The 54,126-nt window shown below is 44.4% G+C and overlaps 1 protein-coding gene across 8 annotated transcripts; it reads right to left on the bottom strand.

Annotated features, from left to right (window-relative positions):
- Positions 1 to 5,992: 5,992 nt before the first annotated feature.
- OPTN (optineurin) lies at positions 5,993 to 26,951 on the bottom strand. 8 transcript variants are annotated; one of them, XM_080622440.1, is made up of 14 exons: positions 26,419 to 26,500; positions 25,904 to 26,092; positions 23,939 to 24,141; positions 21,129 to 21,287; positions 19,673 to 19,749; positions 16,593 to 16,724; positions 15,404 to 15,485; positions 11,639 to 11,754; positions 10,839 to 10,988; positions 9,707 to 9,800; positions 9,225 to 9,383; positions 8,411 to 8,541; positions 7,406 to 7,485; positions 5,995 to 7,169 (listed from the first exon to the last, which is right to left on the bottom strand). In XM_080622440.1, the coding sequence occupies exons 1-14, from the start codon at positions 26,486 to 26,488 to the stop codon at positions 7,048 to 7,050; spliced, it is 1,764 nt and encodes a 587-aa protein (XP_080478566.1). In that variant the 5' UTR covers positions 26,489 to 26,500; the 3' UTR covers positions 5,995 to 7,047. The 8 variants fall into 8 exon arrangements, with proteins under 8 accessions (XP_080478567.1, XP_080478570.1, XP_080478568.1 ...); XM_080622439.1 differs by having other exon boundaries at positions 5,996 to 7,169; positions 16,593 to 16,727; positions 26,419 to 26,439; XM_080622441.1 differs by lacking the exon at positions 26,419 to 26,500 and adding an exon at positions 26,896 to 26,951 and having other exon boundaries at positions 5,993 to 7,485; positions 16,593 to 16,727.
- Positions 26,952 to 54,126: the final 27,175 nt, after the last annotated feature.

Below are 54,126 nucleotides of genomic sequence, written 5' to 3'. Positions count from 1 at the left end.
AATTTCCTGCAGTGTAAGGGCATCACTTTTAGGAAAAAAAGCCCCTATCAGACAAAGATTTTAAGAAATGCCAGCCACATCCTTATAGTAATAACCACTCCCACTTCACCATCCTGCACCATAATCATACTTAGCATTTAACTAATTGTTAACATTTAGGAGTTCATAGAATCTCAGCCTGGTTTGGGTTGGAAAGGACCTTAAGATCATCCAGTTCCAACCCCCTGCCACAGGCAGGGACACCTCACGCTAAACCATGTCACCCAAAGCTCTGTCCAGCCTGGCCTTGAACACCGCCAGGATGGGGCAGCCACTGCTTCTCTGGGCAACCTGTGCCAGTGCCTCAGCACCCTCACAGGGAAGCAATTATTCTTAAAAGCGTACTTTCTGCATCTTTCACAGGTCCTCCACTTCATGGACACACGGCCATAAAAATTAAAGATCACAGGCTGATATAAATGGCCAAGAGAAGGCTGGATTAGAGGAAGGGAAATCCACTGAGGAAGAAAGGAGGTTGTAGTACAGTGGGAGTCAGTCTCTTCTCCCAAGTAACAAGTGACAGGACCAGAGGAAATGGCCTCAAGCTGCACCAGGGCAGGTTTAGATGGAGCTGAGGAACAATTCCTTCCCCAAAGGGTGCTCAGGCATTGGAACAGGCTGCCCAGGGCAGTGCTGGAGTCACCGTCCCTGCAAGCGTTCGCACACCGTGGAGCCGAGGCCTCAGTGCCATGGGTTAGTGGTGGCCTTGGCAGTGCTGGGCTAAAGGTTGGACTGGATGAGCTTAAAGGTCTTTTCCAACCTAGTTGATTCTATGATCTTTATTATTATTAAACCCAAACTCTTTAACTTTGTGCTTACAGATCTCCCTGCTGCAGAGGCTTTTGTTTCGCCCATAAACTCCACTTTTAACAGTTCTCTCTTTTCTCTTGCTCCAGGGCATAAATTTTCAGCAAGGCACAAAACACAACCCAAGCGCATACACGAGCAGGACTGGCTTAGGGGCCACCAGAGCTCCTGCTGTCCCGCCGGTGGCATAGGCCCGGGGACCACCCCGCTCAGCGGGACGGGCCAGCCCGGCATCTCCCTCCGACCGACGGTCAGCCCCGGAGTACCAAGGCCCGGCTGTGCCGTGCCCGCACTGCGGGATCGCCATCGCTGCCCCCAGTGCATCCTCGGTTATCCCATAGGGCCGCCCCCCCTCATTAGCACCCTCCTTCCCCTCCTTGCTCGGCCGCCTCCCCACCAGGGGAACCAAGACCGAGAGTCTCGGACTCCTCACCCCAGCTCTACTCGACTCCCCCCCAGCGCCGCTCTCTGGGCCCCGCTCCCCCAGCTCCCCCCTCACGACCCCACTCACCGCCATCCCCGCGCTGTGCGGTACCCGCCAAAACTCCAACTTGGCTCCACCCCGTCCCGCGCATGCGCAGCCTCTGCTGCGGAGTGCGCGCCAGCGCGAGTCCTGGCACCGGGCGTGGTGTTCGCCGCCGTGTTGGCTGTTGGGGGGGCCGCTGGTGTGGGGGCAATGGGGTAATGTGCTGTGCCGAGCGGGGACACGGGAGTGAGGGTGAACGGTGTCGGTGTCATGGCACTGTTAGACACCTCGGTGGGTGGTGTGAAATGTCATGGCCTGTCCCTTGGGGTAGCAACATGGCGCCAGGGCTGTGTCTATACAGTGCTGTGGGCTCTGGTTAGACCCCTCTGGCTGTTGAGAACTGGCCACGTGCGGTCGGGGTGGCCTGTAGTCATAGTCGTCTGAATAAATTCATAGAATCTCGGAATGGTTTGGGTTGGAAAGGACCTTAAAGCTCCTCCAGCTCCAACCCCTGCCATGGGCAGGGACACCTTCCACTAGAGCAGGTTGCTCCAAGCCCCTGTGTCCAACTTGGCCTTGAACACTGCCAGGGATGGGGCAGCCACAGCTTCTCTGGGCACCTTGTGCCAGCGCCTCAGCACCCTCACAGGGAAGAGCTTCATTTAGCAAAGAATAAGCTAAATAATCTCTGCGCTTGTGTTAAGCTGGCAACTGCAAACCCAGGTGTTGCCATAGGATTATTAACTGGGTTGGAAAAGAGCTTTGTGATCAAGTCCAACCCAGGACTGCAAAGTCCATGAGCAACTGACAGGATTGTGTAGTTCGGGTCAGTATTTCTTTGGTACAAGCAACTGTGATTCTGTGAAAAATAGTATTTCTGAATACATAACAAGCTCATTGCTCTAGATCCTTTCTCTGTGCATCAATTATATGCAGAAATTGCTCCCAACAGAAGGGTTTGAGCTCAGATCCCAAGGCTCTTGCACTAACCCCACTCTGCAAGACAGTACACAGAGAAAGATGGGATCTCTGGTGTCCAAAGGGCAGCAGTACCAGTTTGGGTTACCAGAGAGAAATTAAGGACAGCAATTCTGTGGTAGCTGAAGGAATCAAGAAGTTCCAGCAGATGGCAGGAAACAGCTAAGAGATGAATGCTCTGCTGAGCAGTTCTCAACCCAGCTGTCCAGAGCATGTCATGTTGGACTATCTTGGTTTTGGGTTTTCACCCCAAAACCACATGCCTAGCGAAGGCATGCTGAACTAGCTCATTCTGGGTGCTCCTCTGTGTTGCTGCTCACCCATGATGGAAGTGGGGAAACACCTTGTGTCCACCTTGGCATGGGTGCAAAACTGTGGGCAGGCATCAGGGTGCAGTGTTTTTCCCTCCCTCTGGCTGATTATTGCCAGTGAGACCCAGGCTAATCACAGAGCATCACCAAGTCCTCCTGCTCTCCATCTAACTGGAGTAATGATGGCTTGCGTGCTCCTGTGACTCAAAGTTTGCAAAGCCAGTGATACTTTGCTGCTCACCAGTCTCAAGCTCACCCCACAGGGCTGTTCTGGCCCCTTCCCAGTCTGGATTTTAAATCTGAAGTGGAACAAAATGCTTCCGGCTCCTGTTCCACATTGAGTCAGGATCGCTCCTGTGTGGGGACCTTGTCCAATGTGTGTGTCTAGCGTGTGGGGACACACTCCTAGACCAAGAACTGTAGAATCACAGAATGGTTAGGGTTGGAAAGGATGTCCTTTGTTAAAACACAGATATGCAGACAGGTACTATCTCATGGACATGTAGTATGTAATCACTTTAAAACACAAATACATTTTATCTTACCTTTTATATAAGGGAAAACAAAGGGGACGTATTCTTGAGCAAGTGCTAAAGAGCATCTGATGGCTGTGGCCTCCTGTCATCATAGATCATCTGACCTCTGGACTGCAGTTCATGATGACAACAGCAGGAAAATAATCCTGTTGCATGAAGAGGTTTCTGTTTTTCTTCTTTGCCGCTCCTTGTCCCTCCTGATTTGCACTATCAGATGTACTGTCTTACCTTTCTGTGAAGACCTATTTCAGCTAATGCCCATTAGTATTCCTTTGCTGAGATTGCCCCTCTTTCTTAAGTCTCTTAAAATGATTAATTTTGACTTGACAGATGCAGAAGGAATTCCTCCTTTGGCCTTTCACATTGATTTTCTGTGTTTTCATTAAGGTTAATGCTCCTCAGATTAAATCTGCTTTATTATCATTCTATTAGTTTGGTTTTGGCCTAGCAGTGTTTCCATCAGATTTTGATCATTGCAGTATCCATAACTATCACAAAGCTCCTATAATAAAATTGGATTCAGAGGAAAAAAGCCCATAAATCCTACTGTTGCAGGGAACCAATTAAAAGCCAATAAGAGATTGCATCTGCTGGGAGTACTTGTGATTGATGAAGGTTGCAACCAAGCTGATGAATACCTCTTCACAACAGATTTCAGTCAGCTCTCTTTCAGTTACCTGAAATTATGGATGAGGCTGTGTGAGAACACAAGCTACAGCGTACAGAAAACAAGAATCCAGAGTCTACAAGAGATAACTGGAACAACAGTGATACCCAGCAAAATAAAACAACTCATTGCTTTAATTATAAAGGAAAGAAAAGGGGGATTGTTTCTCCTGGTATTGGTAGCTGAGAATTCACTGACAGCATGACATGAAAAAGACACTGAAGGAAGATTTTCTTTGACCTAAGAAACATCTACAGATATTTTTCTTGTGTATATTTTAAGAATATTCATCTGCTGAGAGTGAAACATAAATCTGACACTATTGATTTGTCTTAATTTTGAATTAATCAGCTCTTGAATAGTTTCTATGTCAGGTTTGAAGGAAAATCATGACTACAATACTGAGTCACACCGGTTATTTCTAATTCCGCTATTGACCTGCTCAGTGTCTTTTTTTCCTGTGTGATTTGGATCTTCATCCACACCACAAATTGGAGAAGCACTTACTTATGGAAGTAGGTTGACAGGAGAATTTGTCATGTACAAGTACAAAAGACCTGCTGTAACTCTGCCTATTCAGTTGTGGTATCCACCATCCCTGAGGCTTTCTCCTCCAAAGGTGTTCCATTGTCCTTAGATCAACATCACAGACTTAAGATATATATATACATATACATAAATTTCACTGCACGAGCATCTGTCCCACAGATTGTATCATCCTTTAATGTTCAGAAGTTCAGAATACAAAAGGATGATCATCAGCCTGATCTTCACCTTCTTTTGGAAGAAAAGCATTCCTCCTGCTGTACCTGGAATGCCATGCTGCTCTGCGTTAGCCATCACTACCAGCAGGAATGCTTGGGCCTTGTGCCACAGCTTGACTTCTTTTCCTTGAGAATGCTCTGTGTGACCTTGTCTGAAGCTGGGGCCCAGTGGAGTTTTCCATGTACCCTGTTATGCTAGAATAGCCACCCTCAAAGACAACCCAGCTGCATGAATATGCCTTCTCCTCACCGGGCAAAGTACTAACCAAGGATCTACACAAATAGTGGAGAGAGGACAAGCAATGACAAAAATTCATACTTCTTTTAGCTAATCTCTCTTAAAATTGGAATCCAGTGTTTGTGGAAGTGAAAGGCCTCTGTGAAATACATCAGCCGTAAACGCCAGGGACCAGCTGCTGTTGGTTATACACTTTCACTCACGCTAGTTCTGTGGGAAGCTCATGGTCCACACAGTCCTTCAGTGGGATTTTAGGTGACCATCTCCACAAGAGACATTTCCCTCACCTTTTCTCTTCTGCTCAGTTCTTTCTGCATTGGGAATATGCAGTTGCCTAAAATCTAGACACACAAATTCCTGTTTGCTTGCTTTTATTCTGAACAACTTCTTAACCACTGAGTCCCTCAGATAAGCACACCCAATGGTTAGAGTAAGGTTTTTGGGATCAGAGCACCCCATCTTTTGTTAAAGCCATTACAACTGTAAAAGCAAAAACTAATTAAAATTGCATTTTGTTATAGTTTTGCCCCTTACATAAACCTCCTCCAGTACAGGAGCTGTGTTATAAACACAGTTTCTCTTGCATTTTATCTTCCCAGTGTTCCATTTCTACAGACCACATTCCCTGTATATGACGGAGGATTCAGGCAACCCAACACCTCTAAGACTTGTGTGCAAAATGTCAACTCAGGAAACATTTAGGCTTATTATAATGTGAGCTTTGAAGCAGAAGGGTGAGCCAAGAAGTAATAAATTGAACTTCCATATTGAGGTGGTGTGATCATCCCACCCTGATGATGGATGATGCCATAAGGAGACAACATCTTGGCTGAAGGTTTTCCTGCATCTTTTACTTCCCCTCCCTGCCAGTTTCCAGCAGTGCAAACACTGGCTGTTCACAAGAGATGAAACTTCTCATTTGCATTGATCCCAGCAGTTTGCTCCAGTTGTGTCCTACTGTTCATGCTGGTTCACATTTGTTAAGAGTTGTGTATTTTCCTCCCTTATGCAATGGCAAGTTAATAACTGTTTTTTGATATAATAGAAACACCAGGGATGGTAAAACCAGAACCAACATACTACAGTATAGACAAGCTTTCAGCTGTAGGTATCTGCAGTCGTGTTTCAGCCTCCAAAGTATTCACAGGCATAGATAATTGTATACTTGCAATAGATTTATTTTGAGATGTGAAAATCCATTATACTTCTCTTATTAAATAAGGCTACATCCATTTCAGCGCTTTCTAGCACAATACTGTACAGGTGCAAATCAACTGTTATTATAAGAAAGAAGAATCAAGACACCACCTTAAAAATGAACAGTTCTGTAAAACCAAGTGACTTGAGTACACCAGGAGCTACATAAATCAGACGCAAATGATCTGTTTTAAACCTTACCCACATCTGGCTAAAGCAAGAAGTTACATAAACCATCAGAAATTTAACATCAGATTAACATCAGCTGAAAGAGGGGAGATTTGGGTAAGATATTAGGAAAAAACTTTTCACTATGTGATTGGTGAGACACTGGCACAGGTTGCCCAGAGAAGCTGTGGCTGCCCCAACCCTGGCAGTGGTCAAGGCCAGGTTGGACGGGGCTTAGAGCAACCTGCTCTAGTGGAAGGTGTCCCTGTCTGCGGCAGGGGTTGGAACTGGATGATCTTTAAGATCCTTTCCAACTCAAACCAGTCTGGGATTCTATGATTAGTATAGTCACAAGGGCAGCAGTAAAGCTGTTATCTGGAGAAAGAGCAGGGTTCATTTCAAAGGCTCAATGAATGCAGCACTACTCCATTTTGCTAAAAGCTTCTCAAACAGCTTTTTAAATGTATTAGTCTCCTGATACATAGTATATGAGAGGTGAAGTATTTACAGCCTCACAGTTCTTTTAATTGCTCAACAACTATCTCATCCCTCTTCTGACTTCAGTGATTTAGCTCCATTCTGCAGGACAGCCATGGGAGCAGAGCACATCAGGGGAATGTTCCTTGAAGATTTCATAGTAGCAGACACACTGGGACTGCTTTAACACATCCATGTTAACCTATAAAAAATATTTTCCTAAAGCAGATTAAAACAAGATTAGTGAGTAAAGAACAGGATAGGAATTTTACCCTTTCCCATTGGATTCATGAGAAAACCACTGAAAACCCCCTTCATGGGATGCAGAGTTGAGCTTTATTCAAGCAGGATGTATTTGGCAGGTGAAATTCCAGAAGATTAAGAACTGGAGGGCATCACTCAGTTAATGCAGTCCATAACATGAATCTGCAGTGTGTCCAGATCAGGTAGAATTTCTTCACATTTGGGACATGAATATATTGAGATATTCCGCTCCTCTGGCCAGTTTTGACTAGCAGTTCCTGCAAGCAGAGAAGATAAATGATTCCCTGTTATATTACTTGAGTTTTCCACTCTTTGTGGAGTGGTTGAAAGAGGACTGGCTTGCTCCTAGCAGCCAGGCAATCATGTTCTTCCCAGCTACCCAGTTGCCAAAATAGCCACAGGGGACCTGGGAAGCTGCTTGCAGCCAAGCAAAGCTGTTTTAAACTGCATACAGCAGGGCCTGGCCCCGTGAGCTGGAGAATGCTTCTGGTACCTCTTCGGACAAGGCAAGGTGAGTGCTCCCGATCCAGTGCCCTGGCTCCGTGGCGACTCTGCATCTCCGCCAAAGGGTTTCTGTGGAGAATCAAGAAGTCAAGGGCTCTGAAAAAAAGACTCAGCAAAAGGTATCTTCCCTTTGTCCCTAAAAAAGGTGAGAGGATTCAAAATAAATCAAAAGATTTCCAAGTAAATCATGTCAACTGGTCGTGCATTTAGTTCACAACTGCTGCTCGGAAACAGGACCTAGAAACGCTGCTGCTTTGGGAGATCGTGCCTGGGGGTCCTGCTGAGATCAGGGTAATACACCTGATACCAGCAGGATTTGGGCAGCTACACACCCAGGGATCTGGGGCAGGATCCTCTGGAAAACTGCAAGGACTCAGCTGTTCAGGGCAAAATCCACATCTGATTAAAGTAGAAAAGCAAGTTATACCAGAAAAAGGGTTGAGCGTAGAGTTTACGTGAAATGTAACTTGATTCTTCAAATTCTGGGCACTCTTGTACCCATGGCTTCCACAACATGAGTTGAGGACACATGGTTAATATTCCTTTTGCCTCTTTTGCAACTTAGAGTGCTAAAATGGTGCAATTGCAGGATATCACAGTAGTGTAAACTATGGATACTCACCACTGCCACCTGGAGAAGCAGCAGATATCCCTGGCACACATGCAGCAAGCTTAGCTGCAGATTCACCACTAAAACTGAGGCCAGAACCCAAAGAAACTCACATGAAACCAGTAGGGAGAATTTACCAAGCATGAATCTTCCCAAGGGAAAACTTGCTACAGCAACCAAGTAAGAACCAATACACCTTATAGAGATTCTGTCACAAAACTAAAATGAGAAATCAGGCAATTTTAAAATTCAGATTAACCAAGAAATAAATGTATGCAAAGTTGTTCGCCATTCTACTGAGATGCTGGCAAGAACAGTGAAAACTCTTCTTGTTTGGACTCAACACCACAGTCCAGAGGCAGCTCAGCCAAAGTCTGTTCTCACCGGCTAAGATCTTCCAGGTTTTGCTGCTCTTTCAGCAGGTGTGCAAGCTGGACAGCCAACTGCTCCTTCTCCTCATGGATCTTCTCTCTGGCTGCCCTCTCAGCATGGAAATCAGAACAATAAACCTCCATCTGATCAGAAAAATGAAATCCTGCTGAGCATTTGTAACTTAGATGAACCACAGTCATACATGGTAAAGTTGTATCATAGCCTGCATCTACTCAAAACAATCCTACAGCATTTACACTCTGCAAAGTGAAGATCTGCACTACTTACAAAGTGAGGAAGACTCTGGATTCTGGATAAGATACTTCCAAGTGTCTTATCTGGGATAGTGCTATTGCCCTCTGCTGTACAGAGGCAGAAATGCGGCACAGAGAAGCAGTGAGGAGGTGACTTGACCAATGACAGGACAAACCTGTGACACACGCAGTGGAACTGGGCCAAGATGCCAGTTTTGTGCTTTAAAGGTTAGGCAGACCCTTTTTAGTCACTGTTTACACACACTGGTTTGAGTAAAACCGTCCCTAAAACATATGCAGTGATTCTTAAGACTGTGGTTTTAAATACACATCAATTTGCAACTTTTGTTTGGTGTGCCAGACTCCAGCATACACAGTTCCTCCTACAGAACTGTAGGGTATGGTGGAACAGGCTCTGCAGGGATCTGCAAGGCAGGCTGAGTAAGGGAATCATGCTTCAGAATTGATGAAAAGTATTCAGTATTCCAGAGTGGGCCATTAAATACCTCCTTCTGGTCTCTGAATATTGGGTGGGGGAACAAGCCAATTCCTAAAGAAGGGCTGATGGATACCTGAGCACGGAGCACAGCCATGGTTTCAAGGTCCTCCTCTTGCCTAGCAATTAGCTGCTTCATTTCATCTATCTGGAACTGCTTTGCAGCAAGGGCTTGTTCTGCCAATTCCACCTTTGCAGTTAGTTGCTCCACCACCACTTTATCCACTCTGTCCAGCTGCAAGGAAGAACTCTGATAATGAGATGAACTCAGAATACAGCCCTGCTTGAAGTGAAAGTTTGCTTCTTAATCCTCCTGACCTTGGAAAAGCTTCCAACTTTGGACATCAAAGGAACTTGGACTAAGATAACAGTGGTGAACAATATTTCATTTTAAAGATTAGGTTTGAGTTTTCAAACTATATTGTATCAAGTTAAATGAACTCCCTAAAGAACACTGCAAAGGATATTTCCCACTGCCCAAATCTGTTCCTAGATACATCCTCCCATCCTTACCCACTCCCCCCTAATTAATTCTGATTTCTTTTTGCAATGAATTACCTCTTTGAGTTTCATCTGATCAATTGTTTTCATTGCCTCAGTGAGTTGCGGAAGGACTTTGCTATAAGCATCCTGCAAGCTACTGTATCTTGCCCTGTTGAGGACAAGAAGAGAGGTGAAAGTTTTAAATACTTCAAAATTCTCTGAAAGCTAAATAATCTGTTAGAATTTAGGAAAAAAGCCACCACCAGCTCCTTGCAAATCAGTCTGCATTTCAGATGAGAGAAAAAATCATGCTCTATATCTCAACATCCCTCTTCCAGTGAGTTGTGTGCTGCTCTATCCATGGAGTAAGTCCAAAGAAATGTCCTTACTGATCATTTGCATTTCATATTGAAGAATGCATCACACCAGTATTTTTATCAAGCTCACAAATGCTGTTCAAAATGTAACACCTTTCTTAGGAAGACATCCAAGTCTTGACTCAGAGACTTCAAGTGAAGGAGAATTCATCATGAGAAGAACCAGACACAGACTGCAAAGATAATGAGCAGCTGAAGACAGGTTCTTCAGGAAGTTCAGCCTCTCTGTGCAGCTTAGACTGACATTTTCACACTCCTTAAACAGACTGCACATGAAAGAGAGCAGGAAGCCAGAGCAAACAGCAAGTCTCTTCACATCGGTTCACTGCACACTTACTTCTCCTAGTTGCAAACATATTGTAGGGGCTGCAGACCTCTTCATTAATGTCACCTTCCCATCACTGTCACCACCTGACTTGTCGCTGCCCTCAAACATGTGGATGCATTTACCCCTGCGAGTCAGCAGGACAGCATATGTCACTTTTCTGTTTCCTCTACTTGTATGTCATACCTGACCCTATTCTACCTTTGACTTTATGACAAGAAGACAACAGAAGTCAGAGCTTACAACTCAAATCTTCCTAAGTGAGGGTTCAGTAGATGAAAGAATACAGTTGGGGCCTAATGTGGAGACTCGAGATTCAAAGTGACATAGATACTGAGGTGAATGCAGGTTTCTAGTTCAGATTCTACAAATATAACATGGCTTTAAAGGGTGCAAAACACAAACCTAGGATTTCAGATTCAATTTCCCTTTGACCAGTTTGCCTTGGACTTCCCCTTCCTCACTGATACCACCTCCCTGGAATATAAAACCAAGTCATACTCACTTCTCCTCATGTGTCTTGGCTTGTTCCAGCTTGATCTCTGCCTGCATGCTCTCTACCTGAAGTTCTAGCTTCTTGACAGTGTATATTAGCTGCTGCTTCTCTTCCAGTTCTGCTGCAGCAGCCAAGCTCTTTCTTTCCAGTACTTGGCACCTGAAAAGGAAAAACGGTTGATCTCTCCTGCTCACCTTTTCCTGAGGGATTTGCCATGCCAGACATAATATAAGAATCTTTGTGTGGTTCACTTTAAAGGCTTCGTTTGATGAAGAAGGAGGAAAGACAAAAATGAACCTATTTACTACCATCAGAAAACAGAGCTACTGAAACTAACACTTTCTTACTATTATGAATCTCAAAAAACTGGAATTTAACAGAAAACTAAGCAACGAAAGTGAGGGTCTTGTAACCACTTGTTACAACCTACACAGCTGGTCTTCAAAAGCACAGACAGTTATGCGAAAAGGGTCATGAGGTCCCTCAGCTTCTTCCTCTAAGACTAGAAGAGGGATTGATTATGTGAAGCAGAAAACAGGAAAGATTTGCCTTTATATCAGGAAGGCTTAAAACCCAAATCTTAACATTCAAGGCACTGGGGTTCTATTTGTAGAACTAGGTTGGCAGCTCAGACTTTCTGACAAATACTCTATTCCTTTCAACTCCATTTACAAAGAAGGAGCAATCTTTTGCACTATTTCTATGAAACATATATTCAGTTGGTATTTGTATGGCTGGCGAGTTTCCCAAGCTGGGAGTTGTCATACAAATATATACCAGGTGTCACAGCAGCACCTTCTGAACCTTACTTTTCTTGAAGCTTCTTCTGAATCAATTCTGCTTCTTTTATCTTCTCATGGGCTTCCTGAAGCTCTTTAAACAGAGCACAGACTTGCGAATTCAGGGCTTCTACTTCACTGCCAACCTTTTAGAGGAAAAAATAAGGAAAATTACATACGGACAATTCAAGATAGCAAAGCTGCAGGCTAAGAAATCTAAGCAGGAATATCATTCTTTGTCTAGAGAAAACAGCAGAAGTCAGTATGCACCATTACACTTGATAGTAACAAGTCCACAAAGCTTCACAATTACCAATTACCTAAATATGTCAGAACCCCATTTTTACTTAACAGTTTAATAAAATCCAGGTGATTCAAAGACAACACTAGTAACTGACTTTTCAACATTGTCTAGAATACACCTCATGCAGGTGGGAAACACACAGAATCATAGAATGGTTTGGGTTGGAAAGGACCTTAAGATCATCCAGTTCCAACCCCCCTGCCATGGGCAGAGATGCCTCACACTAGACCATGTTGTCCAAGGCTCTGTCCAACCTGGCCTTGAACACCGCCAGGGATGGAGCATTCACCACTTCTTTGGGCAACCTGTTCCAGTACCTCACCACCCTCACAGTAAAGAATTTCTTCCTTGTAACTCACCTGAACTTCCCCTGGTCAAGTTTTCCCCTTGTCCTATTGCTGCAGTCCCTGAAGAAGAGTCCCTCTATCATCATCTACATTTTCCTTCTCAAGAGTTGACAGTTTAGAACATGAGAAAAGCAGACAGGCTTTGTGATTACTGCCACTGCCCTGAGCAACAGTTGCAGTCTTTCAAAGAAACATAAAAGATCTGTCCCTAGGTAGGCTACTAGCATCACTGTGCTCTTTAGAAAGAGCTGTGACAGCAGTTGTAGAGCAGAAGCAGCAATTTGGAAGCAGAGAAGTAGATGAGGCAGACTCAAAGCTTAGACTTTCTCCTCCCAGTTATATCCTGCATTGGTATTATCCCTTCCATTCCAGTTTCCTCCATTCTTGTTTCGGGCAGAAAGCAGAGAACACAAAAGGTTTTATGCACTGTAATTTACTTAGATTACACATGAAACCCCTCCAGCCAACTGGCACTCTTCCTACACATAGAGCCTCTCCCACACCACACACATGGGAATCCTAGGTCTGGAAGACTTCAGTTCCTAATGTTTTGAAGGAGAAAATCCAACCCTAAATGGCAATTCCATTACCATGCATTCAAATTCAAGTTTGCAAACAAAAGGAGATGATTTCTAATAAAATTGTAATCAGTTTTGTTGTGAGTTTCTGGCCTTTTCATTTGGCCTTCAGACCACAGGAATGTTACTGAAGGATCCTGAAGACAGGCAGAAAACAGGAAGAGGAAATAAACAAAAGCTGGGCTCTCCTCCAACCCAAGGCTCAAAGGACACCTTACAGTTTCAATTCTTAAAATATAGCCCCACACTGCAGAAGGTGTAAAACCTTTGACTCCTGCTGGTTTGGAGCCTCTGGAGATATATCCCAGAGCTTTCCTAAAGGAACTTCTGACTCTCAGCATCACGTTAGCATCACTTTAATTGTTCTTAGTACTGTAATTTTCATTGATACTGCCTTATCAAATGCATGGAAAGTCTCCAGTTCAGCTTGGGAATAAGCTGGTTGGCTGTGGCTAAAAAGATCCCAGGTGTATCAAAAGCATGCTGCTGTCCTATTTCCTTGAAGAAAAGCTCCAGTTTTCTAACATGGAAAGTCCACCACATCCCCAGAAACTAAAGCAATATTAGTTGTTTATCCATGATGACCTCCAGCTTTCATCTCAGAGCTGAAGTCTGGATCACAGCCAGTGGGACTGAGTTGCAGACAGAACACAACTGTCTACTGGCAGATGTTGTTGAGGATGCCTTCCATAAGCTGCCCAAGCTAATATCATTCACCAGTCACACCAAGCAAAAGGAACTGAACATAACGGTGTGAACACTCACAGAGCACACTGCACTAAGCTTTTTCTATGTCAGAAGCAAAAAGATTGTTCCACCATCTTAGCTGCATGCAGCAATCCAACTAACCTAATCACACTCCCACATGAAAGCCCTGATTTTTGTAAGATGATGACATTTCAAGTTGCAGAAAACTAGACATCAGTAGAAATTGCCTTAACAGAAAACATCTCAACAAATGAAACCATGTATCACTGGCAAGAATCTGACTTCTAATAAAGCTGAACTGTGAATTCTTGGTCCCTGGTGAAAGCCATCATAATTCAAGGTATTTTACTTGCTTGGAACGCAATCAATCCATGCTTCTGGGAAGCAAGTGTGGCAGCCTTGCTGAAAAGGCTAATCTGACTCAAAAAATCCCATCCGGCAGTATAGCCTGTCTCTCCCCAAAACCAATTTCTTACCCTGCCCAGGAAAGGAGCAACACCTAAATCATAGCCTCCTTGATCTCTGCTTCCGGGAAGCTCACAGGCAGCCTCAGGGAAGGTAGAGCAGTAGCTGCTTTAAGATGACTCCTCTTGGGACAGATGGCTGAGGTTAGTGTCCAGCTGCTTTCTGGCAGAGTACAGTGCTCTAGCTTCTTTTTCCCCAGCCATTCCTCCCTTTCCAAACAGCCAAAGCAGGTTTGTAGAACATTTCCCTCTCTCCCAGGATGTCTTCTAATGCAGAGCCATCAAAAATGGTCCACACACTGCACCTCCCCATTGTTTCATTGAAGATCTACCTTTTACAATAGGGCCAGGTAACATGAGCCCCACTGACACAAGCCTTCTGAGGAAACCCAACAGCATATAAATGGAAGTGACTGTCATTGCAAGCATGTCACTATGCTGACCTCAATATCAGTGCTTAGATGAGGAGCATCTGGCTCAAGCTGTAACTCAGGCAAAGTTGAGATAAAAATACTGGAAAGAATTAACTGAGATGTCATCTGCTTTCCCTAGAAAAGCTATCTCTTGGCCTGACTGCAAACTGGCCTTGTTTAACTAAGCCAGCCTTGTCCTAAATACTTGACCTGGCCTTCGGAAGGGTAAAGGTCTCCAGCAGATCCCATAATGTATCTACTGGCCCCATGCAGCACCTCAGAACATCCACACAACCTCATATGCAGGCATAGTCGCCTTTATTACGCAGTTACACTACTTAATGATGTCCACTGCTATGGAAGCTTACCTGCTTCCCTCACACAGACAGGCTTACAACTGTAGGCACGTAAATTTAGCTATCTGGAGCTGAATTCCAAGCCCAGTATCCACCCAAACCCTTAATTGAAGACATGAGGACCGAGTTTTCCTGGAACTGCATCTCAATCTAAGATAGTTATCCTCCACCATTGTAATAAATCCCACCAAAACAATGAAAAATCCCAAACCAAAACAGGTGCTATACAAGTTCCACATCTGAAGTCTATTTTATAGTAAGCTGTCATTGGATTTTGATCCAAAAGTTGCCCTACACAGCAGTGAGGAATTCACCCAGACTAGAAGACTTTCTGGAGCCAGAAATAACAGCATCTCTCTCTGTTTAGGGGCAGTGAGGTATACCTGCAGTTATGCCATGCTTCCCCAACTCTTGGCCACAAATCTCACCTCTTTTTGGTGGCTGGTGTAGTCTGGAACCACCTCTAAGATACGGATTGGAGAGTTCAAAATGCAGTTCCATACCCTCTGCAGAATAACTGCCCCTTGCTCTCTGAGTGCAAGTATAAATCTAGGCCCTAAGATTGTTGGCCTCAACAAGTAAGCTGTATGGTGTTACACCTCAACTCAGGAGGACAGGTACTTACAGCCTCTGAACTCTCCTCTTCCTGTTCAGTTTGTGTCCCACTCTCCAGGCAGTTGCTGCTTTCCTTCTCCAGCTTTGACAGTCTGGAAAACAGAAGGAGCTGATAATCATGGATTTGGCCTTTATTTAAAGTGAGACCGCAGCTATTTGAGGGTTTCATGCAAGTGAAACTCTCTTCATAACATCACAGCCACAAATGAAAGGCAGAATTGAAGGCACAGACATGCAGGAAAGCCTGCAAAATCATGGGGGTTCCTGAAGAACACAGGACACCAGCATGTATATTTAAGTGTAAGTCTGCAGGTTAGGTGAAGAACAGTGACATTCAGTCCACAGTGGTCCATCTTTGGTACAGTCCAAACCCACTAACCCTTTGGAAATGGGTCAGCCTGTTCACTAAATCCGGTGATTAATATTGCCTCTGTTTTCCTTAGATATTTTCAGAGGGTGAGATATCTAAGAACCATTTGGCTATGGCTCATTTCCTCTTCTAGGAAGACCACGTAGAAGCAATTACTGTTATATCAACCTTTCCTAGTAGGTAATGTCTACTATGAAGTCTTACTTTCTCTGCAAAGCTACTGCTTAGGCAATTTACCACACCTGAACAGTCATAACAATTTATATCAATAAAACTAAGCTGAGACAGACCCTCATGCAGGTCTCATTGGAAAAACTCTCTCTTAGACAGGTTTGGAATTAAACTTCTTTTAGACACTTCCACGGAGTGGAGCACATTTCTAAATGTAGCCTGCCAGTATCACGAAGAGCACTGTAATCCCTGTTTTATACATAGTGATTTGCTTAAGGCCCCACACGCAGATGACTCATACAAACCCACGTAACTATGGAGGACTGAGCGGGGAGAATGTCCTCAACTAGTCATCGTATCATTCTGACATAACCAGGGGAAAGTTTGAACCCACGAGGAATTGGTGATTTGTCTACATCTGTGGTGCTATAGGAAATAATAATAAACCATGGAAACTCTTTTGGCCATGGAACAGAACCTGTGGTTTATCTCTGTAGGGACTACCATAAAAATAAGCTATTACTACTGAGTGCTCAGGGAATTCCCCATTGAGGTCACACTGACATTTCAGCTTGTCTCTGGATCAGCCACAGACTTGGTAACTGCAGCAGCCCTGAAAGAAAGCAGCTCCAAATGTTACAGTGCACCTGCTTCATACCTCTCCTTGTGCTCTTGCAGGTCCTTCTCAAGTTCTTCCCTCTTCTGAGTTTCATTTCTAAGGCAGCAGAGCAGCTGGCTTACAGTTAGCTCCTGAGACTCCAAATTCTTAGATTCATCTGCAGGTTTGCTCCTGCTTCAAACCAAACCAGATGTAAATAACAACAGGTATGATTTTACTAGAACACTCCCTTATTCCTAATTCTGGGATCCAGTCTGAGGCCGCCACTTCACACAGTGTTGAAAACCAACATTCTAAGCAAAGGGCTCATTCCCAAGAACGAAGACTGCAAATCACAGTCCCTGTGTGTGCAAATGCAATCCTGGCTTTGTGCAGTGCTCAGACAGTCCCCTTCAAGCTGGGGGAACTATTTAGTACTTAAGCAAACAAAAGCAGTCAAATACAAATATAAACCCCAGTGCATTTTTTCTGACCTACTCTGCAGCCCCTTCTGCAAAGTGCTGCTGTCTGTTTCCAAAATAACATTTTTTTCCCCAGTGAAACATGAAACATTTCTTATCTCTGTCTCATTCTTTTCCAGGAAAAGAAAGCACGTTCTGCTGCTAAAAATGCTCATCAGAAATTGCTTTCTTTCTCAGAAAAAAATCCCTTCAGTGTTTCACCTCCCTCATATTCTAGAGCTCTTTTCAAAATTGCACCATGCTACTGTAGAAGTGAACCAAAAGAATAGAAAACTAGCTGAAAAATAGGTAAGTTAATTTTCTGGTGGTAAAATACTGCATTCCGTTCCCTCCATTTTTATGTCCATGCAGACAGAAGGTCAAAATCCCCTACCTATATGGTAAGATAAGCATGTTATGTAAGCTTCAGGAGCTCTGCTGTAAACCAGCATGTGTTTAAAACTTTGTTTTTGTAGTTGGGAATATAAAGTAAACAGAATCTTCTACATGCTCCTGACAGATAGAAATCTTTGGTGGGAAAAATTCAATACCCCAAAGACAGCGCTCAGCCACGATATTATAAGTAAATAATTTTTATCAGGGGATTTTTAGTGCACAGTTCTACTCTTACAGAACTAAACCCGTCCTGAGTGGATCACATTTCTTTGAACCTGTTAACGGCACCAGTGTAAAGTTTCAGCACTGGACAAAGACGTGGTGACACAGGAAATATTTTAAGAGGTACATATACCCCCTGTTCTTGTAGTTATGGCCCCAGATGCTCATCAGAAGTTAAGCAAGGTCTTCTCGTAATCAGAATGTTCTCACAAGCCACTGCTAAGGACAAGCTTAATACTTGCAGCCTGGTCTGTGGTCAGCAACTGTCTCAGTTTCAATCATGACACCCCATCACCTTCAACTTCCTATTTGCACCATGAGGGACAAGTTTTCTACATCATCACATTAAAAGACCATTCTCCCTTCTAGTGACATAGGGATAACCTGTACGTGGAGCACAGCATTCTGGCCTGCTATGCCCTTGGCATTTTCTATATCCTTTTCTTCCAAAAGCAAAGGCCACAAACTAAGAGAGTTCAGCCACAACCTTGTAGCTACTAAATTGGGCAGTATCCAAAATGGAAAGTTAAATAGTATCAGCTGTTTGTGTCTATGAGAAGGACAAAGGTTCAGCCAGGGGCAAGAAAGTCCCTGGTGCTGTGGAGGTGATGTAAAGATCAAAATTTGAGAAGTAACCTAACCAGAGGTTAGGAGGGAAGGGATGCCATCCAGAGGGACCTTGACACGCTTGTAAGGTGGGCTGATGCCAACCTGATGAAGTTTAACCATGCCAAGTGCAAGGTCCTACACTTGGGTCAGAGCAATCCCAGGCACGGCTACAGGCTGGACAGAGAAGAGATTCAGAGCAGCCCTGTGGAGAAGGACTTGGGGGTGTTGGTCAATGAGAAAATGAACATGAGCCGGCTTCAGTGTGCGCTCGCAGCCCAGAAAGCCAACTGTATCCTGGGCTGCATCAAAAGGAGTGTGACCAGCAGGTCGAAGGAGGTGATCCTGCCTCTCTACTCTGCTCTCGTGAGACCTCACTTGGAGTATTGTGTGCAGTTCTGGTGTCCTCAACATAGAAAGGACATGGAACTGTTGGAACAAGTCCAGAGGAGGGCCACGAGGATGATCAGGGGACTGGAGCACCTCCCATATGAAGATAGGCTGAGAAAGCTGGGGCTGTTCAGCCTGGAGAAGAGAAGGCTGCATGGAGACCTCATAGCAGCCTTCCAGTATCTGAAGGGGGCCTATAATGATGCTGGGGAGGGACTCTTCATTAGGGACTGTAGTGATAGCACAAGGGGTAACAGGTTAAAACTTAAACAGGGGAAATTTAGATTGGATATAAGGAAGAAGTTCTTTACTGTAAGGGTGGTGAGGCACTGGAATGGGTTGCCCAGGGAAGTTGTAAATGCTCCATCCCTGATGGTGTTCAAGGCCAAGCTGCATAGAGCCTTGGGTGACATGGTTTAGTGTGAGGTGTCCCTGCCCATGGCAAGGGGGGGTTGGAACTAGATGATCTTAAGGTCCTTTCCAACCCTAACTATTCTATGATTCTATGATTCAGAATACTGGTATCTTAAGGCCAGTAACCTGAAAAATAAGGACGATGTTCTTGCACTGTCTGTCATCCCCCCCCTGCCCCGTGATACACTTTATACCAGCCACACAGAAACAGGACAGGTTCAGATCTGAAAAACAAAGATTCTTTCCAACATCATTATAATTGGACAGAGGACAGATACTCTATTAGATGGTCTCCAATGACTAGAAGGAGAGAGTCCCTGAAGCCTCTATCTGTATCTTGTCTGTTTGTTCTCCTGTCTGGCTTTTAAAAGCCTGAGAAGTTGACAAGCCAACATGTACATAAAAGCCTGGCCAACTGGCCAGAATATACACTCCCTCTTGTCAGCAGGTGAAAACTGGAAGGAAAAATGTCAGAGAGCTGAGGGGCTTCCTGACATGGTAGGGAGGTAGAGCTACTGCAATGGGGGGATGCAAGGCCACAGGGAAAAAGAATTTTCTAGGGCATTACTCATAGAAAAAAGTTCCCTCACACTGAAGACAAAGCACACTGTAGGAGTCTGAATCACACACATCACACAAGAACCTACATACATGTAGACAGCAACATTACTGGACATTTCACCACTACTCTGTTGATGTTCCTTTGCAGTTTTTTTCATTTCTCCTTCCTAGGAAAAAAAAAACAAATCCACTATTAGCTTGGTAATTGGACTAAGCAGGACACGGTTTTATTGAGTTAAGGAAGGAAGAAAAACTGGGGAAACTGCTATCATGGCAATAAAAAGAAATAAAACCACAGAACTCCTACACATCAGTTTCATGTTTGGAAATTCTTAACTTAAATACTTTACATGCCTTTCCCTGTATCTCTTCAGACTGATCAGGGAAGAGGAACAACAATGAGATTTGGCTTTCTCCTTTTTTTAGCAACTTCCATGGCCACTCTCCCCTCTAAAGATGACCAGACACCACACAGAAACAGCCAACATCACTGCAGGCAACTTTAAATATTAAGCCTAAAACCCACTCTCCTGCCTCCAAAAGAACCACTCTTCTCTCCCACTACAAAACCCACTCCTTGATCTTTGTACACCTAAGGAGAATCTTTGCAGTAAAACCAGGAGAATGCATCCTTGAAGGTTTCCTGCAGGCTGAAGTTTTCTTTGACAACTCCAAACAAGATTAAATTAAATCTAACTTTCTTGTTGCACTTGTGTTCCCAGAGAGGGATCTGCTATTATGGGCACAGCAGAGACCCACATTTTCACATTTCACATTTTGCCTGTGAAGATTTTTCAGATACAAGAACAGTAGAAAAAAAATAGATCTTGTATTTGGTTTTGTTTGCCTGCATCTCTCCATATCTGTCAGTAGGAAGTGAGACCTGTTCTCAAAAGAGAACACCCCCCTCTATGCATAGGTGTTGCCTCTTAATGAAACATAGTACCAATGTTCTCAGGAATTCCAATTAAGATAAATTCTTAACATTTTTAATTAGTCCAAAGTCACCTGCTGGACCAGGTTCACTTTTCCAGGGAATATTTTAGGCTATGAAATTAATTTACTTTGAGCATGAAAGTGGAAGGATAAAAAATAAACTCCAAGTCCTTTACCACTACATCTTGTAAGACACAAGTGCTCCATGTCAGGTAATCTAAGAGACCATAAAATCATATAGGCTGGAAAAGACCTTTAAGATCATGGAGTCCAACCATGCAACTCTTCTCTCAAATCCACCACTGTATCTTGTATTACTGCTGTTGCTGGAAGTTTCCTGCTCCCCTTCAAAAAGGCATAAAGACTCTTAATTGACATGGGTATAGATTCACTTTCCATTGAAGGAAGACAGGGTGCTAAATACCTCACTGTAGAATACCATTAAGTAAACCTTGTCAGTGTAATTAGACTCAGACCTGACTTCCTCACCCTTTAGACTGGTATGAGAAGAAGATTAAGTTTGCAAAAAAAATAGGACCAAGCTGGAACCAAAGTTTCTGTCTGTGTGTTCTGTTTCTCTCACTGTGTTCTTTTTCCTCCCTTCACTTACAGTCATTGCAATCTCCACAAAAGAATCCTCTGCTGAGGCCGTATTCAGCTTGATATGCAGCTCTGAGATGATAGCCAGCAGATCTGCCTTCTCAGCCTGGAGCCGCTGCAACTGGGACTTCAGCTGACTTGCTTCCTTCTCGAGAGCCACACAGGTCTCCTGGGATAAACAAACCCTGCATTAGCCAACTGTAAGGAAACACCAGCCAAGGAGCACAGAGCCTGAACAGAGCAAGGGTGTCCAGCATCCCTTCTCTGTTTAGATTTGCCTGAAAAAGCCCGCAGTATAGATCCTTAAAGTACGCTTTGGTCTACACTAGACAGCAAGAAGTCTAAACCGTGAAACCAAGTTAATCAAATGATAATACTTCTGGAAAACATGGGCCTGGTTCTCTGAATGCACAGAGAATTAGCATGTAAACCTTTGCTGAATCTATGCCTCTCACAACCACATAGGGTCTCAGCTAACCTACAGAATTATTGTTCAGAGTTAATGTATTTTTCCACCCATATTCTTATTCCTCTTTTCCCAAGCCTACCTAAGATTCTAGGGAGAAAAGATCAGTGGGCAGAGAGCTTTTCCACACTCCCCACTTTCAGCCTTTCCCCACCATACAACTTCTCTGTACCCCACCTCCACATATAAATCTCTCCCTGTATCCATGACCTTACCACACAGCCTTATACTGCTTCCACAAAGCCTCTTTCACAAAGTCCCTCAGAGAGTCTCCCCAAACCTAATCCCTTCTTCCAGCCATGACTGTCTCCTTCACCTTCTGCCTCTTCCCTTTCCCTAGGGTCCCCAAGACTTTCTCTTAAGCCTCTGCATAACCAGGAAGCCTCTTTATTTTTTTCTTCCCCTCTCCTTTAAATACCACTCCTCATCATGAAACTTTCCCTATGGGTTTATTTCTTCCTCGTTTTGTAACCTGAACCTTCCATTTCCTTGTAATGCCTTTATTATACCACGTACCATCAGTGTAAATTCTGGACAATTCCTGGAGGCTGAATTATATTCTAATCCATCATTCATGCCAAATCTTCAAACTCTTGCTCTGCTCTCAGTGTCTCTCATCCTGCAGTACCACCCTACCCACCTCACTTGCCGCTGTCTGATTTTGTGCTTATGCTATAAAAGGATGCAAGGAGAGTCAGCTCCAATGAAGAACAGAGAGCTTTGCAGCAACCTGGGTAACAGAGGTACAGTTTTGAGAGAAAACCTTCTATGAATGATGGTTTTTCAATAAAAGAGGAAACACAACATATCTGTGATTTACTTTGAGTGAGACAGACATGTCACTTAAAGGTAGCAATGGCCTATAGACTATCTCAGCTAACAATAAAACACAGAGGGAGAAGAACTGGACTAATTTTAAATGTCTTCCTGTAGGAGGATTTTTTCTATGCTCTTTCTAAACAATAAAAAAAGAAAGTAAAACTAAGGTATTCAAGAAAGAAAGTACTTTTCGGCTTAAATGACACTGTCAGCCTGAAAATCACAATCAGAAATGAAAATGTTGCTGTTTAAATTACAGTTACTATTAGCTGGTAAAACTGCAAAGAATCATAGAAGAACCAGGGTTTACCCTACAAAGCTCTTGGAATGAGATCATTAAAAGAGATTTATTTTTACTTTTCTGGATGTTGAATTGCTCAAGCAGGTTGGATCACTATGTCAGTAACATGCTTTAAGCATTTAAAGTACAAGAAGTTCTAGAACAGGTAAAGGCAGAATAAATCCTCTATTTCCTCTTAAAAACTATTCCAGATTTATGAAATTCTGAGTTTCTTTGACAGTCCTGAAACACAACTTTTAGCCTGTGAAGTAAGGATTGTGTAATACTTACACAACCACACTATTCATAAATGACTTTCTTCCTCCTTGTAACTTCTGAACTCATTGGCTGATTTTGATTTACACGCTGAAAACATTCTAATAGAGTTCCATAAAACAGACGGTCAGGAGAGGAAAGGTGAATCTACTAGTGCCTCAATTGAGAAAAAGGCTAATGCAGTCATCCTTCATTAGGCAACAGACAAACCACATGGTTTTTGAAGGTACCAGATACGAGGATACATTAGTTTGGCTCTGCATGAAACTTCTTGTGTAACATCTCTTCACATGACCATGTGGGACACAAAGCACGTTTTGGTTTAATAGGCTTTGTCCATAGAAGTCTTCTGTGCTACCAGAAAAATGTTGCCTGACTACTAAGCAATTACCTGCAACATTAGAAATGACATGTTACAGAGCCAAAAGTAAGGCAGAGGGAGAAAGCTCAGAATCAAATGGGACAGCAGAAGTACAGATCCAACCTGACCTCAGCAAAAGAGCTTTCGTGAGAGTAGGAAAATATAATAAAAATAGAAGGAAGGTCATTATTATATTTTTTTTCTTAAATGTAAAGTTCTCCCTGGAAACACAAATACAAAAGTAATTAAACAGTCATGAGTCACAGATAATCTAATGAGCAATAGGAGGGATAAAGTCAAGAGATACCCAAGAGAAGTCAAAATAAAGAATGAAAAGTCAGCAAGAAATGTTAGTTTCTTATTTCTTCTGTCAAGAATGTTAATTATTATTGTTAATTAAATGTTAATGGAAATGTAAATTGTCTCAGGTGTGGCACAATTTTCTGTTACTACACTCTGAGAAGCCTCACTTCTAAGTCAGGCCAAGACCTCTTGTTAGAGCATCAGGATAAAAGTAGAGATGTTAACAAATCTCCAAACCTTCCAGTGTGATGCAGGACCTGAACACTCAAGACTTTCAGTTCAAAAGAGTGTCAATCCAACCAATTCCTTATTTACCCTTTCAGCTCCTTCTTCTTTTTCCTTTAAGCTCTGAAGCTGCTGCTGTAGCTGTTCATTTTCAGTGCACTTGGCTAGCAAGCACTGCTTAGCCTCCTTAAACTTCGACTCAAAAAATTCTCTTTCTTCTTTCTGCTTCTCTCGCCAGATGGAAAGCTCCTCATACCGGTCCTTCATAGCTTGGTTATGCAACTTCATGGCTTCTAAAAGATACCCAGAGACAAGACATGGATTCACATTAATCCTCTGTCAATGAAACAGCAGATTTCCGCTACACTGAGCTCAGCATTCCTCAGTGTCAAATGGGTTAGCAATAATTGGGTACGAAATGCAAACCTCCTCCCTGTGTACCTTAAATGCCAAACCAGAATTAAACTTCTTATGCTATTAGCACTACAATAGATAGCATTAAATCCACTGCAGAAATCACAAGCCCACAATTCTTTCTCTTCTTGACTTATTCCTAAACCAAGAAGTATTCACAAGAGGCACTTGGTCATTTATATGGTCAACCCAAATGAAACTACTGAACTGAGATTCTGAAACTACTGAGAGTTGGAAGGGATAACAGATATCCTAGACTGGTAACTGGGAACAGATGCTATCAAATCAAGTGTCTCAAATATGCCCAACAATGCTCTACTTCAACATTTGGTTAAGATAAAATTTGGTTAAGGTAAAAAATATACCAAACAACTTACAGCAAAGTCAATTCTCCCTGGCTGGGAACAAAGTCTGTATTGCAAACTGCTTACAAGAATCTTAGGAACAGTCAGTGCAAGTATTTCAGACTAGCTTTTTTTAGGGCAAGAAACTCAAAGCCAGTTACGTGAAAATCTTTTATACACTGTATTTTTCACTAACTTCCATTATGTCCCAATGTCGTATTATACACTGTCAACAAAACCTTCAGGTTATGTAAGTAAGTGTAGCTCAGGAGAATGATTCTGCAAAGCATGAGTTACAGCAACTGTAAATATAGTTCCAAAACGTTATCTCATACGATGCAAGACCTTTTGGCAAAATACCAGAGATAGCTCTAGAAACAACTCTCCTGCCAGATACCCATGGGACTCTAAGGCAGAGAACACGGACCAGGTCCAAACATTATTCAGGTGGAACTTAAACACTAGTGTAAAAACAAAATACACAAGATATGTGACTTCACTGCCATATAAACAGTGAAGTACCTCTGTCTTTTACACAGAAAATTCCCAGATCCCTTGGGCTCTATCCATTTAAAAAGGAAAAAATATTCATATGTGACACCTAAACTCCTGGGATCTAGAAACAAATCTATCTTACCTGAAAGACTCAAATCATCAGGTATTTTCAGGGAAACCTATCATTTTCTCTCAGAGCCTGCCATGGACACCACTTCCTTTTGAAGTATAGAAGGTGCTGCCACATCTAAACATTTGCACTTGTTATTACACACAGTTCAGTGCCTGCTCCAATTGCCCTCTCTGCCTGAGAGAATGCAGCCCCTTCCAGGCAGCATCCTAAACCCAGAATGTTCTGGGCACTGAACAGTACCCAGCCCTCCTGACACAGCTATGGCAAAATGTTAGTCTCTCTGCAATGGAGATGCCCAACAGTCCTAAAATGCAAACCAAAAAAGCTTTTAGAGGTTGATGAGCAAAGAGCGTATCATAGCAGGAGATTTTCTCCTCGCCTCCTAGAATAGACAGCGCTATACCGCTTATATATATAATTCTAAAGCAAGTCAGTCAGCCATATATTGGGCTGTTTTCCTCCTAATCTTCCATACCAATTCAATTTGATGTGTCCTATCACTTAGCCTTGCCATTTACAGAGTTGTTCACACAGCAAATGCTACCCAGGTATAAAATGTTATCCAGCAAGGGCAAACGAGCACAGAATTCATACTCATAGGACAAAATAACACCCACAGAAGAAACTCAGGGCTTTTGCATTTCAAGACCAGTTCACATGAACCTTCACCTTTTAATTCATTGTTCTCAGTGATTAGTTCCTTCATCTGTTGTACCATCTCCTCTGGGGTGTAGGTACTAAGGGCAGGGGTAGCCACACTGTCTGTTCCGTTCTCCATTTTTCTCTTGGGATGCTCTACATTTTCAGCAGGACGGCTCTTCAACTTGCTGGACATCTCTGAAGCATCTACCACAAGGTCTGCAAAGAGAAAACTCTTAATTTCTTGCCCAATGGACAGTGTCCTTGCCTGTGGCAGGGCGGCTGGAACTAGGTGAGCTTTAAAGTCCCTTCCAGCTCAAACCATTCTATGATTCCTTCATTTTATTAAGCAAGCCATACATCCTGTGATAACACACAGTCACCTTCCAACGTCTCTGACCCTGCTACACCAGAGTATCCATGAGCCTCTATAACCCATTAAGGGCTGCATGACTAAAGCAACTGATCCCGGTTGGATCTCCCGTGCTAACCTTCCTCGGGAGCCCCCTTCCCTGGGACTGAGGCAGGCAGAAGCCCCGTCTCACCCACTGCCCCTCTCCCCTCAGCAGCCCTGGACGCGCAGCCTGGCAGTATGTTGGGAGCCGGCACTACCATCCCCTGAGGAGATCGGGCTCTGACACCCGCCCGGCCCTCACAGTGCCTGTGCCACCGCCAGCGCGCCCCTCCCCCGCAAAAATACCATTTCCGCTCATTTTTAACTTTCATTTTCGCTTTCCTGGCCCCTTTTCCCTTCTCCACCGCTCACCCGCCGCGGTACCGGCGGAGGCTGAGGCGCTCGGCCCTGCACATTCGCAACCCCTCCTCGTCCCCGTGTACCCGCGGGAGCCGCAGACCCACGTCTCCCCGCTCGCCCTTCCGCAGGCCCACCCGAGATCCGCCGAGTCACGGGGCGAGCCCGCCCATAGCGACTGTAAAGGGAACCAACGGCCGCCCGCCGTCCCCCCGCACCGGGCCCGCCTGAGGGGCTGCCCCCGCCGCCCACAGAGCGTCTCCCCGCTCACCCCCGTCACTGCACGCCCATGGCGCCGGCGGCCCGGCTCAGCTGACTGCCCGTCCCCGCCTCCTCCTCCTCCTCCTCCTCCTCCTCGGGGACTTCCCGAGCTCCGCGCTTCCCGCCCCCCCGGGACAGGCTGCGGGCTCCCTCAGGGTGCGCTGTTTGCTCTCAGGGCGCGCAGCATCTCTCTTCCCTCGCAGCTACCCCGGCTCCCGCCAGGGGAGCGGGAGAGGAGGCAGAACCCTCCAAGGAGAGGCAAGGTCGCTGATGCTTGTGTAGTCCTTGGTACTGTGGGAAGCATGCTACTGTCAGGGATAAAATCGTGTGTCTCCACAGGAGAAGATTAGAGGGTATGGTAGGGAAGAGCTGTGTCAAGAGGGATGACTGGGAAAGGCTTCATATTGCACAAGGCCTAGATGGGATCAGGTGGAGGGTTTAAGGCAAATGAAAGGTAACCCTTTCAAGGCCTCTATGACTATGACAAGGCATAGTCATAGAGGCATGAAATGGTTTGGGTTGAAAGGAACCTTAAGGCTCATCCAGTTCCAACCCCTGCCACGGGCAGGAACACCTTCAACTAGAGCAGGTTGCTCCAAGCCCCTGTGTCCAACCTGGCCTTGAACACTGCCAGGGCTGGGGCAGCCACAGCTTCTCTGGGCACCCTGTGCCAGGGCCTCAGCACCCTCACAGGGAAGAATCTCTTCCTAATATCTAATCTAAATCTCCCCTCTGTCAGGTACATGACCTTATAAGAAGCCGCTTTCCAGGTTTCTTGTCAGCCTTTTTAGGCACTGGAAGCTGCTGTAAGGTCTCCCCAGAGCCTTCTCCAGGCTGAACAATAATGATGTTTTAGTGATTATTGCCACGGGATCAAATCCATTAGGATGAAGGTTGTCACACTGTGGGGATGTAGCCCATTAATGCCTGTCAAACAACAGAGTTGGATGTGGTATCTGGCCCAGGAAGTCTTTAAATGCTTGGCTCCCAGGGATGGGATTAGTTGGGGCAGCTCATGCTGAACAGTCCCAGTGGTTGGTGACCATGTTCAGCAGGATGCTGGGCTGGAAGTACCTCATTGTACCTATTCTTAAGTAATAGGGTTAACTATGATATTTTTGTTCCTTTTCAATGGAAAAAATGCCATTTAGCCAAAATATCAGCTTCCCATGTAGAAAATACCAATCTTTCATGAAACAACTGCAGCTTGAAGGTAAATGCTTTTGATTTGAAGATGCTGCTGTGATATGAAACTGTCTGCTGTTTGATGAAATAGTACCTTTCTGAGAACTGGTCTTCCCACCTGCCCTCCAAGCATTGCAGCCACAAGGGAGAGGAGGGAGGTGCACAGTGGATGCTAGCAGGGAGCAATCCTATCACAGCTGACGAACTTCAGCGTTCAAACTGAAGGTGCAGGTTACAAATCTCCCTAGAAATGAAACCACCCTTTTGGTAGGCAACAGGTCTGATAACATATTTATGCATGCTGAGCCCGTAATCCACGTGCTTTCTGCTTACACTGCTAGCAAATGGAATCTGGCTCCTTGTAGGTACACTGAGATCTTTGCTTGAGGGAGTGTGATCTCTAAATTACTGTCATGTCCCATCACATGGCCAGTGTGTTAGTTAGGAGTATATGGGAGTTAAAAAGGCCATAAAAAGAGCTTCTCTGAGAGTGAGGAATAGAAATACTAGCAGCTCATCATGGCTTTTTTTTTTTTTTTTGAGCTCTGATCTCACTTCTTGCAAACTGCAGGACCTTACTGCATGTGCTGCATGAGCAAAAGAAGAGCAACAAAAGTCAACTGAGTTTTGCTTGTCAGAGGAAGTTAAAGAAACATTTGCTATTTTATTACACTTCTGGTAGCTGTTTGCTCCCACTGTAATTCCAGATCTGCTTCAAGTACCCAGAACGAATTTCTGAGAACAGATCTTATTTAGACAATAAATATCCAAGTTCTGGGGGAGCAGTTCAGCATTTTGATGTGTGCCTCACTGTCAATAAGCTCTGTGTATCTCACAATTCTTTGAAGAGATCCAAATGCAAGAACAGTCCTTAGTTGCAGTTATAAAATGGAGGGAATCAAAAGTGATGCATCTGACTCTAACTGGAATGAAACAGTTTGCTTTATAAAAGCCAAAGAAAAATTAAATCCTTGTAGCTCAGGGAAGTAGAGAAATAACTAAAAACTAAAAGGGACAAGTCAATTATTTTATGTAAAAGGAAGAATTGCTGCTATCTAAGGAACATTAAAGTTCTCATGGAACTCTTGTTACACATGAGCCCTGTGGGAATACAACAGAGAAGACAATTGTTTGGACCCACCTAATTTATTCAGTTCCCTTTTTTTCTCTCTCATGAGATGAATTTGGTTTGTCCAAGTAGGGGTGGAGTGTGTTGGCTCAGTGAAGGAAAGAGACTTCGGTTCTTACTCTCCTGGTGAGTGGTTTGAGCTGCTGAGCTGAGTTATGAATAGCTCATCTATCTACGCTGTACTGCACAGATGGTAAATATTTGGAGGTAAGTGGTATAAATGTGACTAGCTTTCTCCAAGCTGCTCCCTAACATTTGTTTGCAAAAATAGACTGAGGTCTGAGGGCTCAGATTCAGTCAAATTACTTAAGAATTCCCCTTGCAGCAGCTAAGCAGTGAAAACAGTCTTTGTGTATACCTTTACTCTCTAGTGAATGTGAGATAATGCAGCTTAGCTTAGTCTGAAATGATGGAGAGTTGTGCTGAATTATCTTCACATCGCCGTGGGCTAACAGCTTGGATCCTGTTTTTGTAGTTGTCCAGCGGCTGAACCCTGAGAATCAAACAAAGCTGGGACAAAGGCTTGAACTTCAGAAAGCTTTGATATGAAAGACCTCTCTGTGTGTATATCTCTATGTATATACGCATAGGTCTTATGTTTTATCCATCTGTCTATCTGTCTTATATTACATGGAACTCATGCTGCCTTTGATTCTCTTATGTTGGCCCTGTTCTTCCTGTCTTTCTAGTCTCAGCATTGCTTTCTTGTTTCTGCCTGTGGCTGCGGTAGCTGCTGAAAACTCCTGATTTTGGCCAGGATCCTGTAGATACCGTACAGACATAGTCCAAAGACTGACTTCTCTCTCAGGATGCTATGAATATGCACCACACCAGTCTGGATTGTTTCCTCTGAGCAGCTCAGGTTCTTAAAGAGCCTGTTCCATCCACAGAGGTATCTACAGGTCTGAGGAAGGTCTGCTACCCTCGATTAATACCCAGGCTTCTTGTCAACATAGATACTGGAGTGTTTACTGTGGCTTCAAATTTGCTGATTAAGCTTAATTTCCAGTTGATATGTAATTTGGAAACACCACAAAGACGTGTTCTTTGCAGGCTTAAGTGGGGGAGAGGGGATGTTATGAAGTGCATCCAACTTCTGCAGTCAGCAGTACTGTGTGATGAGTGTCACCATAACCTAGAGAGAAGATAATGAAATGTATTAATTTCTTCCAACAGTTAAAGGCTACCATGGCCTGGAGAGCTCTCAGAGCCAGCTGGTAAAATTTACATTAAGCAGTGTCAGGTCTTAGATTATCATCTACAGTAAAACAACTACAAAGAGCAGGAAAGTAGATGTATGATCTGAATGTTTATCTGCCATTTACAGATGGTGTGCTATAATAAATCTGGGATCATCATGGATTTTTGATTATCAGTCTAGTATTGAACCTACTGCTATTGATACTGTCGTTAGCTTGAAAGGGAGAATTATCAGATGTGAAGTCCAGAAAGCCAAGAGATTACAGAAATAAAGTAGCAGAAAATGTGGCCCAAGATCATGTTTTCAATCTGATAATCTTGTTGTGGGCATAATACGTGAAGCAAAGGTCGTGCCAAAGAATGTATCTAATTGGTTTTGGCCTATACTGTACAGTTTAATATGGTGTGTCATTATCCCTCCAATGTACAACTGAATAGATAACTTATTTTACATCTGCAATTATGTAACTGCCTGTGCAATGACATGAAGAAGCTCTAGTGCAGCTTTTAGACAATCTAATTTGGAGCTTGCCTCTATGTAGAGAGATTGTAATGTAATGGTTTTCCTTTTCAAATTTTACCTTCCTCAAGAAGAGTTGCAGTTTGATTGTGCTGAGTTGCTAGAAGTCCTCACCAGGAGCTCCGATTTCTTTCTTGAAGCAAATTCATTCCATTACCAGTTATCTGTAATGTTTTATTTTCTAATTAACACAGTGATTGGAGTCAAACTGGCAAAAATGTCCCCACTTATTGTCAGTCTAGCAAGAGCAGCAGCCATGAAAAGTACTCTATACTATTTCCTCTAGGTACATGGCCCTGTGTTGGGAGCCCTGATGATTTAGACTAGACATTAGGAAGAAGTTCTTCCCTGTGAGGGTGCTGAGGTGCCGGCACAGGGTGCTCAGAGAAGCTGTGGCTGCCCCATCCCTGGCGGTGTTCAAGGCCAGGTTGGACGAGGCTTGGAGCAGTCTGCTGTAGTAGAAGGTGTCCCTGCCCATGGCAGGGGATTGAAACTGCATGATCTTTAAGGTCCCTTCCAACTCAAACCATTCTGTGATTCTATGATTCTATGACAAAGTGCTTTTGTGCCTGTCAGTAAGATGCTTCAGACTTTTTTCTGGGAAGAAGAGCAAAATATTAACCAGAAGTCTGGTGGTTTTGTGATTCTGTCTCTGGCAGTTCAGAAGAGATGAACCGATTTATGACTGTGGAATAGCTGCTACTGCTGGTACTGTAAGATTCTTGTTTGGTCTGTCTTCTCCTTTCTTGACCACTCAAAGGACTCTGATGTCCACTCAGGAAGCAGTGCGTTACACTCAAGAGCTGCCATGCCAGCAAGTGCTGCTTTTTCTTTGATGACAAAGGGGAAGGAAAAAATAAAATGGATAACTGTGCAGAAAAGCTAAAAGCCAAAACTGACGACTGTCCTTGTTTTCTCTTTCCAACAGATGGCACCAATTCTCTTTCCAGATCTTCACTGGTCAAACAGGTCGGGAGTTCCAGAATATCACAAGTTGTTTAAAAACACTGGCATCTTTGCCCTTTTCTTTTGCTCTTTCTGAGTGTGAAATTTGGACCAAGAAGGCAGCAGACTGAGAAAATATCTGAAGCCCTTGGAATGTGGCACTGCTGCCAAGTACAGCCATGCCAGGAAAACACAGGCAGATCAACGAGCAAATGTGACCCAGGGCTAGGAGCTGACGGGAGGTTTACTTTTGCCCAAGGATGGTCAAAAGTAAAAGTGGGACTATTTTAGGGAATTATTGAGAAGGAATTGGAGAACCATGGAGAGAGGAGAATGAAACATGAGGTTCCTCAGATGAAGAAGTCTTGGGTAGCCAAGGAGCAATGACAGTCCACCTTGTTGAGGGAAAGCGGTGGTCTGTCCAGCTCAGCACACACCTCTTGGAAGAAGGGACTCCTAAATGTTTCCTTGTAGGGGAGATCTGCAGTGCTTCTATAAAGTTGCAAGAGGAAATTAAGCCAGAACAGGGCCGAGGAAGCCTCCATTCTGAAATCACCATGGCAAAAATCTCTCACAGATAATACAGTTTTCTTTATCCTCAAATGCACCCGTGTTCATCATTAGAAGGGAACAGATTCTGCAGATCTGTGCCACCATATGGGCCATGGGGAGAGATGAGCCAGGCTCTCATCGTGCATTATAACATAAAGGAAACATTGCTTCCTGGCTGCAAAGAGATGGTCAAAACAAAAACACTTGGGTAGAAGCATAACACTATTTTAAAAGGCATAACTGTCAATAAAGCCTGGAGGCCAATGGATTCCTTGTGTATTTTACTACTTAAATCCTTTTGAAAATCCCCTTCTAATATTTTTAGTTTTACATGCCTCTTATTTTGTTTTTTACCTCAAATATCTTGCTATGATTTTTGGTTGAAGGGCTCTTTGACTCCACAAGCTGCTTTCCTACTAAGTATGGGAAATATCACTTCTGGTGGGTTGTGTAAATGCACTCAGCACTAGTTCCCTTTTTACACAATCTGGAGGAGAGAAGTACTGAATTCATCATGAATTGAGCTGCACGGGCATTTTTGTTAGGATGCAGCAAAGACCATGTCAGGTGTTACAAGCCAAAAAGAGAACAATAACAGCAACATTATGAAGGTTGTGACAGGACAGAGTTTCCCAATGAGACACCCTTATGGTGTGATCTGGGGCATCTTCTGGCTCTAGAAGCCATGAACCATCAACTGTACTCCAGAGGGCATGGGGTCACATCCTCATCCTGCTTTCGAGATACTGGGGCTACTACTGAGTGGAAATGAGGCTTGCATGCACATCTTAAACTGAAGTATTTGTCTGATCCCTTATCGTGTGTTGCAGCCTTGGCTTATCTCTGTGAGGACTGCAGGAATACCCTGGCATACTTGGGAACGGACTTCCTGCAAGGAAGCTTGGAGTGCAGTTTATATAGTATTTAAGCCTGTGTAAGATAGCACTGCTATTGAAAGAAATGCAGGTGGGGATGTGCAGATCAGAGCGAACCAGAGCAGAGATTTTAACCTGGATCAGTTTTTACCTAAATCAGTTTCCGTTGTGCTGGCTCACCACTTGCTCACACAACTGAATGACTATGGATGACTTTTGGACCGGTTGGACCGATCCACAGGAGGGTCATGATATCAGAGGGGTGGAACACCTTTACAATGAGGAGAGGCTGAGAGAGCTGGGCTTGTTCAGCTTGGAGAAGAGAAAGTTCCAGGGAGACCTTAGAGTAGCTCCCACTGCCTAAAGCAGGGGTTGTAAGAAGGATGGAGAGGGGCTTTTTACCAGGACCTGTAGTGATAGGACAAGGTGCAACAGTTTTAAACTGAAAGTAGGTTTAGATTGGATATAAGAAAGAAATTATCAACTATGAGGGTGGATAGGCCCTGGAATATTGTCTACAGAAGTGCAGCTACCCCATCCCTGGCAGTGCTCAAGGCCAGGTTGGATGGGGCTTAGAGCAACCTGGTCTAGTGGAAGGTGTCCCCGCAGGGAGATTAGACTAGATAATCTTCGAAGGCCCCTTCCAACACAGCCCATTCTGTGATTCTGGGATGGAAGGGCTAATTCTTTCTGTGCTAGCTTATGCCAGCATAAACTCTGCATGAAACTACAGTGTGTTTGAGAACCTCAAATCCCAAGGCAGAGAAAGCTAATGGAATCAAGAAAGAGTGCTACCATCACAGAGACTTAGAGTGAAAGGCTTTCATTAGACATCTGCTTTTCAGATCACAGAGGGGTACCCAGCTCTCAGTGATTCCTAAATCCCAGAGGGGTGCCAGCCCTGGCTGCTCAGCGCTTCTGCTCTGCCTCCCGGGCACAACAGGGGCAAAACAGCAGTCATCCTCTGCAAAACAGGCCAGAAATCCAGAGTCTGCCATTGCACTGGGAGAGTGATGGATACTGGGAAGAATCTGGTTTGCAAGAAAAAGAAGAGAAGGAGAATTTTTCCGAGGCTATTCAAGGCAGTAAACACAGTTAACATTTTGGCGGAAAACAAACTGGTTTTCAGACAGCTGAGGGCGCTCAGTGCTTTTTGGGTGAAGTTGGTGTTTGAGCTTTCAGATACAACACTCATGCACTGATGATTGCATCAAAGGTAGTGCTGCTCGTGAGCAAAGCCTGAGCAGGGGCTTAGGCTTTAACATTGCCAACAACTAACAAATAAAATGCCCAGAGCTGGTTAAATAGCTGCTTATGTGCTTCAGTACAAGCATAAATTTAGTGCCTTAATTTTAATGACACCTGAAAAGAACTCTTTGATCACAGATTTCCTCTTCTGAAGCTGCAGAGGTTTATTTATTCATTGCAATTTCAAGTACCTCCATTAAAGTAGAAAAATGGAGAAAGACAATAGCCTAATATACCTGGATGTTTGTGTCTTGACCATCTTCTTGCAGTTTTCTCTCATGCTGGTTTTATCTTTATCTTTGGGATCTGCTTCTTGGCATCTTTGCCAGAATCACCATCTATACCTATCCCGAATTTCCTGAGAAAAGGACCTCTGTTGTGGTGGGTTCTGTGTTGGTGCATGTCTGTTCAGTTCTGGAAATGGATACTTTATTGTTTTTAGGGATTTTTGATATAAACCAGATTTCTCTGGGTTCTCATTTATCTTCCATTGATTTGTGTGGCTTATTCAAACTTCTTAAAATCCTTCTGTGATTTGTGTTTATTCACCACTCTTTATTAACAAAACCTTAATTCCTTAGTGCTTGTAAAGCTGCTTAGGACATGAAACAATGCTTCTGATTTGTTAACTGTTACTATTATCACCAGTGATATGACTGAAAATCAGTGCATTTAGCTGAAATACACTTAATACATACACTTAGTTTATTTAAGTCAAGTAATTACTGCTACTAATATCTTGTTTAGTTGGGTACTTCATGTGCATGAAAAGAAAGATTAGTCTCGTTATCGTGGCAATGATGTCTGTATCTGTTTCAGCTCTAGAGGGACATCTTGGCTTAGAAAGTTAAGGATTTTTATGTCAGTCAATTGCTGTATTTTTCATCCACAGAGACTTTGATTTGGGTTTTCAAGAACTAGTAATTGAATTAAAGTACCTGTTACTTGCAAGGCCAGTTGACATCAGGCATGTAGCTCATCTCTCTTAGGTACGTGTGTGCATGGTGCATTCCCCCATCTTAATTTAGGGTTTGTGCGTGTGTTGTAATAGTGCTTCCTAACTCCAGCTGTGCAGAGCCTCCTAGCATAGCATGGGCTACCTCAATTCATAGAATCATACAATCATAGAATAGTTAGGGTTGGAAAGGACCTTAAGATCATCTAGTTCCAACCCCCCTGCCATGGGCAGGGACACCCAACACTAAACAATGCCACCCAAGGCCTCATCCAACCTGGCCCTGAACACCGCCAAGGATGGAGCATTTACAACCTCCCTGGGCAACCCATTCCAGTGCCTCACCACCCTTACAGTAAAGAATTTCTTCCTTATATCCAATCTAAACTTCCCCTGTTTAAGTTTGAACCCGTTACCCCTTGTCCTAGCACTACAGTCCCTCATGAATAGTCCCTCCCCAGCATCCTTGTAGGCCCCCTTCAGCTACTGGAAGACTGCTATGAGGTCTCCATGCAGCCTTCTCTTCTCCAGGCTGAACAGCCCCAACTTTCTCAGCCCGTCTCCATACGGGAGGTGCTCCAGTCCCCTGATCATCCTCATGGTCCTCCTCTGGACTTGTTCCAACAGTTCCATGTCCTTTTTATGTTGAGGACATCAGAACTGCACACAATACTCCAAGTGAGGTCTCACGAGAGCAGAGGAGAGGGGCAGGATCACCATCTTTGACCTGCTGGTCACGCTCCTCTTGATGCAGCCCAGGATACAGTTGGCTTTCTGGGCTGCGAGCGCACACTGAAGCCAGCTCATCTTCATTTTCTCATTGACCAACACCCCCAAGTCCTTCTCCTCAGGGCTGCTCTGAATCTCTTCTCTGTCCAACCTGTAGCTGTGCCTGGGATTGCTCCGACCCAAGTGTAGGACCTTGCACTTGGCATGGTTAAACTTCATCAGGTTGGCATCAGCCCACCTCACAAGCGTGTCGAGGTCCCTCTGGATGGCATCCCTTCCCTCCAGTGTACCAACAGAACCGCACAGCTTGGTGTCATCGGCAAACTTGCTGAGGGCGCACTCAATCCCACTGTCCATGTCACCGACAAAGACGTTGAACAAGACCGGTCCCAACACCGATCCCTGAGGGACACCACTTGTTACCGGTCTCCAGCTGGACATCGAGCCATTGACCACAACTCTTTGCATGCGGCCATCCAGCCAGTTCTTTATCCACTGAGTGGTCCACCCATCAAATTGATGTCTCTCCAATTTAGAGACAAGGATGTCGTGTGGGACAGTGTCGAACGCTTTGCACAAGTCCAGGTAGATGACGTCAACTGCTCTGCCCCTGTCCATCTGTTCCGTAGCCCCATCATAGAAGGCCACCAAATTGGTCAGGCAGGATTTCCCCTTAGTGAAGCCATGCTGGCTGTCACCAACCACCTCCTTGTTTTTCATGTGCCTTAGCATGCCTTCCAGGAGAATCTGCTCCAAGAGTTTGCCAGGCACAGAGGTGACACTGACTGGTCTGTAATTCCCTGGGTCATCCATTTTCCCCTTCTTGAAAATGGGGGTTATATTTCCCTTTTTCTAGTCGTTGGGAACTTCACCTGACTGCCATGATTTTTCAAATATGATGGCCAGTGGCTTAGCAACTTCATTCTCCAGCTCCTTCAGGATCCGCGGATGGATGCTGTCAGGTCCCATGGACTTGTGTATGTTTAGGTTTTTAAGATGGTCTCGAACCAAAATTGCTTTGTTTAGGTGCATTGGCACCTAAGACTACGTTGTCATGGAACGAATGTCTTCTCTTTGTCTTCCATGATGGCATGGAGCCTTTAGATGGGATTTCCTTTTCACTCCTGAGCTACCTAACTGCAGGGTTTCCCCACTGAGGGCTGAAGCACAGTGCTGCAGAGAAATGGCAAAGCATTCCTTTCTTGTCCCGATGCTCTCTTCACTGAGAAAACATAATTTCCCAATACTTACAATCTGGAATTCCCAACCTATTTCAGTATTTCCAATGAGATAAAAAGTGGCTTTGGCATCGTGTAAGTTCCTCATATCACAGCCAGACAGCGCAGGAACCATTTGTTTTCTCTACAGAAGGATGTACCTGGATATTGAAGGGAGAAACATTGGTGCACACAGAATCCAGGTCCAGCTTACTGATGAGAGGCAGACTGATACCCACATGTCAGATTCTTTGCTGAATCCTGTTTCTGGCTGTCAACCCTACTGGGGGTGATTCAGACTGGATTTCTCAAGGGATAGCCTGTGGATGCTACAGATATCAGGTATCTCCTGCTTAATATATTGTCTATCTATCTTTGGCCTTCAGGTGCCCTAGGCACCAGAGACTGTTTGAAAAGCATTCACTTCTGTGCAGTTCAGCATCTCACAAGTGTGACCCATGAGGACTGCGAGATGCTAGAACACAAGTCAGAGGCATTTTATCCCTTCTGCCAGCCTTTCTGACTCCCTCCACAACGTTGATATTCTCTTTTCAGCTAGGACCAGATCCAGGTAGGGTTAATGGCTGGAGGCTCAGAACCAGACATCCTCAGCCACTCCACTGGAGCCAGACTGTGCTTCCTTGTTAATGGCAAGCCAGGGAGGGGATGGATGCCACAGACAGCCACCACTCTAAATCCCTGCTGCTTTCAAAACTGAGAGCCAGACAAGGAACAAAGCAGATGAGGGAGCAGGCTTTATAATCAGGTTTACAAGTTGATCAATTATTATCATAGCTGCAATGAGCTAGTTACAGAGATGAGAACAAGCTGATGTTATGGAAAGGCAGCTATAAAAAATGTGTTTCCAGACATGCTGAGTTCTGTGAGAACAGAGAACCTATTAAAAGATCTCGTTAACCCTTAGGTGGAGTTAAAGCTGATGTTTGCTTTATTCCTCCTCTCTTCTTCACTTACTTGTTCCCTTGCTTTCTTGTCTAAAGAAATATTGTTTTCTTTGGGTAGATTATTGGAGAACATAGTTTACAGGTTTACTTCTGTTTGCTCAGCTCCCCTGAGGTGAACAGAGTTGTACAAGACGTGATGCAGACCCAAACTGGACCCCAGGCAGCTTCTTTGCGGTCACTCCTGTCATGCTCACTGTTTCACTTGCAAACATCTTTTTTATCTCTTTCCTTCCTCCCTCACTGCTCAATACTTCTGGCTGGCCATTGAGCAAGAGGGTACAAAGGAGAAAGGGGTACCTGGGCTCAACTGTGTGCACTGCAGAGAAAGAAAAGTCAGGCTTATATTTGATTGCATTACATCATAGTTTCTGTCTACTAAAAGGGGGTATTTATGCAGGAAACACTGAAAGGGGAAGGAAATGTAATGATTTTTAGGGACCTGGTCTTGCTGAAGGATTTGGATACTCATTTAAGATACTGTTGGTTTGACATATTATTTTTACCTTATGCATTAATTAGCATGGCAATATAAGAGTAGGGCTCAGATGACAAAGTTCATACCCACGTCTCATTGCTTTGGTCTAGCCTGTTGCCCAGGGAAGGGACCTGTGACAAAACCTGAATCAAGCTCAGGATCAAATATCACTAGGACCTGGCACCATTTCCAGCAGAGTTTCTGTTTAAGGGATTGCTTCTACTTGCAGTGTTTTCTGCAGTGCATCACTAGAGGATCTGGGCTCCCCCTGATATCATGGTCAAACCCTATTGATCTGTACATGGCCACTTCTGACTTCTGCAAATTTTTCCTTCACATGGTAACTTTTCATTTATAGGCTGTGCTCTGGGTGGGGTTTTAGTATAAATCTCTTTGAAAGGCCTCCCCAAGGCCAAAGCTGGGCTCTAACACAACTGCTGCTGGAGTCTCACCTGGACATGGTGGGTTTGGGCAGTAGTAGTGTATCCCAGAGCAGAGACACCATGTTGGAGGGTACTTTAGGTCCTGGAGGATTTTGTGTGGGATATCTAAGCTGTGGGGTGATTTAGGGCTGGGGTGCGGAGAGCTCATGAAGGTAAACGTCTTAAGAGGTATTTTGTTTGCTTCATTCTTTGGAAGCAAATTGTAATCTAAGATTTTGGACTGCCTGAGACTGTACCCACTAAAGTAGATTTTGGGATTGAGGAAAGAAGACCACGTTTGAGAATGAGGGCTGGGCTAATGCATTACTTTGGTTTTGTAACTTGTTTTTCCTGTAAGCATTTCAGTGCAATATCTATGTACCGAATCTCAAAGAGTTTCTCAGATTACAGGCAGCTCATGTAAAGGTACCATTTGCCCAAAGCCTTTACCCCAAAACACCTCATTCTTGAACTGGGAAAGCAAGAATATGTTGAGTGAAAGTAACTAGAGGAATTTGAGAAAGAAAAAAGAACTTCTGTGGGAATGACTTTTCACAGGTTAACTTTATTCATGAGCCACTTGGATTTCAGATGACTGAACCGTGTTGGAAACAGATGCTGTTTTCTCTTTGTTCCTTTGCTTGCCACTTCCATTTTTCAGCACTTGTTTGTGACTAAGCTCAGGGAGGTGAAATCAATAGTGCTCCGACATTAGTAATTGAACAAAGCAGGTAGCCAGCTGAGTAAACCCCATCTCACTTGAAATCAGAGCAGTTACTTCTTAGCTTGAGCTAGCATAGCTGAGAATTAGGTGCAGACTGAGGTGGAAAATGAGATAAAACCACCCAAATAAATAAGAAAAACCAAACAGCCTGCTCTCCCTCTGTGCTATGCTGTCTTTGCTCTTACCAAAAGAGCATCAGAAGTGAATAAGGACTCCTGTCTTGAATCATTCAGTATCGGGGTGCAATCAGGCAGAATGGTTTGAAAGCATCGTTTGTAGGAATGAACTCTCCAGGGGTCTGAGTGCTATTTCCAGGTTTCATCCTAAAGCTTAAAGGATGCACTTATTGAGAGCTGATCATATAAAGTACATGAAGAAGAAAACAGCCTGACAAAGAACAGCTTTTAACTTAGGGAGTGAAAAAAAGAAAGGCAATAAACACGCTGCTGGAGGCATTTCTGAAGGGCATTTGGGGCTAGAATATGATGTTCCACAGCATCCCCTCGCTGAAATGCTGTTATCTGTGGAAAAGACTGCAATAAACTTCTAACACCCTTGGTGAAATCACACAGTGGTTAAGGGAGAGGGTCTCTTACTCCCAGTTAACCATTGGGAAGGAGTGCAGTGGGATGGCATGTCAGATTGTCATACCACCCCAGTGGCTTTTGCTGTTTGCAGGTGGCAGTTGGTGTATTCTTTGAAAGGACCAGGTTTGGGAATCTCTAGATCAAATCCACTTATAAATATTGAGAACAGGGGGCTTCTCTGAGGGGTAGTAATGTTTTAATGGGGTAAACTGCCTACTGATAAACTTGTCAGTAAAGGCATAAATCATATCTGAGACATCAGGATACAGCCAGAAAAGAAATCCAGTGAGGATTAATGCCAAGATGTCAGCAATCCAGGAGATACATGATAGCATCACTGTGGAGCCAACAGACACAAAATGCAATGTAAAGATTTCCTTTCCTTCATGGGGTCTCCAGGGATCCTTCTGCAGAGTGTCTAGGAAAAGTGCTTTGAATCCTAAGTAGTATGAGGAGGCAGACAGCCTCATTGAAAGATGTTTAAATACTGCCAAAGAATGGGAGCATCCACCAGGATGGTGCTCTGGGATGATGCTGAACACTCATTGCATCAGCGCTTTTGGGTGCTATGCTGTGGACAAGCCGTGCAATGCACCAAGGCAATTATTTCATTAAGGAATGTGTGCAATTTCTATAAAGAAAAAGAATTACATGTCATTTCTACAAGAGAATCAAGAAAATCTCTGTAATGGAGTGTGCAGGAATCCCAGCACTGAGTATCAAAGCTTCCTTTAGAGGGAAAACACAAGCTGCAGTTGTAGACTCAGTCTGTAGTTTGGATGAAGACTGTAAGAGTCAGTCTCCAACAGGCTCAGCTAATGCTGCATTTCAGCAGGGTGGAGTTTGCAGCCTTTCTCCCAAACAGCAGAGTAAGATCAAAGCCTTCATTTTCATGGCTTTCAATGGCCTGCAGCATAACAAGAGCTGCAGCACGAAGAGATCGTGATGTTCAGAAGCCAACAAAAGCTTTGCTGCACAGGGCCCATCTGTATCTCCTCTCCTAGCCCTGTCTTTGCTCACTGACTCTGTGTGCAGCAGCTGGCAGCATGTGTGAATCCAGGAACAGCCCTGCAGAGCCAGGGGAAACCCAGAAGACAATTAATTCTTCTTGAAACAGCACAGCCTTAAACACCAGTGACCTGGAGTTTCTGTACAGAGAGTTTAAGTAATTGTGCTGCCAACTTGCCACCAGGGCTGGGATTTTATGAACAAGTTTCGGTTTTTGCAGTGAGGAGCAGTTTGCCAAATATTGCCTTTAAATATGTCAGTGAAGGAGCAATTGCATGGCTCTCCACTGCAGCAAGCACTTCTGGTCTCATGGGCTCTGTCCGTCACCCTCTGAGACCAAAGTGACTCCAGCAGAGGGTGGAAAAGAAGCTCCAACAATGCACATGAGGGCCAGAGGAAAGAACAGAAGAGTAGAAGCTTTTTGTCCCTGATATTCCACTCAGGTGTGTGCAGACTGGGGTGAAAAATAAGACCATATAACATGATTCAGCTGATCCCAAACAAAGGTTAGGGAGGAGGAGCTCCTACCTGAGTAGAGGGAAGCTTCCCAGGGGATTTCCCCTGGCCACCTTTCAAAGCTCTGGCTGCTTTGTGACCTGTGAGGCATTTGTTAGGTTTGGGTTTTATTTTCTTTCTTTCACCTTTTTTTTTTTTTCCTTTTTCAGTTCTTACCTGTTTTGTTTCTTAAAGAATGACATCCTGGCCCCTAACATTTCTGGAGGCAACACTCACATTCCTTGCAGCTCTGTGTTAGCAAAAAGACATAAAACGTTCCTCGTAATTACACATGATTTGATCATTCCAGCATTTCCACCTCTTCCTAGAGGTTTTATGATAATAATTAATTTCTCTGGCACCTCCTTGCAGCTCTAGGCATTTTCCCAAAGCTTTAAACACACAGTTAGCAGTTCTGAATACTTCACTGCTGTATTTCTTTACCTCTATTTGCTAGTTATAAATTCTTTGTTCATAGTCTTTCCTACAACGTGAGCGTTATTCATGTAGTCCCCATTACTGTAGTACTGTGATACTCCAGGATCTCTGCTTCACCACACCACTGTGATCAAAGAAAATGCTGTTATCCCTAGTTACACATGGGAATCTGGGATACAATGGGACTCATGTTTTTAAGGATTTTAAGCCCAGACTGTCACAGGAGGTCAGTGGCAGAAAAAGGAATTACACTCTGGTGTCCCGATCCCAAGTCCCAACTGGGCCAGCTTGGTTTTACTGTCTTCCAGTGCATTTCTATTGCAACATTCTGCAATTTCCAATCCATGAAGGACTCCTCACTTTCTGAAATGCCTTTAAGGAAAGGTGAACCAAGAAGAAAGTGATTTAAGAACCAATGACTCCTCTCAGGGTATTGTCTTCAAGCAATTCTGGATATTGGAAAGAAAAAGATCTTTTGCTAAAGAGAGATCTGAACTTTGATCTGAACTGTGGAGTATTAATCATATCATGTATTCATATCTATGTATGATAGCAGTTGTCCATAGTAAATTTCTTGGATCTCAGGGGCAGAATATAAGAGAGGTGATCTCAAATAATGTTGAGTTTCAACAACTAACCCAACTCATTAAAAACCTCAGTTTCAGCCTCCTGCTGATTTCAGTGAGGGCTGGTAGATTATCCAAGCACAATCCAGCACAACTCTTAGTATGATTCAGTGTGATCCGTCAATCATCACGCGACAGGCAGAGCTGTACATTAGCTTGAACCTCTGCATGTCCCCAGGCGCAGCCATGCACTACAGTGGTGGAATTCATTCTAGCTCTGTCATTACCAGTTAATTGCATAGGCTGCAAAAATGTCATGAATTCTGATGTTTCATCTCTTTAAACCCAACCCCATGTAAGCCTCCTGCCACAACTCACAAGACCCACAGGTATCCTCCATCTGGAGTCAAGCCACCCATGGCTTGTTTGCTGCAATAGGAATGGCAGCCCCAGAAGCAAAGCTGCTGATGGGGATGCCGAAATCTTGCCCTTTGTCAGAACAGAACCTGAGCCAAAAGTCATGTTTCAGCCTATGCAGAACTTGGCCAAACCTTCTTATTAATTTGGCTTCCAACACAAGCGGCACAGTACTGAAATGCAAAACTGCCTTGGTGGGTAAACTGGTTTCCATGTACTGTCAGGTTATAGCTAAGTAGGATTAAAGCTGTTTTCCACCTAAACATGAGGAAGAGCTTACTTACCTTGAGGGCAGCTGAGCATTGGAATAGGTTGCCCAGAGAGTTTGTGGAGTCTCCTTTCCTGGAAGTGTTTAAGAGCTGCCTGAACACAATCCTAAGCGATGCTGTAAGTGATCCTGCTTGAGCAGGCAGATTTGGTGACTTCCAGTTGTCCCTTCCAACCTCAACCATTCTGTGCTTCAGCGATTCAGTGTTTCTGTCCTGATGTGGGCAGGATGTCAGAGCGAGAGCTAGGTCTCCAGGCTCAGCACTGTGAGTCTTGGGGTAGTTCAGTGTGAGGAAGTGGTGAGCTCTCCTGTCCCATCAGGTTGTGCTCCCAAGACAGTCACAGGAGAGAAGTGGTCACCAAGTCCATCAAGCCTGGAAAGAGCAGCTTGCCACTGTGGCTGGTGGTGCCCAACAGCATCCTAATTATTTCACTTTATTTACTGCAAATGTAGTTTTCACCAGTGAACTTAAAACAAACAAACACAGACTGAAAAAAAGAGGACTTCAAAGCATTTAACTTACACTACTGAAGAGATTTGTCTGCATCAGTCTGTGTCAGCCAAAACATATCCAGCAAACCTTATCTCTGCAGGGTAAAGCCTGATAAAGGTCTAATTGCCTGAGAAATGCACAGTCCTTGGGACTGCAGTGGCAAAAGCAATTTCCTTCTTTACAATGAAGCCTTAACTAAAACCCCTCCTGCTTAATGAGAGCAGGAATGATTAAGAGACGAGGGTAGGGGTGTGGAGCTGCAGCCAGCCGGGGTCTGCATGGGGTGGCTGGGGGCAAGGGGAGCCCCAGGCAGGGCAGGGGCTGTCTGCTATATCCCTACCGGTGTGTGGGGTCATGCATGCCCCTGATGTGGGTGGCTCACCTTCCTTACACCCATCCCAGGGCAGCCCTTGCCTCCAGGCTTCCCTGGTGCTGTCAGTCCTCCTGGGGTGTAACCAGGGCATCTCCAATGATGAGCCCCACCAAAGGTGATCTCAGCCCCCACAGCCGCCTAAGATCATTGCAGCAATGCCTGGCCGCTTGTTGCCGAAGCGTTTGGGGATGGAAGTGAATGGATTGAGAAGTGTTTGTAACAACAGTGTTTCTTTGTTTCAAATAAAAGAGCCAAGTTTAATGCAGGATACAAAGCTGACCCAGGGGTGAAAGACATCACTGAGCATCCTCAGAGGCTGCCCTCCCACCCCTGAGCCAAAGCCAGCAAACCTTCAATGCATTAGCAATTAAAAGTGAGAGGGACAGAGCAAAAAAATTCCCTTACAGATTGTTCTAGGGAGGGAATAAAGCAGCAGAAGCGGCAAAGGGTGGTTGATACAGATTTTGCAGCAGATACTATACAGGACAGTTTTCCCTTTTCCTTTGTGGTTTAGAAACAAGACTTTATTGACACAGAGATAGTCCTGGAAGAGCTAATGAAGCGCAAAGCTGAGTGAAAGAAATCACATACAGGGCGCTGTTCGCTGCAACTTTTTTCTCCTTGTGTTTTTTACCCATTAAATAAAGAGGAGTTAACACCTGTGCCTGCTTCACCAAGCCATTTTTCAAGTTTGCAGTTGTTCTCAGGGGAATCAAAGTGACAGATTTATGCAAAGCTGTAGTTCAGGATCTTTTCTTGCCCTGGAGCAAGGCTTTTATCCCACGTTTTTCTTCCCCCCTTCACGAGGGGATGATGAAGAGGAGGAATACTTCACACTTGAAAATAGCAAAGGAAAAAATACCTTTCACAGCTGTTCCTAGCAGCTGGGATGTATTTAATCAGAGCTAGAGATTAACATGTATCTCTGTGAAGCATGCATCTCCTTCCCACTGTGGATGTGTTATCACCAGTAGACGCTCCTAAGTGTTTCAGGCTCCTGCAAGACCTCAGGCTATGCCTCCACCCAGCTCAAGTCTCTGCATAGCAGGGTGTCTAGCAGGGTGTCTGCAGAAGGCAACTCTTTTCTTACCGTTGCATTGGAGATGGGAAGGGCAGAAAAGGTCTTTGCTGCTGTCTCCACAAGTGCTACGTGCACAGAGGCACAAATGAGTAATAGTAAATCTTCAGTAGCACAAGAATGGCTGCTGTCTTCTAAGGCAGAGTGCTGAGCCCTGAGCAAGAGGACTTTGCCCTCCTGGAAAGCAGTTATGTTTTATCATCACTGCTTAGTGTGAAAACATCCTGAAGTCCCTTGTCCTTGAGTCATTAAGGATTTGAGAGGCAGAACTTCTGTTAATGGATGTGAATTCACAATCCCGTTATGTAGTAAGAAGCTGGTATCTATGTGACCTACCAGCTTGTTTCTTTGGTCCCCGAATCTTATCCTTTCAGTCAATCTCCTTCTTTATCCCCACATTTCAGCCATATATGAAGGTCTTGCCCTTACTCATAGGAACAGTCTTCAACACAAGCAAAACAAGACATTACTCTTTAGCTTTCCCTGGTGAAGAAACCATTGAAACCCTTTTCCATAGAAATCTACCCAAGTTAAACATGCAAGATGTGATGTTTGAGCCCGTACACTTAATTCAATCCAAGGAGGACCCAGGCAATATAATCCAGCAAATCATTTGCTTTGGCTGCTGCTGCTGGTGTTTATAGCCTTTGCTGGCTCCAGCACCACCTGCTTGGTACATGTGTCCACCACCCTGAAGTGGTGGCCAGGGGACAGCTGTACAGTCCTTGACACATGGCCTTGTGCTAGGTGCTGTGTGTGTCAATGCACTGACCTACTGCACAGCAGCATAGCAGTCAGCCTCTCCCAGTGACTTATCAGCAAGCTGCATGGATGCATTTCACTTACCAAAGGCAGGTTCGGAGCTAGAGCTGTTTCCTCCTTGGCAATGCTGATGGTGTGCCTTCTTCAGCCTGGAGAAGAGAAGCTGGATGGAGACTTCAGGGCAGCTTCCAGTATCTGAAGGGGGCTACAAGAATGCTGGAGAGGGACTCTTCATCAGAGATTGTAGTGATAGGACAGGGGCTGATGGGTTTAAACTTAAACAGCAGAAGTTCAGGTTCAATATAAGGAAGAAATTCTTTACTATGAGGGTGGTGAGGCACTGGAACAGATTGCCCAAAGAAGTGGTAAATGTTCCATCCCTGGCAGTGTTCAAGGCCAGGTTGAACAGAGCCTTGGGTGACATGGTTTAGTGTTAGGTGTTCCTGCCCATGGGAAGGGGAGGTTGGAACTGGATGATCTTAAGGTTCTTTCCAGCCCTAACCATTCTATGATTCTATGTGGGAGCATCTCATTGACAAGGAAGTCAGGAGCGGGACTAAATGACCAAGAGTTACCCATCAGCAGCATGGCCCTCATCACCAGTGATGAAATCGCTTGTGGCATTGCTAACCCAGCTCCTGGGGTAAGAAATTCCCCTGAGTGAGGAGGACAGTTTTGCTCAGCAGCAAGCCAGCAGATTGCCATGAGAGCAGGGAGCAATCTCCAGTGAGGGAGTTGGAGCAGAGCCCAGTTCACTACCTTGGCCACGTGCCTGGGTTAACTCACTGGGTTAAGTGTTGCTAAGGGCAGTTTCTAGATCCAAATAAACCTCCTGCACAATGGCAGGGGGAGATGTGCTTTCATGTTATCAGATGCTCTGGGAACAGAGAGATTGTGTCAGAGACCTGGAAAAGCCCTATTAAAAGGGATACCAGAGAAGAACAAGACCTGCTCAAGGCAGAAACATACACAACCCATATGCTAACGGAGGAGAGCCTTTAGCCATTTAGTGAGGTTTGTCTAGATGGTTTGACACCATTTCGGTAGCAGCTAAAGAGAGAAACTTGCTGCCTGGTGGCAAAAGCTGGTTTTACAGAAGGGCTGGCAGCTTCTGTGGGGAAATGCAGGTGTCTCTGATGCTGTTTGTATTGAAAACATTCAGTCAGTGGCCACATAAAAAAAGAGGCAGGATTCTAGTTGCTCTTTTTCCCCTTTCTGGTCCCTATTTCTATAGTTTTACCGTATGATGTTCAGTGTTACCTTCTTAATCCCTTTATTTGCTCCTTCTTTGCCTAAAATTTGCCTTGACCAGCTGCTTCCTTCACTGCCCCTTCCCTCCCATCCTATGTATTTTCCTGCTTTTCCTTCCATTGCCTTTGCCTTTGCCCCACTGTTTCTAGCTTTCTTTTGGTCTCTGCATCCCTGTGTTTGCCTCAGCCCTCACGTTATTTCCTACTCCTTTCATCTGTGGGACTTCATGGGGTCCAGGGAGACTTCTCACCCCTGTATTAGTCTACAGTAATCTACCACTCAGAAATCTGTGCTGACTTTCCCCTCTTTTCTACAAGTCTCCCCCGGCAGATCTGCTTGCGCATCTGTATACAAGGTACACATACACCCTAGAGCCAGGAGGCTGTAACCAAACCCAGTTCAGGGAACTGCCAGCTTCAATGGGATTCCCTCCTCCAAATCTGAAGCTCCTTGGGTGTTGGATGAAACATGGATGGCAGCAGTTGTGTTCCTTACCACATCCCTGGAAAAAAGTCACTCCACTGATTTGAAAAAATGTGCTGAAAATGAAGCATATGTTGTCCTACAATGGAAAACACTGTAAGTTAAAATGCTTTAAATTGCATAAAGGTGTTTTGTAAGAGAACTGTCATATACCATGAGACAATTTTACTGGAAAGAACATCCACAATGAGAAACAAATCACACTGACCTTTGCTACAGGGCTTAAAAGCAGGTTTCTTTGGGGTTATGGAGACTCATTTGCCCTCCAGCAGTGGAAGAATTAAGACTTTATGTTTAACATAAACAAGAGAGGTTTAATCCCAAATCCTCATGTGAGAGCACTTTGTGTTCTCTTAAAACTCCAGTAATTCCCTAAGCAAGATGGACAGTTGGGTTATTTTAGACTCAGAGAGAGCAGGGGAGGGACAGAAGGGACATCAAAAGGAATTAACTCATCAAAGTAAAAACCCAGTTGTGAAAACTGAGCAGAATGTGAGTTCAATTGCATTAACTATACATGGTGCCAAGGTCACGCATTATAAAATGCCTTTCTCCTCTATGCTTTTTAACCAGGCAGACTGCAAGAAGGAAGGTTGGTCTGGTGGGACCACCCCAAGCCAGGGCTGTGCAACCTCCTGGACACATCCCCCCATTCCTGCTCAGTCAGTAATTGTAGAATCATAGAATGGTTTGGGTTGGAAAGGACCTTAAGATCATTCAGTTCCAACCCCCTGCCATGGGCAGGGACACCTCACACTAGACCATGTAATACTGTGGAAATCGTGATTCTCATTACCATATGGGCTCTACACAAGATCCTTTGAGGTGAGATGCTGGTTTCTGAGGGATGAAGGAAAGAAAAGGTGGTTCCTGTGGACTGGAAGGCTAAACAGGAATGTTGTCTCTGGTGACCTGCCTCTGCCAGGTCTAGCTGTACATCATCTCTGCACTCAGCAAAGACAGAGTGGGCTTTGGTGTGGGAGCATCTTAGTCCTTTTGAAAGGCAACCTATACCCCAGCTCAGGTTTCTTCTGCTGCTCTTCTGCTGGGGACTCAGAGAGAAGTCAGCCCTGGCAATCTGTTATCATTCAGCAGCATTGAATTCACTTTAGAAGAAGACAGTGTCAAACATGTTACCTCCAGCTGTGATTCAAAAGTTAAAACAGATTCAACCCTTTGAAAACATAGGAGGGAGAGGATATAAATCCAGAGAACTTGAACTGCTGAAGCAAAGACAAGACATTTCACATATCCATCTTTTTATTTCTAGACAAGAAGCCAAAATCCTACAGTATCACTGCTGCATTAGGACTTGGACACGTACAGCATCCCTTTCATCATTGCTCTCTTGTGATCCTGCAGCTGGAGAGACCCAGTGTGAGTGACTGGGTGCTGGAGGGATGATTGTTGTGGCCCAAAACCAGGCCAGAATTGCCTTCACTGGACTGAGCTATGACTGAAGTGTACTTTGCCAATACAATTCATCTTCAGAAGTGACCAGTGAAAACAGCTGCATACTTGTGTAATGATGCTGGCCACCAGAATAAATGTGGTTCTTGGCTAAAGGAGCAGAAAACCAAATAGAAGTGGTGGTGCTGCCCTCTTCGTGGCTTTTTGGAGACGAAGCTCTGCAATCCGGAGCTCATCTCTGGTCTCTGCAGGAGAAAAGGATGTTGAAAATCTGGAGCAATCAAGCTACAGCAGTGAGTGATAGTGTGGTCATCTTGCCACCAAGAGAAAATGTATTCTATTTATTCAAGGGAGCGCTTGGTTGTTGGATTATAAATGCCAAAACTGGGTGAGAATTTCTAATAAGAGGGTTCTTTTATTTTTCACATAGCAGACAACAGCCCAACATGATCCTATGGCTGGCAGCTGAAGCCAGGCGAATCCAGAATGGGAAAAAACATCACATTTTAGCACTGAAGCAGCTCACCAAAGGATGAACTTGTTTCTTCCCCATATGAGATTTTAAAGTGACAGTTGGATGTCTTTCTTCCTCTTTCTTCTTCTAAATTCAGTTATGATCTTGAAGTCCCTGGGTGAAATTTTCTAGGCAGTGTGGTCAGATTAAACCTTCCTACTGATCCCTCTGCCTTTAAAACCTCATATTATAAGAAGTGCCTTTACCTGGATCAGGGTTCACCCCAGGGACAAGGAAATTAGACATCTTTATTCACTCCTCCACAGCTGTGGGAATGATGTGTTTAGCTATTTTTCCCATCGCCAGTTGTGTCAGTGGTATGTGTTATGCAGATGTGTGTCTACTGGGAGCTATGCTCAGACAGCACATTTCACATTGATTTATGAACAGACTTCTGAGCGCAGCAGCTTCTGGCCTCTGCTGACTTGGGCTGGAATCAGCTTGCACGTTTGTTGCTATTCTTATTCTTGGACCTGCAGTCATGGCTCAAGAACCAGATGCTGCAGAAATGCAGAGCCAAGGAGGTCCTTGCCTCAGAGCTCTTCTGCAAGAGCCTGGCATGAAGCAAGGGGTGAGTGTGGGTAGCCACAGGGAAACGATGGGTAGTGAATGTGATCAGCAGTGATGAGCTATAGAAACTGTGTGAAGCAACAAGTTGAGTATGCAGTGGTGGCCTGAGGCTGGGTTTGCCCAGGAAAAGATGTTGTAGGACTCAAGACATGAGAGGAAATTGCCTGCACAGCATCTTCATTGTGTGAATGGTAGGAAAGGCACATCTGGGAGTAGCTACATGGGAAGTGTCTACACAGAGGAAGTCCATGGTGAGGATGACATCCAGGTTGTAAGCCCAAGTGATGGATAAGAGGAGGTGATAGTACCAGTGATTGAGAAAGGGAAAAAGGGTCATTCGGAGTGAAAGTAACATTTCCCCTTCAGCCACGATGGGTCTGCGACGAGAGTCAGGTGTCCTCAGGTGTCAGGGAGCCAGGCTGACAGGAGTTTTGGCAGGAGGACACAGTTAACAGGACATGCATCCATATCCAAATAAAACTGCATTTACATGGGTGAGATTTGTCAGAGAACAGGGCAGAGAGAGATATGAGCAGGGCCCTGTGGGCACAGTGAGGGCAGGATGGGGAAGATGAACAGTGGGGATGGGTAAAGGCAGAAGGGACCAAGAAAGGGAAGAAAGATACAATGAAGGTGTAGGAAAAGATCTCCATCCATACTAACTCTTTGATCCTTATACTCACTTTTCCATTCAGATTCTAAATGATATTGCAGAAAGTCTTTTTACTGCTGTGCATCCAGTAAATCTCTGCAAACTCTTTGAGACAGCAGTGTACTCCCGGCTGATCCCCAAAGACAGATCCTGTTTCTTCATGGTCATAAGTACTCTTCAAAAGAACGAACCATACAGAACTACAGGGAACTTTGGCCAGGGAATATGATTGTTTTTAAATAGGAATCATCCAGCCCACATATTGGTACAAAAATAGTTAAATATGATGGACCAAGTGTCAAACCATGAGAAGAGAGGCTCACATTAGAGAAGCATAGACAGAAGGAGCTAACGAAAACATCTCTTCCTGTGGGGACACTAACGCAGCTGAATATTCATATTTGCAGGTCACCCAGTTTAAAGAGGGGTGGGAAAGAAATCTGGGTTTGATATTTTGTACCCTGGACTACAAAGGAATCACTGTGGATATACATATAAAAGACAGCTGGGCTGAGGTTTCAGATCACCCACATCCATTAAAAAGGCAGCCAGATTCTGAGCACCGTGCTGTCGTTTGATACCTGGACTAATGCTCAACACTGTCAATGCTTTAAAGGCAAAGAGGCAGAGCAGAGCTATGTTTTATTAAAAGGCTTAAATCACCTGCATCACCACAGAAACAGCAAAGAAAATGACATGGCCTGGAGGGAGAAGCCTTTGGTTTAAATATCTGTGAAGATGAGAGAAAGAGAAAGAAGAGCTCCTGCCTGGGAAAGCCACAGGCCTGTCTCAAAGTCTACAAGACTATCTAAACTGAGGAAGTGAATGAATAACTGTGGCACATGCATGAGTGGCTGAAAGTGCAGCCTGAGCAGTAATTGGCTCTATTGGTGCTCCTCTGATTAGCTGGTTTTGGCTACAGCACTCATCAGGCCCACGCTGAGTTCACAGCACTAAAGTATTCACGCTGCACTGGAGAACGTCTCAGATCAGCCAGTGGATCCCTGCTGAGAAACAGCAAACACAGATCTGAAGGATGGGGTCTCCAGGGAGGGGTTTTAAATCTTTATTTCATGTCACTAATTCCTTGTTATTCAAAGCTGGAAGAGAAAGGACTCCTGGAATGGATTCAGACTCTTCCGCTACTTTTCAGTACTGCAGAGATGGAAGAAGAGAGACGAAAACTGATGGTGCTTCTGTGGAGAGAAATTTAGGAACAAAATCATGTTGATCACTGTGATCTGAATGTAGACAGCTGTAATTCTTTGCTAAAATACTGATCTGAAAGTTGTAATGAACTCAAACAGCCCAAGGGACCAGCTTGTCACAATGGAAACGGAAGGTTCCACACCGATGAATCTCTGGAGAGCCTCCCAACAGGGAGAGGTTTCAGCTGGGGACATCCGACAGAGGGCACAGGAGAAGATGAACCACTCCAAGACCTTACAGTGACACTGGGCACAGCACCAGCAAACATGAATGGAAGAGAACAAGGGAACTGGGCACTTCCAAATGAGAGGTATGTGGAGACATGCTTACCTATAGTGTCTGCTCCGAAGTTATAGCCAAGACCTCCTTGAGGCTCATTCAGCTCTGAAGTCAGCTCCATGGACACCTGCTGTATCTTCAAAATGCCTACAAACCCACTGTGCAGAATGACAGAGAAATCCACAGAACATCAGTTACTGCTTCCACACTCTGGTGATCGCCACCAAAAAGTGAATTGGAGAGCATCAGCCAGTGCCAGCATACACAATGCTGCTGTGTTTTCTGAGGTGCCCCGCTGATTCAAACACCCTTGTCAAATATAAGCAGTATAATGTAGACTATTGGAGGTGGCATTAAGGAAAGACACATCCATATTTTGGGTGTGAGCTGCTCGTGTGTCTCCCTTTCTAACCCTGCTCTTCCCAGCTGTTATGTGGTGGAATCACCAAAATGTGCGAACTAGCAGAACAGATCACATGAGATATTTCCAAAGTGGTTTGAGAACAGTTGACCATTATTCGCTTGCAACATGCAGTAAACAGAGATGAAGCTTAAATATGAGGCTCTTATACCCAGAAGATATCAATCTTGTATGTATACACAGAAGAAACAGCAATTGCTGTTTCACACAAGCTAAGAGTTTGGTTCCCAGGACAAAACTGACCAATCTACGGTTACAAACATCAGCTTCTTGGGCTCTATCTCCTCAGCAGCAGTGCTGGAGTAATAACACACCTGTATATTGCTGCTCACACCTAACACAAAATTCACCTTGCTGAAGCTGCCAGGCTTTGACACCAGTCATTCCCCTTGGAGAGACCATGGAGGGACATGGTCGTGGAGAGACCACCTTGGATGGGCTGAACATCTCTCCCATCACTTGCAGCACTTCCCTCTTTCTTCATGACCCCCATGTGTTTTACAACACCTCAAAGCATCATTTCCCAGCAGAAACCTGAGGTTCGTACCAAGGCTTCCATGTACACTGGGTCACACAAAATACCTCCAGGACTGACCCAGTTCTGCCTGAAGTCAACATCAGCCTCAATTTCAATTTTCAGTTTTCCTCCTTAGTTATTATGTATGTATTTAAAAACTACTGAGTGAGGCTCTGAAACCTTCTGTACTGCAGTTTAGTCCCTTCAGTTCCAAAGCAAGAGCAGTTTTTCCTGGTGGTTAACATTAAACAAACATTGAGCTTGTTGGTCTGTTGGGATTTCCGGAGGATATTTGCTTTGAAAAATTCT

Source organism: Psittacula echo (genome assembly GCF_963264785.1).
Source record: "Psittacula echo genome assembly, chromosome: 1".
NCBI classification, from domain to species: Eukaryota; Metazoa; Chordata; class Aves; order Psittaciformes; family Psittacidae; genus Psittacula; species Psittacula echo.
Note: the sequence above shows the minus strand (reverse complement) of the source record. Positions and strands in the feature narration are given on the sequence as shown.

What these genes read in the sequence shown, in the direction of transcription:
- OPTN (XM_080622437.1), bottom strand. Translation starts at nt 26,488, where the DNA reads ATGGTAGTGCCGGCTCCCAACATACTGCCAGGCTGCGCGTCCAGGGCT. An exon ending in TGAGAACAATGAATTAAAAG is followed by an intron (nt 24,142 to 25,903) that starts GTGAAGGTTCAT and finishes GGTATCTTTTAG; the next exon opens with AAGCCATGAAGTTGCATAAC. An exon ending in CAGAAGAAGCTTCAAGAAAA is followed by an intron (nt 10,989 to 11,638) that starts GTAAGGTTCAGA and finishes TTTCCTTTTCAG; the next exon opens with GTGCCAAGTACTGGAAAGAA.